The sequence below is a fragment of the Salmo trutta genome, chromosome 14 (assembly GCF_901001165.1).
Source record: "Salmo trutta chromosome 14, fSalTru1.1, whole genome shotgun sequence".
NCBI lineage: Eukaryota > Metazoa > Chordata > Actinopteri > Salmoniformes > Salmonidae > Salmo > Salmo trutta.
The window spans coordinates 6041702-6098703 of record NC_042970.1 but is presented as its reverse complement, the minus strand read 5'-3'; the positions used below and the strand labels follow the sequence as shown (position 1 = coordinate 6098703).

The 57002-nt window shown below is 42.3% G+C and overlaps 1 protein-coding gene across 2 annotated transcripts; it reads left to right on the top strand.

Moving 5' to 3' along the window:
- Positions 1-5930: 5930 nt before the first annotated feature.
- ssuh2.1 (ssu-2 homolog, tandem duplicate 1) lies at positions 5931-45684 on the top strand. Of its 2 annotated transcripts, XM_029774261.1 has the most exons (12): positions 5932-6072; positions 24813-24908; positions 29519-29603; positions 33730-33859; positions 34826-34886; positions 35150-35274; positions 38380-38442; positions 38745-38854; positions 39461-39553; positions 43752-43857; positions 44035-44151; positions 44863-45684. In XM_029774261.1, the coding sequence occupies exons 1-12, from the start codon at positions 6045-6047 to the stop codon at positions 44995-44997; spliced, it is 1149 nt and encodes a 382-aa protein (XP_029630121.1). In that variant the 5' UTR covers positions 5932-6044; the 3' UTR covers positions 44998-45684. The 2 variants fall into 2 exon arrangements, with proteins under 2 accessions (XP_029630122.1, XP_029630121.1); XM_029774262.1 differs by lacking the exons at positions 34826-34886; positions 35150-35274 and having other exon boundaries at positions 5931-6072.
- The last annotated feature ends 11318 nt before the right edge of the window (positions 45685-57002 follow it).

Sequence of the window (57002 nt, the reverse complement as noted above, 5' to 3'; positions counted from 1 at the left end):
CTCCACCAGTTTGGATGTCGCAAATGGATTCGCTCAAGAATGGTAATCCGATCAACTGCTCCTCATTAATTAACAAACCGTACTCCTACGAGATACAAAGGGACATTCTCAGCACTGTACACTACTTCGCTGTGTTTTCAAATTCTTTTGGACAATATTCAAATTCTTCTTGATTCTACCGCCATTAGATTCCCAATCCACATCAGCGTCCACTCCCGCCATCTTTCCTCTCACCAATCACCTCAGTCCCTACCCCATTGTAGTTGACATGGTGGAGTTTAACGGCGGTTGGCTTTCAATATGTTGCATTACTGCCCCCAACTGAACTATAGTATAAATCCATAACACTTTGTGATACAAAATGGGGAATCGGAGAAGAAAAGTGATATAAAACAATATTTTTAATTACCCTTCCCAACTAACCCTACACTCGTTAAAAACCCACTACCCCATTCCACTACTTTGACCCTATATGTTCCTGCACCATGCCAACGGTCTGGGAGGACAGGACACTGCTACTCAACACACCCTAGAACTCTTCTGAAGTCAAATCTCATATACCCAAATAATTCTCTGCAGCTGACACCATATTTTCTGGGATTTACGTTCCATTTCTGCGGTACAGTTGATAACCATTGCTATGAACGCTAAGAAGCCAACCTTACTGAAGCAAACATCACTCGTTGGTCTATCTCTCTGTGCTGGCACAGATCGACTACTCACAGCAATCCTCTCAGGATCCTTGACCCATCCTCCTCTACTTTCTTCTGCACTACTCTGACTCTGGCCACTTCAACCTGCCTCTCTCTTACCGGACACTTCTGATCCCCCAGCAACATGGGCACCCCTACAGTTTACACACACACACACACAACTTTATCCACCAAAACTACACAATCCTCTGTCCCATGCCCTCCTGCACACTCCCCACATCTTGGAATCTCCCTCTTACACACTACTGCAACATGACGATCAACGTTACACCTGAAACAGCGCAGTAAAAAGCCTTTTTTCCTCCCCAGGAGTTTAAAGGTTAACGGTCGGGGCGGCAGGTAGCCTAGTGGTTAGAGCGTTGGACTAGTAACCGAAAGGTTGCAAGAGCGAATCTCCAAGCTGACAAGGTAAAAATCTGTCTTTCTGCCCCTGAACAAGGCAGTTAACCCACTGTTCCCCGGTAGGGACGTCGTTGAAAATAAGAATTTGTTCTTAACTGACTTGCCTAGTTAAATAAATACAAATAAACCACCTGTTCTTTGACTGATTGTTAAAGGTGTGATCTCTGTAAGCATCTCCAAAAATTACCTTTTGAAAGTCTAAGTCTATCATTGTATAACTACTAATACAATAGTACTATTTTTCAAATGACTGTGTCCACTACATTATCTTGAGTCTAAAGTATATCACCTAGTGTTTAATATCACTACCGTGTTCCAGTCCTATAATATCACAATGCAACCACATCCAGACCAGTACTGTTAACACTTCTCTACTTGTTTATGGTGTTTGCCTGAGAATCCAAATTCTATGGTATTAGCTTTTGAGTAAATGTCATGACATGGTGCTTTTAGTGGCTTGATCTATATCCAGAGTGTGTGTGTCTTTTACAGTAACTCTGTATTAGCGGTTTAGAGAAGACATCGTTATGGAAACGGTCTTTGCATGGGTGTAAGGTTTTGCGCCACATGTTAAACTTGCCATACGCAAACTAGGACCACTGATGTCAGATTATAAATGAATCAATGAACGAATGCTGCTTAATGTATGTTTGATTGAATGCTGATTTCAGAAGCTGAACCTAACCTCAAGTCTACTATTATTCCACTATTCTAATGATGAGTATGTAATGATTCTCTTTTTGCCTTCGCCAAACTATTCTGAACAAAAAATATAAAACGCAACATGTAAAGTGTTGGTCCCATGTTTCATCAGCTGAAATAAAAGATCCCAGTAATATTTCACCAGCACAAAAAAGCTTAATTGTCTCATATTTTGTGCACCAATTTGTTTACATCCCTGATAGTGAACATTTCTCCTTTGCCAAGATAATCCATCCACCTGACAGGTGTGGCCATATCAAGAAGCTGATTAAACAGCATGATCATTACACAGGTGCACCTTGTGCTGGGGACAATAAAAGGCCACTCTAAAATGTGCAGTGTTGTCACACAACACAATGCCACAGATGTCTCAAGTTTTGAGGGAGTGTGCACTTGGCATGCTGACTGCAGGAGGGTCCACCAGAGCTGTTGCCAGAGAATTTCATATTAATTTCTCTACCATAAATCGCCTTCAACGTTGTTTTAATTTGGCAGTACATCCAACCAGCCTCACAACCGCAGACCACGTGTAACCACGCCAGCCCAGGACCTCCACATCCAGCTCCTTTACCTGATCAATCGCCTGAGACCAGCCACCCGGACAGCTGATGAAACTGAGGAGGATTTCTGTCTGTAATAAACGCCCTTTTGTGGGGAAAAACTCATTCTGATTGGCTGGGCCTGGCTCCACAGTGGGTGGGCCTATGCCCTCCAAGGCCCACCCATGGCTGCACCCCTGTCCAGTCATGTGAAATCCATAGATTTCGGGCCTAATGAATTTTATTTTAACTGTATCTCAGTAAAATCGTTGAAATTGTTACACGTTACATTTATGCTACAGATTGAACAGAGCCTGACCTTGACCGTACTGTCCAAACAAGCCTCCTTGGTAAAGATGTGTTTATTAGCCAATCTGGTAATTTTAGGATTATACATGCACGCCTCTGATTTGAAGGTAAAGAATGTTATCCTTACAGTAAACTTCTGTTCTCAGATCTTAGCTGATTTTACTGTGTTTCACACCTGAGCGTTCTATCATTTTTCTTTAACTTGGTTAAATTGTTCCTCCTGAAACAGTGAAAACAACTGGCCATTTATATGACCACAACCCCCCTCACACACACACATATATTTTGAGTACAGTGGCATATCCCATCGTTGTATTGAGGTACGTTTTCTGACATATCTCGCTCTGGCTCCTCTGTGTCTTAATGTAACCATAATTGCGTTCTGACCCCCAGTGCAGCTCAGTGTAAACAAGCGTAAAAGGTAGGATCAGTATCTTCTGTTCAGATTGGTTAGAAAGGTTTGACTTTAGTTACAGAACCTATTTATTTTTGTGAAACGTTTATTTTTTTTTTATAAATTGTTTTTCCCCCCACCATCATTATTCACCTCTAGCCTATCACTACAATTGTTTTTGTGAATAAAAAAACACTGTTTCTGCACCGAAGGCTTGGTCCTTTGCCTTCTGACTGCCTGCCTACTAGAACATTCTATATTCTGAATCAGGGAGGTTGGAGAATAAATCAACACTTATTTTCTTTAAAGTTAAAATAATAGTAATAATAATAATGCACACAAAAAAGGGTGTTGATTGTTCTCCATCCTCAACTAACTAAATACATGTTTTATTGACATGACATTCTTGGTTCAATAGCTATTGACGAGAGAACCAAATATCACGATTTAAAACACATTTTACCTTGGTATACCAGACCATATACCTATCGGCTCTCTAAAATGTCGGGTAGGCCTAAACAACATTTCCCTGTGGAGATTTTGTCTAATTTCGAGCAGCTGAAGGACAAACCACACAGACAACTAAGACCATATACCTATCGGCTCTCTAAAACCACACAGACAACTAAGACCATATACCTATCGGCTCTCTAAAACCACACAGACAACTAAGACCATATACCTATCGGCTCTCTAAAACCACACAGACAACTAAGACCATATACCTATCGGCTCTCTAAAACCACACAGACAACTAAGACCATATACCTATCGGCTCTCTAAAACCACACAGACAACTAAGTTTAAATGTAATTTTATTTAACATTCTGGCTTGTAGGGAACATTTACACGACTATTGCTGGCATTAGTTTCAGGCTGTATGTACTAATTAATTGTGTATTACAGCCTGATTAATCAGACTAACTGCAAGACACCTTTTCACATTGTGATTCCTTTTTATTGTAAGGGGTGTTTAACCGGTGGCAGAGAAGTCAGACGCAGGAGAGAAATAACTGTGTTTCCAACGGCGCAGTTTACTACAACAACAAAAAACACCGGAAAACATAATAATAAAAATCAATGGGTAAACATAACCCGACGCACACCAGTACAGACGTACACAAACACTTACAATAAACAATCTCCGATAAGGACAATGAGGGGAAACAGAGGGTTAAATACACAACATGTAATTGATGGGATTGGAACCAGGTGTGAAGGAAGACAAAACCAATGGAAAATGAAAAATGGATCAGTGATGGCTAGCAGGTCGGTGACGTCGACCTTCCGAACAAGGAAAGGGACCGACTTTGGCGGAAGTCATGACATTTATTCTATTCTAGTATAGTGTTTTAGTATTCTACTATTATAGTTAAGCAATAAGGCCTGAGGAGGTGTGGTATATGGCCAATATACCACGGCTAAGGGCTGTTCTTTCGTATGACGCAACGCTGAGTGCCTGGATACAGCCCTTAACCGTGGTATATTGGCCATATATCACAAACCCCCAGAGGTGCCTTACTGCTATTATAAACTGGTTACCAACCTTTTACTTATTTATACTTTACCTTTATTTAACTAGGCAAGTCATTTAAGAACAAATTATTATGTACAATGATGACCTACCAGAAGGCAAAAGACCTGCGGGGATGGGGGCTGGGAGATATATATATATACAGGACAAAACACACATCACGACAAGAGAGACACCACAACACTACATAAAGACAGACCTAAGAAAACAGCCTAGCATGGCAGCACAACATGACAACACAGTGTGGTAGCAACACAACATTTCAGCAGCATAACATGGTAGCTAAACAACATGGTAGTAACACAACATGACAACACAGCATGGTAGCAACACAACATGACAACAACATGGTAGCAACACATCATGACAACACAGCATGGTAGCAACACAACATGACAACAACATGGTAGCAACACATCATGACAACACAGCATGGTAGCAACACAACATGACAACAGCATGGTAGCAACACATCATGACAACACAGCATGGTAGCAACACATCATGACAACACAGCATGGTAGTAACACAACATGGTAGCTACACAACAAGACAACAACATGGTAGCTACACAACATGACAACAACATGGTAGCTACACAACATGACAATAACATGGTAGCTACACAACATGACAGCAGCACAAAGGGCAAGAAGGTAGAGACAACAATACATCACGCAGAGCAGCAACAACTGTCATTAAGTGTCTGTGATGGAAACTTTGAATGAAGAGATGAAGATAAAAGTGTCCAGTTTGAGTGTTTGTTGCAGCTCGTTCCAGTCGCCGGCTGCAGTGAACTGAAAAGAGGAGCGACCCAGGGTTGTACAACAACACAAATACATGTTTTGTTATACCCTGATATACCACGGCTTTTTTACCAATCATTATTCAGGGCTCAAACCACCCAGTTTATAATGTAGTGTAAAACTATGGTTTACCTGTTGACTTTGTATGAAAGTGAATCGCTGTTCGTCTCCGTGTGTCGTGTCGACCTCCTGTGGATGTGGATGATACCGCGTCTCCTCGGTTTTATCCAGAGTCCACTACTGGAACCACACTGCGAAGAACACACAAACCTAAATACAACTCTTAAACTCACAACATGTACTCTATGGAAGATAGCAATTATTATTATTATTTTTTTTTTTTTTATGAACCCCGTCGTATGTTTGAGATAAAGTAATTATATGGCAGTTTAGTAAAAAACAACAAGTATTTTTTCCCCGGGCGTGGTTTACACTCAGCATTCCTTCTCCATGTCATGTGACGGAGGAACCATTTAAACAGGACACTAGAGGACTGGGTCTGGGTCTGGGTCTGGGACTGGGTCTGGGTCTGGGACTGGGTCTGGGACTGGGACAGGGACTGGGACAGGGACTGGGTCAGGGTTAGAGAGAGTCCGCCGTGCTGCATAAGCTGGTTTACATAGTTTGAAATTAACAAACCAGGGTATGGACGAGAAAGATGACGAACAGCTTGGTGAGTTTCGTTTTCTTTGTAATTTACTACAGGAAAGTTAAAGTGGACATTGGCCATCTCCTAGTGCAGTGGTTCCTGACCAGGGGTACTTGGCCTATGAACGGGGGTGTGTTAAAATGTTAAAATGTACATGAGGGGGTACTTCTGGGGTACGCGGGGCAGAGCAAAATTCAGCTGGTGGTACAGTAACCGGAAAATGTTGGGAACCACGGTCTTTTTAATGTTTTTATTTCACCTTTATTTAACCAGGTAGGCAAGTTTAGAACACGTTCTTTATTTAACCAGGTAGGCAAGTTGAGAACAAGTTCTCATTCACAACTGCGACCTGGCCAAGATAAAGCAAAGCAGTTCGACAACATACAACAACACAGAGTTACACATGGAATAAACAACATACAGTCAATAATACAGTAGAAAAATAAGTCTATATACAATGTGAGCAAATGATGTGAGATAAGGGAGGTAAAGGCAAAAAAAGGCCATGGTGGCAAAGTAAATACAATATAGCAAGTAAAACACTGGAATGGTAGATTTGTAGTAGAAGAAAGTGCAAAGTAGAAATAGAGATAATGGGGTCTTAGTGCATGGGTCCCCAATAGGCAACGCTTTATTTGGCCCCCATGTTTTCTGACCCCCCCCAATTAAAAGTGTGTACAATCACCAGGAAATCAGATCAAATGTATTTTAATTCAGTATTTCCACGCATAAATAAATATTTATACTGTGTCTAGACCTATGTATTTCTTTTCAACGGACAAATAAAATTGACAAATCAATCAACAGATGTGATCGTATCCCAATGTAATCAAGGTTTGAAAATATTCTGTTTTCTTTATCTGTTTGGGATTCTTGCGGTCAATTTGCAGTGTAGCCTACAAATCATTCATAACACCACGTTTCCATCCAGAGTTTTCATGCGAGTAAATTCATACCCTATAAAGAAAAATCATGACAGCCCTGATGTTTACAGGACGTTACGGTACAAATAAACAGATCATTTGTTCGTTCGACATGGTGGGATCTTTTTGTGTTTGTAAAATGTATTATGCGCTAGTCCACGTGATGAGATGATTATTATGGATAAGAGTGAGAATATTAGAATTTGTCAAACGGCAGCGTTGATAATCATGTCACCAGAATAAGTCCCTCAATATTTATCGGAAAGCAGCATCAAGCTCATCACCCTACACTTTCACGACCATGTGAAATTCATCATCATTTATTTAATCTGTATCCTAATAAACTTCATGGTTTGCCGAGTTGTAGTGGGAGGACCTCATACCATATCACCGCGTGACTCCAAATTTACTTTGATAAAATTGTTATTATAGAATTAGAATTTGCTTCCTATTTCACAACAAAGCATCCTTCACTCATGCTGCCAAACATTTCCTCGTAAAACAGACCATCCTACCGATCCTCGACTTCGGCGATGTCATTTACAAAATAGCCTCCAATACCCTACTCAATAAACTGGATGCAGTCTATCACAGTGCCATCCGTTTTGTCACCAAAGCCCAATACACTACCCACCACTGCGACCTGTACGCTCTCGTTGATTGGCCCTCGCTTCATACTCGTCGCCAAACCCACTGGCTCCAGGTCATCTACAAGACCCTGCTAGGTAAAGTCCCCCCTTATCTCCGCTCACTGATCACCATAGCAGCACCCACCTGTAGCACGCGCTCCAGCAGGTATATCTCTCTGGTCACCCCCAAAGCCAATTCCTCCTTTGGCCGCCTCTCCTTCCAGTTCTCTGCTGCCAATGACTGGAACGAACTACAAAAATCTCTGAAACTGGAAACACTTATCTCCCTCACTAGCTTTAAGCACCAGCTGTCAGAGCAGCTCACAGATCACTGCACCTGTACATAGCCCATCTATAATTTAGCCCAAACAACTACCTCTTCCCCTACTGTATTTATTTATTTATTTTTGCTCCTTTGCACCCCATTATTTCTATTTCTACTTTGCACTTTCTTCCACTACAAATCTACCATTCCAGTGTTTTACTTGCTATATTGTATTTACTTCGCCACCATGGCTTTTTTTTGCCTTTACCTCCCTTATCTCACCTCATTTGCTCACATTGTATATAGATGTATTTTTCTACTGTATTACTGACTGTATGTTTGTTTATTCCATGTGTAACTCTGTGTTGTTGTATGTTGTCGAACTGCTTTGCTTTATCTTGGCCAGGTCACAGTTGTAAATGACAACTTGTTCTCAACTTGCCTACCTGGTTAAATAAAGGTGAAATAAAAAAATAAAAACGATATCAATATTTGCACGTCAAGGCATTTCCACCGCCATTTCGCGCATAATTAATTTTACCGACACAAAAAGCTCCCACTATGTCGAACTAACTAAAGGTATACAATTGTACTGAAACTATTTGTTTCCATTACAGCTGTCGTGCTTTGTTTTTATATTCGGCATGACTTTACTCGCATAAAAAACAGAGAATGGAAAGGTGATTTCCACCCGCGTTTCAATACAACCTTTTTTTTTATGATAGCAAAGTGGGATGAAACATTTCACAACATGCCTGATTGAAACGGATCATGTGTCGCTGAACGTTCCAATGTCGACAAAACAGAATAAACTCGACAAAAGTGGGATCTAATGCAAATTCCCCCCCCCCCCCCTTTAAATTAAATTTAAAAAAGTTAAGGGTGCCTATGAGGTCACTTAACTTCATTATGGATATCAACCAATATAACAGCCTTTTTGTGGAGTTAAATGCTTTCCTCTGGCTACACAACAAAACCCTTCCATCCCAGTTTCATATGTGTGTGTAAGGTATTTCTTTGCCTGTGTGCGTAGTGAGTGTTAGGCCCCGTGCTTCTACACCTGCATTGCTTGCTGTTTGGGGTTTTAGGCTGGGTTTCTGTACAGCACTTTGAGACATCAGCTGATGTAAGAAGGGCTATATAAATACATTTGATTTGATTTGATTTAGGCTATTATGTCTCCAAATTGAATTTCTATGACGTCTCCAAGGGCTTCTCCTCGTGTAGCCTTGCTTATCAACAGGTGCGTGGTGTTTTGTGTTGGCTTTTTCCAAGCAGAACATTTTTGTTTTATCATAACAGTTATTCTTATTAACTTTTATCTACAGACAGTACCTCGTTTAGATTAGTTGCCAGCCTCGTCAATTAACTAATTTTACGATTCTGTATTTTTTTTTCTGTCCATTTGTTTGAGTGAAAGGATATGCCACACCTCACCATGTTCTATTATAAACTTGGTATTTGTTCACCTACTATGGGACTGTTCCTCCACTGTAGGTACAGTAATCAAACTTTCTTTTCTTTCCAGGACTAGCGTAGAGTCTATTTGCGTACTGTGCCATTGTTATTGAGAAGCATTGAGCAGTGCTGTGCCATGAGATCTGGGCACATGAATGTAATCACTAGTAGGTCTAATGAGTAGTTTTAGTAGATTGCTACTTGTTAGAATTTGTTCTTAACTGACTTGCTTAGTTAAATGAAGGTTAAAAAAAATTACAAAAATACACAATTGTGGGTTGTAGCTAGTTGTGGGTTGTAGCTGTTCTGGGTTGTAGTTGTTCTGGGTTGTAGTTGTTCTGGGTTGTAGTTGTTCTGGGTTGTAGTTGTTCTGGGTTGTAGTTGTTCTGGGTTGTAGTTGTTCTGGGTTGTAGTTGTTCTGGGTTGTAGCTAGTTCTGGGTTGTAGTTGTTCTGGGTTGTAGTTGTTCTGGGTTGTAGTTGTTCTGGGTTGTAGTTGTTCTGGGTTGTAGTTGTTCTGGGTTGTAGCTAGTTCTGGGTTGTAGTTGTTCTGGGTTGTAGTTGTTCTGGGTTGTAGTTGTTCTGGGTTGTAGCTAGTTCTGGGTTGTAGTTGTTCTGGGTTGTAGCTAGTTCTGGGTTGTAGCTAGTTCTGGGTTGTAGTTGTTCTGGGTTGTAGTTGTTCTGGGTTGTAGTTGTTCTGGGTTGTAGTTGTTCTGGGTTGTAGTTGTTCTGGGTTGTAGCTAGTTCTGGGTTGTAGTTGTTCTGGGTTGTAGTTGTTCTGGGTTGTAGTTGTTCTGGGTTGTAGTTGTTCTGGGTTGTAGTTGTTCTGGGTTGTAGCTAGTTCTGGGTTGTAGTTGTTCTGGGTTGTAGTTGTTCTGGGTTGTAGCTAGTTCTGGGTTGTAGCTAGTTCTGGGTTGTAGCTAGTTGTTCTGGGTTGTAGCTAGTTGTTCTGGGTTGTAGCTAGTTCTGGGTTGTAGCTAGTTATGGGTTGTAGTTGTTCTGGGTTGTAGTTGTTCTGGGTTGTAGTTGTTCTGGGTTGTAGCTAGTTCTGGGATGTAGTTGTTCTGGGTTGTAGTTGTTCTGGGTTGAAGTTGTTCTGGGTTGAAGTTGTTCTGGGTTGTAGCTAGTTGTGGGTTGTAGCTAGTTGTGGGTTGTAGTTGTTCTGGGTTGTAGCTAGTTCTGGGTTGTAGCTAGTTCTGGGTTGTAGCTAGTTCTGGGTTGTGGTTGTTCTGGGTTGTAGCTAGTTCTGGGTTGTAGCTAGTTCTGGGTTGTAGTTGTTCTGGGTTGTAGTTGTTCTGGGTTGTAGCTAGTTCTGGGTTGTAGCTAGTTCTGGGTTGTAGTTGTTCTGGGTTGTAGCTAGTTCTGGGTTGTAGTTGTTCTGGGTTGTTGTTGTTCTGGGTTGTAGTTGTTCTGGGTTGTAGCTAGTTCTGGGTTGTAGCTAGTTCTGGGTTGTAGTTGTTCTGGGTTGTTGTTGTTCTGGGTTGTAGTTGTTCTGGGTTGTAGCTAGGTCTGGGTTGTAGCTAGTTCTGGGTTGTAGTTGTTCTGGGTTGTAGCTAGTTGTGGGTTGTAGCTAGTTTTGGGTTGTAGCTAGTTCTGGGTTGTAGTTGTTCTGGGTTGTAGCTAGTTCTGGGTTGTAGTTGTTCTGGGTTGTTGTTATTCTGGCTTGTAGTTGTTCTGGGTTGTTGTTGTTCTGGCTTGTAGTTGTTCTGGGTTGTTGTTGTTCTGGGTTGTAGTTGTTCTGGGTTGTTGTTGTTCTGGCTTGTAGTTGTTCTGGGTTGTTGTTGTTCTGGGTTGTAGTTGTTCTGGGTTGTAGCTAGGTCTGGGTTGTAGCTAGTTCTGGGTTGTAGCTAGTTCTGGGTTGTAGTTGTTCTGGGTTGTAGCTAGTTCTGTATGCGTCTGCTTTTTCCTTGTATACAGTAGGTCTACATCCTCTTGGTTGTATGCTGCAGTATGAGTTCAGCTTTTCAGAAGACCCATTCATGTCCAATCTATTGGATTGTCATAACTTGATGCAAGCCACCCCCCCCCCACCCTACATTACCGCTCTCTGTCTCTGTAACGTATTCTAGGTACATTGTCTGAATGCTAATCACGCTTTACATTCCGTGCTTGTCCTGCCGCCATCCATTATCAGTGTGTTCATCTAGGCCTAAAGCATGACGTTAGCAACGCCAAGGTCATGGGTTCAATTCCCTCAGGGATCACACGTACACGTACTAAATACCTATGACCATTTCGCCCTTACTGTACATTTTACATTGACATTTGAGTCATTTAGCAGACTCTGATCCAGATCCACTACAGTAGGGAGTCATTTAGCAGACTCTCTGATCCAGAGACACTTACAGTAGTGAGTCATTTAGCAGACTCTCTGATCCAGAGACACTACAGTAGGGAGTCATTTAGCAGACTCTCTGATCCAGAGCCACTACAGTAGTGAGTCATTTAGCAGACTCTCTGATCCAGAGACACTATGCTGCCCTACCAAGCAAAAAGGCAGTAACTGCTCATAGCGTGGAACTGAGAAGAATGGCTTTTATTTACCTTGGTTACACAGTAACTTTAGGCAGTTACTGCTAACATGACCCCCATTTTCTCCAAAACACAATACAATAGAGGCAGGATACTTATCGACATGATTAAGCATGTATTTAATGTAGCAAAAATTATATTAACACATTTTCGACCAAATGAGCAGTTACTGCTTTTTTGCTTGGTAGGGCAGTACAGTAGTGAGTCATTTAGCAGACTCTCTTATCCAGAGACGCTTACAGTAGTGAGTCATTTAGCAGACTCTCTTATCCAGAGCCACTTACAGTAGTGAGTCATTTATCAGACTCTCTGATCCAGAGCCACTTACAGTAGTGAGTCATTTATCAGACTCTCTGATCCAGAGACACTTACAGTAGTGAGTCATTTAGCAGACTCTCTGATCCAGAGACACTTACAGTAGTGAGTCATTTAGCAGACTCTCTGATCCAGAGACACTTACAGTAGTGAGTCATTTAGCAGACTCTCTGATCCAGAGACACTTACAGTAGTGACTGAATACATTTTTATACTTGTTTCATACTGTACTGTAAGTTGTTTTGGATAAAGGCCTCTGCTAAGTGACATATATATCACCTATAATCTTAAACTCCGATCTCATAACAGTGCAGGGGAAACTGCTTCTCATTGGTATTTATATAGACTGGTGACTGTATTGTGTTCAGTGACACCGATGCCCAGCCTGTAGTATATTTAGCCTTGTACGCTGGTACATTCAAACTAACAATTGAAAGTAATGGGAAAGCCCACATAGGAATACTTCGGTAATACACATGGACTGTATCCCAAATGACACCCTATTCTATACACAACTTTTAAACAGGGCCCATAGAGCTCCGTTCAAAAGTAGTGCCACTACATAGGGAAAAGGTGTTGCTGTGTAGTGCACATGGTCAATGGAATGAAAAGGGCATTCTGGTGCACGAAGACAAAGCCACCACTTGATCACAGGTTCCTGAGTGGCACCATGTTGATGGTGTCTGGGCCCTACAGGTTCCTGAGTGGCACCATGTTGATGGTGTCTGGGCCCTACAGGTTCCTGAGTGGCACCATGTTGATGGTGTCTGGGCCCTACAGGTTCCTGAGTGGCACCATGTTGATGGTGTCTGGGCCCTACAGGTTCCTGAGTGGCACCATGTTGATGGTGTCTGGGCCCTACAGGTTCCTGAGTGGCACCATGTTGATGGTGTCTGGGCCAATACAGGTTCCTGATTAGCACCATGTTGATGGTGTCTGGGCCAATACAGGTTCCTGAGTGGCACCATGTTGATGGTGTCTGGGCCAATACAGGTTCCTGAGTGGCACCATGTTGATGGTGTCTGGGCCAATACAGGTTCCTGAGTGGCACCATGTTGATGGTGTCTGGGCCCTACAGGTTCCTGAGTGGCACCATGTTGATGGTGTCTGGGCCCTACAGGTTCCTGAGTGGCACCATGTTGATGGTGTCTGGGCCCTACAGGTTCCTGAGTGGCACCATGTTGATGGTGTCTGGGCCCTACAGGTTCCTGAGTGGCACCATGTTGATGGTGTCTGGGCCCTACAGGTTCCTGAGTGGCACCATGTTGATGGTGTCTGGGCCCTACAGGTTCCTGAGTGGCACCATGTTGATGGTGTCTGGGCCCTACAGGTTCCTGAGTGGCACCATGTTGATGGTGTCTGGGCCAATACAGGTTCCTGATTAGCACCATGTTGATGGTGTCTGGGCCAATACAGGTTCCTGAGTGGCACCATGTTGATGGTGTCTGGGCCAATACAGGTTCCTGAGTGGCACCATGTTGATGGTGTCTGGACCAATACAGGTTCCTGAGTGGCACCATGTTGATGGTGTCTGGGCCCTACAGGTTCCTGAGTGGCACCATGTTGATGGTGTCTGGGCCCTACAGGTTCCTGAGTGGCACCATGTTGATGGTGTCTGGACCCTACAGGTTCCTGAGTGGCACCATGTTGATGGTGTCTGGGCCCTACAGGTTCCTGAGTGGCACCATGTTGATGGTGTCTGGGCCATACAGGTTCCTGAGTGGCACCATGTTGATGGTGTCTGGGCCAATACAGGTTCCTGAGTGGCACCATGTTGATGGTGTCTGGGCCCTACAGGTTCCTGAGTGGCACCATGTTGATGGTGTCTGGGCCCTACAGGTTCCTGAGTGGCACCATGTTGATGGTGTCTGGGCCTTACAGGTTCCTGAGTAGCACCATGTTGATGGTGTCTGGGCCCTACAGGTTCCTGAGTGGCACCATGTTGATGGTGTCTGGGCCCTACAGGTTCCTGAGTGGCACCATGTTGATGGTGTCTGGGCCCTACAGGTTCCTGAGTGGCACCATGTTGATGGTGTCTGGGCCTTACAGGTTCCTGAGTGGCACCATGTTGATGGTGTCTGGGCCCTACAGGTTCCTGAGTAGCACCATGTTGATGGTGTCTGAACCCTACAGGTTCCTGAGTGGCACCATGTTGATGGTGTCTGGACCCTACACGTTCCTGAGTGGCACCATGTTGATGGTGTCTGGGCCCTACAGGTTCCTGAGTGGCACCATGTTGATGGTGTCTGGGCCCTACAGGTTCCTGAGTGGCACCATGTTGATGGTGTCTGGGCCCTACAGGTTCCTGAGTGGCACCATGTTGATGGTGTCTGGGCCCTACAGGTTCCTGAGTGGCACCATGTTGATGGTGTCTGGGCCATACAGGTTCCTGAGTAGCACCATGTTGATGGTGTCTGGGCCCTACAGGTTCCTGAGTGGCACCATGTTGATGGTGTCTGGGCCCTACAGGTTCCTGAGTGGCACCATGTTGATGGTGTCTGGGCCAATACAGGTTCCTGAGTGGCACCATGTTGATGGTGTCTGGGCCAATACAGGTTCCTGATTAGCACCATGTTGATGGTGTCTGGGCCCTACAGGTTCCTGAGTGGCACCATGTTGATGGTGTCTGGGCCCTACAGGTTCCTGAGTGGCACCATGTTGATGGTGTCTGGGCCCTACAGGTTCCTGAGTGGCACCATGTTGATGGTGTCTGGGCCAATACAGGTTCCTGAGTGGCACCATGTTGATGGTGTCTGGGCCAATACAGGTTCCTGATTAGCACCATGTTGATGGTGTCTGGGCCCTACAGGTTCCTGAGTGGCACCATGTTGATGGTGTCTGGGCCAATACAGGTTCCTGAGTGGCACCATGTTGATGGTGTCTGGGCCCTACAGGTTCCTGAGTGGCACCATGTTGATGGTGTCTGGGCCCTACAGGTTCCTGAGTAGCACCATGTTGATGGTGTCTGGGCCAATACAGGTTCCTGAGTGGCACCATGTTGATGGTGTCTGGGCCCTACACATTCCTGAGTGGCACCATGTTGATGGTGTCTGGGCCCTACAGGTTCCTGAGTGGCACCATGTTGATGGTGTCTGGGCCCTACAAGTTCCTGACTGGCACCATGTTGTAATACCTTTGTAATACCATAGTTATTACCATGTAAGTACAGTGTAATATGTAAACTATAGTATATTGTTATTGTACTGAAGTTATTACACAGTAATAAGGACAACAGTGTTTTCTTGCAACTTTTTACCTTTTGGTTCTCACACAGTAGTGTGGGCTCCCGAGTGGCGCAGCGGTCTAAGGCTCTGCATCTCAGTGCTAGGAGGCATCACTACAGACACCCTGGTTCGAATCCAGGCTGTATCACGTCGTCCGGGGTCGGCCGGTGTAGGCCGGTGTAGGCCGTCATTGTAAATAAGAATTTGTTCTTAACTGACGTGCCTAGTTAAATAATAACGAAAAAAAATTATCGAATCACTGTGCATGATAATGCATAGACGGATTACAAAGGTGGATCAGTAGGTAAGTAGTCAGTGTGTGTGTGTGTGTGTGTGTGTGTGTGTGTGTGTGTGTGTGTGTGTGTGTGTGTGTGTGTGTGTGTGTGTGTGTGTGTGTGTGTGTGTGGATTGGCAACAGAGTTTGTAACTCATAATGTTCATCTATCTAGATCCAGGAGCTGCTCCTTACTCCCCCAGGCTGTATTACACCTGGGTCATGTGAGGACAAATATGTTTCCACTAGCAGTGTTTACACAGCAAGTTATTGGTAATACAATGCATGTAAATTATACTACGTAGACATCACACGGTAGGCCTACCTACATGGACATTAGCTGCTAATAATATGACTATAGTATAAGGTTTATTGGTTAATATAATGCAACTTATGTTGCTCAGCTCGACTCTCCCGGTCTTCTAGTTCTTATAAATAAATATTGTTTGATTCAAAAGTTTGCCTGACTACTCCCTAGCCTAGACCTTTCAAATCCAACGTGATCTTTAGAAACCAGACAGAGTAGGATTGTTGGTGGATGACAATATAACATCCTGTACTCTCCCTCCCAACGAATGTCTGTTTTTCCTGTGTGAGAGAGAGAGAGAAAGCACTGTCCAGTCCATCCATATGCCAATTATTATTATTATTATTATTCCTGTATTATACTTATGATAAAATGTATTATTCTCTTCTACTGAGCCATTTACTTTACGTTGGTATTGTTATATATTATTATTATTTATTATTGTTGTTGCATTGTCCAGAAGGAACCTGCAAGTAAGCATTTCGTTGGACGGTGTACACCCTGCGTATCCCACACATACGACGGTGTACACCCTGCGTATCCCACACATACGACTAGTAAAATGTAAAACTTGCTTATTGGTATTTTATTATGGATCCCCATTAGTTGTTGCGAAAGCAGCAGCTACTCTTCCTGGGGTTTATTATGGATCCCCATTAGTTGTTGCGAAAGCAGCAGCTACTCTTCCTGGGGTTTATTATGGATCCCCATTAGTTGTTGCGAAAGCAGCAGCTACTCTTCCTGGGGTTTATTATGGATCCCCATTAGTTGTTGCGAAAGCAGCAGCTACTCTTCCTGGGGTTTATTATGGATCCCCATTAGTTGTTGCGAAAGCAGCAGCTACTCTTCCTGGGGTTTATTATGGATCCCCATTAGTTGTTGCGAAAGCAGCAGCTACTCTTCCTGGGGTTTATTAGGATCCCCATTAGTTGTTGCGAAAGCAGCAGCTACTCTTCCTGGGGTTTATTAGGATCCCCATTAGTTGTTGCGAAAGCAGCAGCTACTCTTCCTGGGGTTTATTATGGATCCCCATTAGTTGTTGCGAAAGCAGCAGCTACTCTTCCTGGGGTTTATTAGGATCCCCATTAGTTGTTGCGAAAGCAGCAGCTACTCTTCCTGGGGTTTATTATGGATCCCCATTAGTTGTTGCGAAAGCAGCAGCTACTCTTCCTGCGGTTTATTATGGATCCCCATTAGTTGTTGCGAAAGCAGCAGCTACTCTTCCTGCGGTTTATTATGGATCTCCATTAATTGTTGCGAAAGCAGCAGCTACTCTTCCTGGGGTTTATTATGGATCCCCATTAGTTGTTGCGAAAGCAGCAGCTACTCTTCCTGGGGTTTATTATGGATCCCCATTAGTTGTTGCGAAAGCAGCAGCTACTCTTCCTGGGGGTTATTATGGATCCCCATTAGTTGTTGCGAAAGCAGCAGCTACTCTTCCTGGGGTTTATTATGGATCCCCATTAGTTGTTGCGAAAGCAGCAGCTACTCTTCCTGGGGTTTATTATGGATCCCCATTAGTTGTTGCGAAAGCAGCAGCTACTCTTCCTGGGGTTTATTATGGATCCCCATTAGTTGTTGCGAAAGCAGCAGCTACTCTTCCTGGGGTTTATTATGGATCCCCATTAGTTGTTGCGAAAGCAGCAGCTACTCTTCCTGGGGTTTATTATGGATCCCCATTAGTTGTTGCGAAAGCAGCAGCTACTCTTCCTGGGGTTTATTATGGATCCCCATTAGTTGTTGCGAAAGCAGCAGCTACTCTTCCTGGGGTTTATTATGGATCCCCATTAGTTGTTGCGAAAGCAGCAGCTACTCTTCCTGGGGTTTATTAGGATCCCCATTAGTTGTTGCGAAAGCAGCAGCTACTCTTCCTGGGGTTTATTAGGATCCCCATTAGTTGTTGCGAAAGCAGCAGCTACTCTTCCTGGGGTTTATTATGGATCCCCATTAGTTGTTGCGAAAGCAGCAGCTACTCTTCCTGGGGTTTATTAGGATCCCCATTAGTTGTTGCGAAAGCAGCAGCTACTCTTCCTGGGGTTTATTATGGATCCCCATTAGTTGTTGCGAAAGCAGCAGCTACTCTTCCTGCGGTTTATTATGGATCCCCATTAGTTGTTGCGAAAGCAGCAGCTACTCTTCCTGCGGTTTATTATGGATCTCCATTAATTGTTGCGAAAGCAGCAGCTACTCTTCCTGGGGTTTATTATGGATCCCCATTAGTTGTTGCGAAAGCAGCAGCTACTCTTCCTGGGGTTTATTATGGATCCCCATTAGTTGTTGCGAAAGCAGCAGCTACTCTTCCTGGGGTTTATTATGGATCCCCATTAGTTGTTGCGAAAGCAGCAGCTACTCTTCCTGGGGTTTATTATGGATCCCCATTAGTTGTTGCGAAAGCAGCAGCTACTCTTCCTGGGGTTTATTATGGATCCCCATTAGTTGTTGCGAAAGCAGCAGCTACTCTTCCTGGGGTTTATTATGGATCCCCATTAGTTGTTGCGAAAGCAGCAGCTACTCTTCCTGGGGTTTATTATGGATCCCCATTAGTTGTTGCGAAAGCAGCAGCTACTCTTCCTGGGGTTTATTATGGATCCCCATTAGTTGTTGCGAAATCAGCAGCTACTCTTCCTGGGGTTTATTATGGATCCCCATTAGTTGTTGCGAAAGCAGCAGCTACTCTTCCTGGAGTTTATTATGGATCCCCATTAGTTGTTGCGAAAGCAGCAGCTACTCTTCCTGGGGTTTATTATGGATCCCCATTAGTTGTTGCGAAAGCAGCAGCTACTCTTCCTGGGGTTTATTATGGATCCCCATTAGTTGTTGCGAAAGCAGCAGCTACTCTTCCTGGGGTTTATTATGGATCCCCATTAGTTGTTGCGAAAGCAGCAGCTACTCTTCCTGGGGTTTATTATGGATCCCCATTAGTTGTTGCGAAAGCAGCAGCTACTCTTCCTGGGGTTTATTAGGATCCCCATTAGTTGTTGCGAAAGCAGCAGCTACTCTTCCTGAGGTCCACACAAAACATGAAACATGACATCATACAGAACATTAATAGACAAGAGCAGCTCAAGGACAGAACTACATAGCCTACATATTAAAACATACACACAAAATATCTAGGTGAAATAGGGGTGAGGTGTTGCTTTATCTGTTTTTTGAAACCAGGTTTGCTGTTCATTTGAGCAATATGAGATGGAAGGGAGTTCCATGCAATAATGGCTCTATATATTACTGTACATTTTATTGAATTTGTTCTGGATTTGGGGACTATGAAAAGACCCCTGTTGGCATGTCTGGTGGGATAAGTGTGTGTGTCAGAGCTGTGTGTAAGTTGACTATGCAAACATTTTGGAATTGTCAACACATTAATGTTATGAATAGAAGAAGTGATGCAGTCATTTTCTCCTCAACTTTTAGACAAGAGAGACTGGCATGCATAGTATTTATATCAGCCCTCTGATTACAATGAATAGCAAGACGTACCGCTCTGTTCTGGGCCAGCTGCAGCTTAACTAGGTATTTCTTTGCAGCACTTGACCACATGACTGGACAATTATCAAGATAAGATAAAACTAGAGCCTGCAGGACTTGCTTTTGGAGTGTGGTGTCTCTTTATTATAGACACATTTCTCCCCATCTTTACAACCATTGAATCTATACAGTGGCTTGCGAAAGTATTCACCCCCTTGGCATTTTTCCTATTTTGCTGCCTTATAACCTGGAATTAAAATAGATTTTGGGGGGAGATTTGTATCATTTGATTTATAAAACATGCCTACCACTTTGATGCAAAATATGTTTTTGTGACACAAACAAGAAATAAGACAAAAAAACATCTTGAGTGTGCATAACTATTCACCCCCCCAAAGTTAATACTTTGTAGAGCCACCTTTTGCAGCAATTACAGCAGCAAGTCTCTTGGGGTATGTCACTATAAGCCTGGCACATCTAGCCACTGGGATTTTTGCCCATTCTTCAAGGCAAAACTGCTCCAGCTCCTTCAAGTTGGATGGGCTCCACTGGTGTACAGCAATCTTTAAGTCATACCACAGATACTAAATTGGATTGAGGTCTGGGCTTTGACTAGGCCATTCCAAGACATTTAAATGTTTCCCCTTAAACCACTTGAGTGTTGCTTTAGCAGTATGCTTAGGGTCATTGTTCTGCTGGAAGGTGAACCTCCGTCCCAGTCTCAAATCTCTAGGTTTCCCTCAAGAATTTCCCAGTATTTAGCGCCATCTATCATTCCTTCAATTCTGACCAGTTTCCCAGTCCCTGCCAATGAAAAACATCCCCACAGCATGATGCTGCCACCACCATGCTTCACTGTGAGGATGATGTTCTCGGGGTAATGAGAGTGGTTGGGTTTGTGCCAGACAGCGGTTTGACCAAAAAGCTACATTTTACTCTCATCTAACCAGAGTACCTTCTTCCATATGTTTGGGGAGTCTCCCACATGCCTTTTGGCAAACACCAAACATGTTTGCAATTTTCTTTTTTTTAAGAAATTGCTTTTTTTTCTGGCCACTCTTCCGTAAAGCCCAGCTCTGTGGAGTGTACAGCTTAAAGTGGACAGATACTCCAATCTCCGCTGTGGAGCTTTGCAGCTCCTTCAGGGTTATCTTTGGTCTCTTTGTTGCATCTGATTAATGCCCTCCTTGCCTGGTCTGTGAGTTTTGGTGGGCGGCCCTCTCTTGGCAGGTTTGTTGTGGTGCCATATTCTTTCTATTTTATAATAATGGATTTCATGGTGCTCTGTGGGATGTTCAAGGTTTCAGATATTTTTTTATAACCCAACCCTGATCTGTACTTCTCCACAACTTTGTCCCTGACCTGTTTGGAGAGCTCCTTGGTCTTCATGGTGCCGCTTGCTTGGTGATGCCCCTTGCTTTGTGGTGTTGCAGACTCTGGGGCCTTTCAGAACAGGTGTATGTATGTGTGTGTATATATAGATGTATGTATGTATGTGAGATCATGTGACAGATCATGTGTCACTTAGATTGCACACAGGTGGACATTATTTAACTAATTATGTAACTTCTGAAGGTAATTGGTTGCAATTGGTGGATCTTATTTCGGGGCTTCATAGTAACGGGGTGGATACATATGCACGCACCACTTTTCTGTTTTAAATCTTTTTTGAATTGTTTTGAAACTTAATTTTTTTCACTTCACCAATTTGGACAATTTTATTCAATTTAAATTAAATGTTGTAATGCAACAAAATAGGAAAAATGCCTACGGGTAAACACTTCTGTATGTTTTAACCATGACAGTTTACAATCTAAGGTAACACCCAAGTAATTTATTCTCCTCAACTTCTTCAACAGCCACACCATTCATTACCAGATTCAGCTGAGGTCTAGAATTTAGGGAATGATTTGTACCAAATACAATGCTCTTTACAGATGTTCAGGACCAGTTTATTACTGGCCACCCATTCCAAAACAGACTGCAACTCCCTGTTAAGGGTTTTAGTGACTTCATTAGCCGTGGTTGGTGACATGTACTGTATATGGTTGAATCATCAGCATACATGGACACACAGGCTTTGTTTAATGCCAGCGGAAGGTCATTGGTAAAAATATAAACTAGTAGAGGGCCTAGAGAGCTGCCTTGTGGTACACCACACTTTACATGTTTGACATTAGAGATGCTTCCATTAAAGAAAACCCTTTGTGTTCTATTAGATAGTAGCTCTGAATCCACGATATGGCAGAGGTTGAAAATCCATAAAATATACAGTACATTTTTTCAACAGCAGGTTATGGTCAATTATATGAAAAGCAGCACTGGAATTAACAGTACATCTCCCTCAATCATCTTATTATCAATTTCTTTTAACCAATCATCAGCCGTTTGTGTCAGTGCAGTACATGTTGAGTACCCTTCTCTATAAACATGCTGAAAGTCTGTTGTCAATTTGTTTACAGAAAAATTGCATTGTATTTGGTCAAGCACAATTTTGTCCAACAGTTTGCTTATAGCTGGCAGCAAGCTGATAGGTCTGCTGTTAGAACCAGTAAAAGGCCGCTTTATGGCTCTTGGGTAGAGGAATGACTTTGGCTTCCCTCCAGGCCTGAAGTAATCATAAAAATAATTGCCAACATCAAATGGTTTGGTGATGAATAATTTGTTTTTCTGCCCATAAATTCATTTAAAGTACTCAAGTTTTTTTCCCCATCATTCTTTATATCATTGATCTTGGCTTCATAATACAGTTTCTTCTTCTTTTTGTTGAGTTTAGCCACATTCATTTCTCAATTTGCAGTAAGTCAGCCAGTCAGATGTACAGCCAGACTTATTAGCCACTCCTTTTGCCCCATCTCTTTCAACCATACAGTTTTTCAATTCCTCGTCAATCCATGGAGCCTTAACAGTTCTAACAGTCAGATTCTTAACAAGATCATGTTTATCAATAATTGGAAGAAGCAATTTCATAAATTCATTAAGTGCAGCGTCTGGATGCTCCTTATTAATCACATCAGACCAACAAATATTTTTAACATCATCCACATATGAGTCACAGCAAAATCTTTTGTATGATCTCTTATACACTATTTTAGGACCAGCTTTTGGAACTTTGGCTTTCCTGGATATAGACACTATATTGTGACCACTGCATTCAATGGGTACGGATACAGCTTTAGAACAAAGTTCTACAGTATTAGTAAAAATGTGATCGATACATGTGGATGATCTTGTTCCTGTAGTGATTGTAAACACCCTGGTAGGTTGATTAATACCCTGAACCAGATTACAGGCAGAAGCTGTAATTGGTTACAGTAAGAAGCTTTCTCTTGAGCGGACAGCTTGACGAAAACCAGTCAACATTTAGGTTGCCAAGAAAGTAGACCTCTCTGTTTACATCACATACACTATGAAGCATTTCACGCACATTATTTAGATACTGACTGTTAGCACTTGGTGGCCTATAGCAACATCCCAAAATAATAGGCTTTAGATGTGCCAAGTGAACCTGCAACCACAACACTTCAATAACACTTGACATAAGGTCTTCTCTAAGCATTACAGGGATATATATGGCTCTGAAAATATACAGCAACACTTCCCTCATAAGCACTTCTGTGTGTTCTATAAATGCTATATCCTTGTATTGCTACTGATGTATCATCAAATGAATTATCTAAGTGAGTCTCAGAAATGGCTAATATATGAATGTTATCTGATGTTAGCAAGTTATATATTTCATGAACCTTATTTCTAAGGCTACATATAATAATATGGGCTATTTTCAGCCCTTTCCTGGGTAGCTTATCAGAGATAGACATAATATGGAAAATAACAACAACAAAAAAGAACATACAGCAGTCCATTAATCAGTTGGTGTGTGTGTGCTGTGGGGTTGAAGCTACGAACCCATAGGCTTGGCTCTCTCATCCCTTCCAGGCTTTTGGGAGGGAGGGTGGACAATGAGCCTGTCATAGCAGATGTAAGCAATGTCCCCCCACGCTCTGGTAGCTACACGCTCTGGTAGCTACACGCTCTGGCAGCCACACGCTCTGGCAGCAACACGCTCTGGTAGCTACACGCTCTGGCAGCCACACGCTCTGGCAGCAACACGCTCTGGTAGCTACACGCTCTGGTAGCTACACGCTCTGGCAGCTACACGCTCTGGTAACTTTCATTGCCGGGATAAGTTATTCTTTCTTCTGGCGCACAGCTTCAGGATCGTCCTCGTTGAGGAAGACATATGTTCCTCTGAAGTTCTTGGCTCTTTCCAGAACAGTTACCTTGCCCTTGACCCTCGGGAACTTGACCACTATCGGCCTGGGCCTGTCACCTGGGCCTGTCACCTGGGCCTGTCACCTGGGCCTGTCACCTGGGCCGGTGGTTGGTTTTTCTATTTCAATGGCATTTCCATGACTCAAGCCTTTCAGATACTCATGTTATGATGTAGGCTAATGTTGTTTGCCTGACTGAGAGAAGTTTCCAATGATGTGACCATTGGAATGATGACTATTTTCAATAGAGAATTGTTTTTTTTAATTTTTTGTTTTTTTTGGTCTCTATTATTAAATTCTGTATCTAAGGTTTTAATGAGACAAACCACAGTGAGAGAGAATGTTACCAATGATGAGAAAGACCAGACTGATGAGTCTATCTGATCAATTACAAAAGGTCTGTTTCCCGCAGTGTTTGTTGCCAGGTATTATAACTGAATCCCTAATGTTTTAGACACAAACGTCACTATTGGAGGTTAATTATTTATAACATTTGTTTACTGCTCTGTTAAACTTGTAACATATAGTATAATGCCATTTAAGTTTGACTATAACCAGGACCTAGCCTACATCCAACACCTTACTAATGTAAGCTACTGCTTCTCTAGGAGATTGCTCTTCTCTCAGGGTTCAAATTCCACCAGAGCCCCCTGACCTTTGAACCTTGACATCTGAGTCTGTCATAACTGGGTTTCTTCTGACCAGACCTGAACTTTGCAGACTCTGGCCCCGGTTATTACAGTCAGGAAAGACTCCTGGCCCCCGGTTATTTCAGTCAGGAAAGACTCCTGGCCCCGGTTATTACTGTCGGGAAAGACTCCTGGCCCTGGTTATTACAGTCAGGAAAGACTCCTGGCCCTGGTTATTACAGTCAGGAAAGACTCCTGGCCCCGGTTATTACTGTCAGGAAAGACTCCTGGTCCCCGGTTATTACAGTCAGGAAAGACTCCTGGTCCTACTCACATCAGGGTTATGTTCATTAGGCACCAAAAGGAAACAGAGTGAAATGGGGAGGTACTATTGGAATTTGTTGTTTTCTGTTGCTTGGTCTAATGGATAGCTGGGACATGAACCAGATGTTTCTCTGACATCAACAGGGGCGTTTGATCCCAACATTCCAGAGGAGGGTCCGTCGGCGCCCCCTCCTGGCTGGCTGGACTGTGTGACGGGGTACGAAGAGCCCAAAGGAGGAGGTGAGAGACACACACACACACACACACACACACACACACACACACACACACACACACACACACACACACACACACACACACACACACACACACACACACACACACACAGACACACACACACATACATACATATAAACAAACACATACACACTGAACTGTGACGAAGTACGATGAGCCCAAAGGAAGGGGTGAGTCTCAGTCAGTTTGTCTCCTCCTTTTTCAGCTCATTCAGCTGTCTGTGGGACTCACTTTAGAACACTACACTGTCATTTAGAACACTACACTGTCATTTAGAACACTACACTGTCATTTAGAATACAACACTACTTTAGAACACTACACTGTCATTTAGAACACGACGCTGTCCTTTAGAACACGACGCTGTCCTTTAGAACACGACGCTGTCCTTTAGAACACTACACTGTCATTTAGAACACTACACTGTCATTTAGAACACTACACTACTTTAGAACACTACACTGTCATTTAGAACACGACGCTGTCCTTTAGAACACTACACTGTCCTTTAGAACACGACGCTGTCCTTTAGAACACTACGCTGTCCTTTAGAACACGACGCTGTCCTTTAGAACACGACGCTGTCCTTTAGAACACGACGCTGTCCTTTAGAACACGACGCTGTCCTTTAGAACACTACACTGTCATTTAGAACACTACACTGTCATTTAGAACACTACACTACTTTAGAACACTACACTGTCATTTAGAACACGACGCTGTCCTTTAGAACACTACACTGTCCTTTAGAACACGACGCTGTCCTTTAGAACACTACGCTGTCCTTTAGAACACGACGCTGTCCTTTAGAACACGACGCTGTCCTTTAGAACACGACGCTGTCCTTTAGAACACGACGCTGTCATTTAGAACACGATTCTGTCATTTAGAACACGACGCTGTCATTTAGAATACTACACTACATTAGAACACTACACTGTCATTTAGAACACTACACTGTCATTTAGAACACTACACTGTCATTTAGAATACTACACTGTCATTTAGAATACTACACTGTCCTTTAGAACACTACACTGGCCTTTAGAACACTACACTGTAATTTAGAACGCTACAGTACTTTAGAACAATACACTGTCATTTAGAACAATACGCTGTCATTTAGAACAATACGCTGTCATTTAGAACACAACGCTGTCCTTTAGAACACTACGCTGTCCTTTAGAACACTACACTGTCATTTAGAACACTACACTGTCATTTAGAACACTACACTGTCATTTAGAACACTACACTGTCCTTTAGAACACTACACTGTCCTTTAGAACACTACACTGTCTTTTAGAACACTACACTGTCCTTTAGAACACTACACTGTCATTTAGAACACAACGCTGTCATTTAGAACACAACGCTGTCATTTAGAACACAACGCTGTCCTTTAGAACACTACGCTGTCCTTTAGAACACTACACTGTCATTTAGAACACTACACTGTCATTTAGAATACTACACTACTTTAGAACACTACACTGTCCTTTAGAACACTACACTGTCCTTTAGAACACTACACTGTCTTTTAGAACACTACACTGTCATTTAGAACACAACGCTGTCATTTAGAACACAACGCTGTCATTTAGAATACTACGCTGTCATTTAGAATACTACACTGTGTCATGACGTTGCCCTCTGGGTTTTCTATGCACCATCCCCCGACCTCTATACTTCTGACACAAGGCTGTGTGAAGGCGGTCGTAAATTCCAAAGGGAATATCCTGCCTAACAGGCCACAGTTTTGAGACAGAGTGGGTTTTGTATAGAGAACAAAGGATTCTTCCACCTTACAGGATTGGAGAACCGAATGACATTTGTGTTCTGGAGAAGGTATAAAAGATCGGTGAAGAATCCAGCTACGAACTGGTCCGCTTGGTACAATTTTATGACAACTCATGAGAGACAATATTGCCATATTACCATAATAATGTTTATATAATAGCCTCAGCTATGAGACTTACATCTAAATGGTTGTATACAAGTAATGAATAAGGATAAACCAATTTGGAATATGTTGAGATGCTATGTACTGATGTTAATGTGAGAGAATTGTATTTCTGTTCAAAGTTTAACTAAGTCATCGGCACGCCCCCAGGGACACAGACAGGACAAGGCGTCATGTGACAGCCTTTTCTATGTTCAGTATAAAACCCCCACCCAGAATTACTTTCTTGAGACCAGGCCTCCACTCCATTACGAGTTGGCCAATAGGTTTGACCATGCATTCCTCTACTGAACTTTAACCATACCACGTGGTTAAACTTTTAGACTATCGATACCGACAGAATAATAACAAGTCTTTGATATTAATTACTAGTCTGTAGCTAGAAATTCGGTATCATTGAACGCGAAGACCGACGAAACATCCATTCTACAACGACATGAACGAATGTCGCTTTGAAAGATCCATTCTAACTGAGAGAGAGAGAGGGAACTCTCCAACAGGACGAACCTTTCCAACAAAGATTACAACGACACACTGAGCGTAAATATATATATTGATTACAATTGTTTCCGAATGAGTGAGCGTTCATGTGCAAAGGATTAGCATTTCAATTGTTAATATTTATCAGCTCTGTAGTGTCTCCTCAGCTGACCTACACTCCCCTTTTGTTTAACAAGCCGCCATGCCGGTTTAGCCCACTAGGGACCATTCCTCTACCATTGCTTTGTAACGATACCTACTGTTTTGTATGCCTTTCTGTGAATTACTTAGTTTAATAAATAAATGATTTTAAGACAATTGATGTATGGATGACTTAGTGAAGACTGGGTTCGTGCAGATAACAACAATTTACGACGTTTGGAATGAGACTGGACGCGAGGTAAAAATAAGTCATTAAATCAGGAGACTCATAGGTCAGATATTATGATATCTGGAAAGTTATATTAGGAAAATTATAACTTTGGAATCTGAATATTTTCCTTGGTGCCCCGACCTCCTAGTTAATTACAGCTACACGATTAATCAGTTTAATCGCGTAATAATAATTACAGAGAGTTATTTGATAAACATGTCTTCGGTTTAATGATGCGAAAGACACGACAGCTGTCATTTAGAACACTACGCTGTAATTTAGAATACTACGCTGTCATTTAGAATACTACGCTGTCATTTAGAATACTACGCTGTCATTTAGAATACTACGCTGTCATTTAGAACACTACGCTGTCATTTAGAATACTACGCTGTCATTTAGAATACTACGCTGTCATTTAGAATACTACGCTGTCATTTAGAACACTACGCTGTCATTTAGAACACTACGCTGTCATTTAGAACACTACGCTGTCAGTTAGAACAATACGCTGTCATTTAGAATACTACGCTGTCATTTAGAACACTACACTGTCATTTAGAACACTACGCTGTCATTTAGAACACTACGCTGTCATTTAGAACACTACGCTGTCATTTAGAACACTACGCTGTCAGTTAGAACAATATGCTGTCATTTAGAACACTACGCTGTCATTTAGAACACTACGCTGTCATTTAGAACAATACGCTGTCATTTAGAACACTACGCTGTCAGTTAGAACAATATGCTGTCATTTAGAACACTACGCTGTCATTTAGAACACTACGCTGTCATTTAGAACACTACGCTGTCATTTAGAACAATACGCTGTCATTTAGAACACTACGCTGTCATTTAGAACACTACGCTGTCATTTAGAACAATACGCTGTCATTTAGAACACTACGCTGTCATTTAGAACAATACGCTGTCATTTAGAATACTACGCTGTCATTTAGAACAATACGCTGTCATTTAGAATACTACGCTGTCATTTAGAATACTACGCTGTCATTTAGAATACTACGCTGTCATTTAGAACACTACACTGTCATTTAGAACACTACACTACTTTAGAACAATACGCTGTCCTTTAGAACAATTCGCTGTCATTTAGAACACGACGCTGTCATTTAGAACACGACGCTGTCATTTAGAACACGACGCTGTCATTTAGAATACTACGCTGTCATTTAGAATACTACGCTGTCATTTAGAACACTACACTACTTTAGAACAATTCGCTGTCATTTAGAACACGACGCTGTCATTTAGAACACTACACTACTTTAGAACAATACGCTGTCCTTTAGAACAATTCGCTGTCATTTAGAACACGACACTGTCCTTTAGAACACGACGCTGTCCTTTAGAACACGACGCTGTCCTTTAGAACACGACGCTGTCCTTTAGAAAACGACGCTGTCCTTTAGAACAATTCGCTGTCCTTTAGAACACGACACTGTCATTTAGAACACTACACTGAACGTGATCGAGAACTGTGTGTGAAATGGCACCCTATTCCCTACATAGTGTCTGAAATGGCACCCTATTCCCTACATAGTGCACAACAATTTACCAGATGTCTATGTGGCACTGGCCAAAAGTAATGCAATGTGTTGTGAACAGGGTGCCATTTCTGAAGCAGACAAGGTGATTGACTTGGCTGTAGATCCTAGTGTTCATTTCCTCCGTCTGTGTTGAAGTTTAATTACCAAAATAACTTTATGATTGCCTTCATATGAATGACTGAAATGCTTGTATTTCCCTCAGACACAGGAGACCAGCTGTACCCTCCTCCTCCTGCCTACAACCCTCAACCTGAGAATGACAGGAATGCATCCGTCCCTAACGTCAGGTGAGACTAGATACAGTACTGTGCTATTTAATAAAGAAGTATTTTCTATGTTTATTGGATAAAGATAATTCTGAAAGAGCAGTGGGCTGGATTTGAACCCATGCTTTGAGCTGTACATCATACATGTGCTCCAGAGGCAGCAACTGAAGACCGTTAGACCACCCACACTACAGTACTACTACACCCCAAACTACAGTAGTACTACACCCCAGACTACAGTACTACTACACCCCAGACTACAGTAGTACTACACCCCAGACTACAGTACTACTACACCCCAGACTACAGTACTACTACACCCCACACTACAGTAGTACTACACCCCAGACTACAGTACTACTACACCCCAGACTACAGTACTACTAAACCCCAGACTACAGTACTACTACACCCCAGACTACAGTACTACTACACCCCAGACTACAGTAGTACTACACCCTAGACTACAGTACTACTACACCCCAGACTACAGTACTACTACACCCCAGACTACAGTAGTACTACACCCCAGACTACAGTAGTACTACACCCCAGACTACAGTAGTACTACACCCCAGACTACAGTAGTACTACACCCCAGACTACAGTACTACTACACCCCAGGCTACAGTAGTACTACACCCCAGACTACAGTAGTACTACACCCCAGACTACAGTAGTACTACACCCCAGACTACAGTACTACTACACCCCAGACTACAGTAGTACTACACCCCAGACTACAGTACTACTACACCCCAGACTACAGTAGTACTACACCCCAGACTACCTTGATAAAGATTAGCAAAAAAGACTGTATAAAATAAAAATAAAAATATTGAGTTATTGTATACAATTATTGTATACATACAGAATCTTTCCAGATCCTTGATATCCTTCGTCTGCACAGGTTTTCAATGGGATTGAAGTCCGGAGACTAAGATGGGCATTGCAAAATGTTAATTTCGTTGTCAATTAACCATTTCTTTGTGGATTTTGATGTGTGTTCGTGGTTATTGTCTTGCTGGAAGATCCACTTGCGGCCAAGTTTCAGCTTCCTGGCAGACGCAACCAGGTTTTGGCCTAAAATGTCCTGGTACGTTGGACCTTAACAAGGACCCCAGGACCAGTGGAAGGAAAATAGTCCAGTAACATCAAAGATCCACCACCATATTTTACAGTAGTGACGAGGTTCTTTTCTAAATATGCATCCTTCTTTCGACGCCAAACCCACCACTGGTGTGCTTGGCCACAGAGGTCTATTTTCAATGTCATCTGACCATAGCATCGGTTCCAATCCAAGAGCTAATGTTGTTTAGCAAACTCCAGGCATTTACAGTAGATTGCGAAAGTATAAACCCCCCTTGGCATTTTTCCTATTTTGTTGCATTACAACCTGTAATTTTAAATGGATTTTTATTTGGATTTCATGTCATCGACATACACAAAATAGTCCAAATTGGTGAAGTGAAATGAAAAAAATAACTTGTTTCAAAAAACAAAAACAAAAGAACCCAGAAAAATGGTGGGTACGTCTGACCTCACCCCCTTTATATCCCATATGTATTCACCCCCCTTTATATCCCGTATGTATTCACCCCCTTTATATCCCATATGTATTCACCCCCCTTTATATCCCATATGTATTCACCCCCCTTTATATCCCGTATGTATTCACCCCCTTTCCTATGAAGCCCCTAAATAAGATCTGGTGCAACCAATTACCTTCAGAAGTTAAATAATTATTTAAATAATGTGTACCTGTGTGCAATCTAAGTGACACATGATCTGTCACATGATCTCAGTGTATATATACACCTGTTCTGAAAGGCCCCAGAGTATGCAACACTACTAAGCAAGGGGCACCACCATGAAGACCAAGGAGATCTCCAAACAGGTCCGGGACAAAGTTGTGGAGAAGTACAGATCAGGGTTGGGTTACAAAAAATATCAGTAACTTTGAACATTCCACAGAGCACCATGAAATCCATTATTATAAAATGGAAAGAATATGGCACCACAACAAACCTGCCAAGAGAGGGCCGCCCACCAAAACTCACAGACCAGGCAAGGAGGGCATTAATCAGAGGCAACAAAGAGACCAAAGATAACCCTGAAAGAGCAGCAAAGCTCCACAGCGGAGATTGGAGTATCTGTCCATAGGACCACTTTAAGCCGTACACTCCACAGAGCTGGGCTTTACAGAAGAGTGGCCAGAAAAAAGCCATTGCTAAAGAAAAAAATAACCAAACACGTTTGTTCGCTAAAAGACATGTGGGAGACTCCCCAAACATATGGAAGAAGGTACTCTGGTTAGATGAGATGAAAATGTAGCTTTTTGGCCATCAAGGAAAACGCTATGTCTGGCGCAAACTCAACACCTCTCATCACCCCGAGAACACCATTCCCACAGTGAAGTATGGTGGTGGCAGCATCATGCTGTGGGTATGTTTTTCATCGGCAGGGACTGGGAAACTGGTCAGAATTAAAGGAATGATGGATGGTCCTAAATACAGGGCACATCTTGAGGGAAACCTGTTTCAGTCATCCTGGGATATTCTTGAGGAAAAACTAGAGATTTGAGACTGGGACGGAGGTTCACCTTCCAGCAGGACAATTACCCTAAGCATACTGATAAAGCAACACTCGAGTGGTTTAAGGGGAAACATTTAAATGTCTTGGAATGGCCTAGTCAAAGCCCAGACCTCAATCCAATTAAGAATCTGTGGTATGACTTAAACATTGCTGTACACCAGCAGAACCCATCCAACTTGAAGGAGCTGGAGCAGTTTTGCCTTGAAGAATTAGCAACAATCCCAGTGGCTAGATGTGCCAAGCTTATAGAGACATACCCCAAGAGACTTACAGCTGTAATTGCTGCAAAAGGTGGCTCTACAAAGTATTGACTTTGGCGGGGTGAATAGTTATGCACACAAGTTTTTTTTTTTTTTTTTCTTATTTCTTGTTTGTTTCACAAGGAAAATCATTTGGATCTTCAAAGTGGTGGGCATGTTGTGTAAATCAAATGATACAAACCCCCCAAAAATCTATTTTAATTGCAGGTTGTAAGGCAACAAAATAGAAAAAATGCCAAGGGGGTGAATAGTTTCGCAATCCACTGTATGTTGGGGAGGCTTCCATTAAAGAACACCCTCTGTGTTATGTTAGACAGGTAACTCTTCATCCACAATATAGCAGGGGGTGTAAAGCCATAACACATACGTTTTTCCAGCAGCAGTCTATGATCGATAATGTCAAAAGCCGCACTGAAGTCTAACAAGACAGCCCCCACAATATTTTTAGCGTCTCAATCTGATCTGATTGTTCTGACCAATGACTAGTCATCTTTTATTTGCATATGTATCCTCCTACTTTGAAGAGGGAAGCGGGGTAGGCTCAAGAGCCTAAACAATCCTGTCCGCCAATCAGGGTTGTGTATGTAAATATAGAAACATTTGTATCAACACGCCCACACGATCAAACTGAGCATTTCAACAGCAAGAGGCGGTCCAGGGAAATAAACAGAGTGATTTATTAGACATACAGTGATGATTTAAAAAAAAATACATTTAAAAATACTGCATGGTGGCTTTAAGCTGAGATACATTTTTAAAAAAGGAGAATTCCAGTAAAATGTTCTTTGTTTTGATTCATTATGAGGGGTGCCAATAATTTTAACCCATATCTTTTTTAGAAAAAAAATATTACTTGTTAATAAAAATGTATTTATTTGAGCAATTGTATAATATATACTTTTTAATTTGTTTGAGCATACAATATATCTCTGTATTTGTATTATTTATTTATACAGTATTTTTTTTTCATCTTTGTCAAGGGTGCCAATACTTTTGGACCTGACTGTATGTATTCTACAGGGTGCCAATACTTTTGGACCTGACTGTATGTATTCTACAGGGTGCCATTACAGGGTGCCCTGTGGCTCAGTTGGTAGAGCATGGTGTTTGCAACGCCAGCATGGTGTGTGCAAAGTCAGGGTTGTCAGTACATGGGGGTCAGTACAACAACAACAAAAAATGCATGAAATGTATGCATTCACTACTGTAAGTCGCTCTGGATAAGAGCGTCTGCTAAATGACTAAAATGTAAATGTAAAATACTTTTGGACCTGACTGTATGTATTCTACAGGGTGCCTCAAGTGTCAGAGAGTGTGGCTAGGGAAGCTCTCCTGAATTTTGTGGGCTCCAAGTGGTCCAAAAGCAGCAAGCCTGCCAGAAACCTGACCTTCAAGGAGTTACAACCTATCACAATGTATCGGGTAAGTCTTCTAACTAGCCCTTCATACTAGACCTCCCGTGTAGTATCTTTTATGAAACCTCTAGTTGGCAGTATCTCTAATGAAACCTCTAGTTGGCAGTATCTCTAATGAAACCTCTTGTTGGCAGTATCTCTAATGAAACCTCTAGTTGGCAGTATCTCTAATGAAACCTCTAGTTGGCAGTATCTCTAATGAAACCTCTAGTTGGCAGTATCTCTAATGAAACCTCTAGTTGGCAGTATCTCTAATGAAACCTCTTGTTGGCAGTATCTCTAATGAAACCTCTTGTTGGCAGTATCTCTAATGAAACCTCTAGTTGGCAGTATCTCTAATGAAACCTCTAGTTGGCAGTATCTCTAATGAAACCTCTTGTTGGCAGTATCTCTAATGAAACCTCTTGTTGGCAGTATCTCTAATGAAACCTCTTGTTGGCAGTATCTCTAATGAAACCTCTAGTTGGCAGTATCTCTAATGAAACCTCTAGTTGGCAGTATCTCTACTGAAACCTCTAGTTGGCAGTATCTCTAATGAAACCTCTAGTTGGCAGTATCTCTAATGAAACCTCTAGTTGGCAGTATCTCTAATGAAACCTCTAGTTGGCAGTATCTCTAATGAAACCTCTAGTTGGCAGTATCTCTAATGAAACCTCTTGTTGGTAGTATCTCTAATGAAACCTCTAGTTGGCAGTATCTCTAATGAAACCTCTAGTTGGCAGTATCTCTAATGAAACCTCTAGTTGGCAGTATCTCTAATGAAACCTCTAGTTGGCAGTATCTCTAATGAAACCTCTAGTTGGCAGTATCTCTAATGAAACCTCTTGTTGGTAGTATCTCTAATGAAACCTCTAGTTGGCAGTATCTCTTATGAAACCTCTAGTTGGCAGTATCTCAAATGAAACTCTTGTTGGCAGTATCTCTAATGAAACCTCTAGTTGGCAGTATCTCTAATGAAACCTCTTGTTGGCAGTATCGTTTGGAGACATATACCGAGTCCAGATCCAGTGCCTGGGAGATGGAGCCATTTACTGGTAATTTCATACTGTCTCAGGACAGCTTTTTGTCTGTTTCAAATAACTAGACAAGGTGTTTTGTCAGAAACTGACATATTTGCTGTCAGTTACAAAATACACACATATATCTGAGTGAGTTCCGGTTTGTACCCATACACTACGTGTATGGCATCTATTGTATGGCACAACAACGCATGACAACAGAGTTGGCTTAACTGGAGCGCACACAGATGTGCAACTAGGCGAGGTATCCCATGGCGTTTCTTCCTCCTATCTCTCAGGCCAGGTGGTAGATGGACCTCAGTACGGGATGAGCCCCCCTCCGTGGGACGTCCCGGTGCAACAGCCACAGAGATACATCGATGTGATCCTGAAAGTGCGTGTCCCTCACTCCTCTTTTGTAAAGGTATTTCTACGTTATTACCTCCTGAAAGGAAAGAGTCTTACATCCTACACATCAACTCTTCTTTTCAGTAATGACATCAACTCTACTTTTCAGTAATGACATCAACTCTGCTTTTCAGTAATGACATCAAATCAAATCAAATTTATTTATATAGCCCTTCGTACATCAGCTGATATCTCAAAGTGCTGTACAGAAACCCAGCCTAAAACCCCAAACAGCAAGCAATGCATGTGAAAGAAGCACGGTGGCTAGGAAAAACTCCCTAGGAAAAACTCCCTAGAAAGGCAAAAACCTAGGAAGAAACCTAGAGAGGAACCAGGCTATGAGGGGTGGCCAGTCCTCTTCTGGCTGTGCCGGGTGGATATTATAACAGAACATGGTCAAGATGTTAAAATGTTCATAAATGACCAGCATGGTCAAATAATAATAATCATAGTAGTTGTTGAGGGTGCAACAAGCACGTCCGGTGAACAGGTCAGGGTTCCATAGCCGAGGGCAGAACAGTTGAAACTGGAGCAGCAGCACGGCCAGGTGGACTGGGGACAGCAAGGAGTCATCATGCCAGGTAGTCCTGAGGCATGGTCCTAGGGCTCAGGTCCTCGGAGAGAAAGAGAGAAAGAGAGAATCAGAGAGAGCATATTTAAATTCACACAGGACACCGGATAAGACAAGAGAAATACTCCAGATGTAACAAACTGACCCTAGCCCCCCGACACATAAACTACTGCAGCATAAATACTGGAGGCTGAGACAGGAGAGATCAAAAGACACTGTGGCCCCATCCGATGATACCCCCGGACAGGGCCAAACAGGCAGGATATAACCCCACCCACTTTGCCAAAGCACAGCCCCCACACCACTAGAGGGATGTCTACAACCACCAACTTACCGTCCTAGGACAAGGCTGAGTATAGCCCACAAAGATCTCCTCCATGGCACAACCCAAGGGGGGGGCGCCAACCCAGACAGGAAGACCACGTCAGTGACTCAACCCACTCAAGTGACGCACCCCTTCCATGGACGGCATGGAAGAACACCAGTAAGCCAGTGACTCAGCCCCTGTAATAGGGTTAGAGGCAGAGAATCCCAGTGGAAAGAGGGGAACCGGCAAGGCAGAGACAGCAAGGGCGGTTCGTTGCTCCAGCCTTTCCGTTCACCTTCACACTCCTGGGCCAGACTATACTTAATCATAGGACCTACTGAAGAGAAGTCTTCAGTAAAGACTTAAAGGTTGAGACTGAGTCTGCGTCTCTCACATGGGTAGGCAGACCATTCCATAAAAATGGAGCTCTATAGGAGAAAGCCCTACCTCCAGCCGTTTGCTTAGAAATTCTAGGGACAATTAGGAGGCCTGCGTCTTGTGACCGTAGCGTACGTGTACGGCAGGACCAAATCAGAAAGATAGGTAGGAGCAAGCCCATGTAATGCTTTGTAGGTTAGCAGTAAAACCTTGAAATAAGCCCTTGCCTTAACAGGAAGCCAGTGTAGGGAGGCTAGCACTGGAGTAATATGATAAATTTTTTGAGTTCTAGTCAGGATTCTAGCAGCCGTATTTAGCACTAACTGAAGTTTGTTTAGTGCTTTATCCAGGTAGCCGGAAAGTAGAGCATTGCAGTAGTCCAGCCTAGAAGTAACAAAAGCATGGATACATTTTTCTGCGTCACTTTTGGACAGAAAGTTTCTGATTTTTGCAATGTTACGTAGATGGAAAAAAGCTGTCCTTGAAACAGTTTTGATATGTTCTTCAAAGGAGAGATCAGGGTCCAGAGTAACGCCGAGGTCCTTCACAGTTTTATTTGAGACGACTGTACAACCATCCAGATTAATTGTCAGATTCAACAGAAGATCTCTTTGTTTCTTGGGACCTAGAACAAGCATCTCTGTTTTGTCCGAGTTTAAAAGTAGAAAGTTTGCAGCCATCCACTTCTTTATGTCTGAAACACAGGCTTCTAGCGAGGGCAATTTTGGGGCTTCACCATGTTTCATTGAAATGTACAGCTGTGTGTCGTCCGCATAGCAGTGAAATTTAACATTATGTTTTCGAATGACATCCCCAAGAGGTAAAATATATAGTGAAAACAATAGTGGTCCTAAAACGGAACCTTGAGGAACACCGAAATTTACAATTGATTTGTCAGAGGACAAACCATTCACAGAGACAAACTGATATCTTTCCGACAGATAAGATCTAAACCAGGCCAGAACTTGTCCATGTAGACCAATTTGGGTTTCCAATCTCTCCAAAAGAATGTGGTGATCGATGGTATCAAAAGCGGCACTAAGATCTAGGAGCACGAGGACAGATGCAGAGCCTCGGTCTGACGTCATTAAAAGGTCATTTACCACCTTCACAAGTGCAGTCTCAGTGCTATGATGGGGTCTAAAACCAGACTGAAGCGTTTCGTATACATTGTTTGTCTTCAGGAAGGCAGTGAGTTGCTGTGCAACAGCTTTTTCTAAAATTTTTGAGAGGAATGGAAGATTCGATATAGGCCGATAGTTTTTTATAATTTCTGGGTCAAGATTCGGCTTTTTCAAGAGAGGCTTTATTACTGCCACTTTTAGTGAGCTTGGTACACATCCGGTGGATAGAGAGCCGTTTATTATGTTCAACATAGGAGGGCCAAGCACAGGAAGCAGCTCTTTCAGTAGTTTAGTTGGAATAGGGTCCAGTATGCAGCTTGAGGGTTTGGACTCCATGATTATTTTCATCATTGTGTCAAGAGATATAGTACTAAAACACTTTAGTATCTCCCTTGATCCTAGGTCCTGGCAGAGTTGTGCAGACTCAGGACAATGGAGCTTTGGAGGAATACCCAGATTTAAAGAGGAGTCCGTAATTTGCTTTCTAATGATCATGATCTTTTCCTCAACTCTACTTTTCAGTAATGACATCAACTCTGCTTTTCAGTAATGACATCAACTCTACTTTTCAGTAATGACATCAACTCTACTTTTCAGTAATGACATCAACTCTACTTTTCAGTAATGACATCAACTCTGCTTTTCAGTAATTTATACATTTTTCCCAAGTCCAAAATTCTGTTGTGTGTGTGTGTGTGTGTGTGTGTGTTCCGCTCCTCACTACTGCTGTGGTTGTTTCAGACGTGTCACCGATGCCATGGCTGTGGTAGAACGCGCTGCACACACTGTGCAGGGAGGGGGAATGTAAGTAGCAACTTCTCCCTCCTTATTTACATTCCCTCTCTCTCTCTCTCTCGCTTCTCTTTAGACATTTTAGTCAAGGAGACCCAGGAGTTTTTTCCTGAGCAACGCGACCTGACCAGCAAGTTATAGGGGTGGTTTTCTGTACATAAATTAAAGCCTTCTCAATGCAGATTCTCTATGTCCGAGAATCACCCCGTAGGTTATAACTACCAGGGCGCAGAGTTATTTCTAGTCTGGACGTGTTGTCAGGGAAACCTCTTGGCCCTGTTTCAGAGGTATTAATAGACTGTCCCCTGTTTCAGAGGCGATGTCCGTTCTGCCACGGACATGGGCGCAGGACAACAGGACATGGACGTAACAACAGGGTCGGCAACAACAGATGTTCCAGCTGCCAGGGGAGGGGAAGGAAGAGGTGCAGGACACCTACATTTACAGTATATTTTACATTGAACAGAAGCTCTTATCCAGAGCGACTTACAGTTAGCGCATTCATCTGAAGATAGCTAGGTGAAACGGCCACATATCACATTCATAGTAAGTACATTTCTCTTCAATAGAGTAGCTCTATGTAGTCCGTGCTAGTTCCACCAATGCCGTGCCAAGACAGAGAAGAGCTTCCTCATCACTATGCTATACTCATAATCTCTCTTTTCACAATATCAAAAAAACTAGTTTAACATAATGTCTACTGCAACGAGGTATTAGCTGGAAATGTAATGTCATTTTATTTAATGTTAATTAAAAGGACAGCACCAGTATATGAGGTACAACTTGTATTGTATCAATAATGATTACGTGATTTATTTAGTGATTGATTGATTATATCTACTTGAGTTTTGATGATTAAAACTCTCCTTTGTTCCAGTTTTCTCCTCCAGATGTACTTTCTGTTGATTGGTTGGCTAATTGATTTATTAATGTCTCTCCTCCAGGTGTATATTCTGCCATGGACATAATTTATTAATTTGTTGACTGATTGATTGGTAGGCTAATTGATTGATTGATATCTCTCCTCTAGATGCACGTTTTGCCATGGACACGGACACAAGACCTGCCCCACCTGCCAGGGCAACAGAAACCTGATGCACTTCATTCAGCTCACCATCACATGGTACTGAACTCAGCCCGGTTTCCCCGATGGAAGCTAAGCCTACAAGTGTTTTAACAATGCGTCGGTCCTTTAATAATGGCCCGAAGATGTCACAATGCGTCGGTTCTTTAATAACGTCAAGAAAGATGTCACAATGCGTCGGTTCTTTAATAACGGCCCGAAGATGTCACAATGCATCGGTTCTTTACTAACGTCCCGAAGATGTCACAATGCGTCGGTTCTTTAATAACGTCCCGAAGATGTCACAATGCGTCGGTTCTTTAATAAGGTCCCGAAGATGTCACAATGCGTCGGTTCTTTAATAACGTCCCGAAGATGTCACAATGCGTCGGTTCTTTAATAACGTCCCAAAGATGTCACAATGCGTCGGTTCTTTAATAACGTCCCAAAGATGTCACAATGCGTCGGTTCTTTAATAACGTCCCAAAGATGTCACAATGCGTCGGTTCTTTAATAACGGCCCGAAGATGTCACAATGCATCGGTTCTTTAATAACGTCCCAAAGATGTCACAATGCGTCGGTTCTTTAATAACATCCCGAAGATGTCACAATGCGTCGGTTCTTTAATAACGTCCCAAAGATGTCACAATGCGTCGGTTCTTTAATAACGTCCCGAAGATGTCACAATGCGTCGGTTCTTTAATAACGGCCCAAAGATGTCACAATGCGTTGGTTCTTTAATAACGTCCCGAAGATGTCACAATGCGTGTCCCAAAACGGCACACGGAGAGAACGCTCACCACGTTGTTGGTGAGCGTCACTGATAGAATCTAAAGAAAAAGCAGCGCTGTTCTCAGATCAGCGTTCTCCATTAAAATCTTAACATTAGAATTGAATGGAGAAAGCTGATGAGAAAGCACATGGTGGCAAATAAATGACAGGCAGTAGGACTAGCCTAGTTGTAACATACAGTATAACTCCATATGATTGAAATAGGCTTGTTGCCCCATGTAGCCGATGTACTGTTTATTGTAATGCAGTCATCTCAGTTGTAGGGGGACAAAATAAATGTATGCACGATGGCTGCGTTCGTGCGCCATTCTGCGCCATTGTGCATAAATGTGTTTTGTCCCCCCCACACCAAACGCGATCGTGACACGCAGGTTAACTTCTCTGGGCAAGGTGGGACGTGACCGTCCCACACTTTTCAACAGCCAGTGAAATAGCATGGCGAGAAATACAAAACAGCAAAAATATCATAATTTCAATTTCTCAAACATACGACTATTTTACACCATTTTAAAGATACGCTTCTCCTTAATGTAACCAAGGCTTTACAGCAAAAGCAAAACATTAGATTATGTTAGGAGAGTACATAGACAAAAATAACCACACAGCCATTTTCCAAGCAAGGAGATGTGTCAATAAAACCCAAAACACAGCTAAATGAAGCACTAACCTTTGACGATCTTAATCAGATGACACTCCTAGGACATCATGTTACACAATACATGTATGTTTTGTTTGATAAAGTTCATATTTATATCCAAAAACAGCATTTTACATTGGCGCGTGATGTTCAGAAAATGTATTCCCACCAAAAACTTCTGGTGAATGAACACATCAATTTACAAAAATACTCATCATAAACGTTGACAAAATACATAAGAATTATTAAAAAAATTATAAATACACTACTCCTTGATGCTGTGTCAGATTTTAAAATAGCTTTTCGGCGAAAGCACATTTTTCAATATTCTGAGTACATAGCTCAGCCATCACAGAGAGCTATACAGACACCCGCCAAGTTCTGGGGTCAACTGAACTCAGAATTAGTATTATAAATATTCTCTTACCTTTGCTGATCTTCGTCAGAATGCACTCCCAGGACTGCTACTTCCACAAGAAATATTGTTTTTGTTCGAAATACTCCATATTTATGTCCAAATACCTCTGTTTTGTTCGTGCGTTCAGGTCACTATCCAAAGGCATAATGCGCGAGCGTAATTCGAGACACGAAAAGTCAAAATGTTCCATTACCGTTAGTAGAAGCATGTCAAACGTTGTTTACAATCAATCTTTATGGTATTTTTAACATAAAAATGTGATAATATTGCAACCGGACAATAGCGTATTTATTCTAGGAGAAAATGGAGGGGCGCGCTATCGGGCTCACGCATCACCAAGTCGTTTGTCCATAGGCAGTCCACTCATTGACTGAGCTACTATTCTCTGCCCGGTTACAGGAGAATGATGAAAAAACTTTCTGAAGGCTTTTGACAGCCAATGGAAGCCTTAGGAAGTGCAACGTGACCCCACAGACACTGTAGTTTCGATAGGGATTCAAAAGAAGAACTACAATTCTCAGATCTAGGTTTTTCTCAGGTTTTTGCCTGCCATATGAGTTCTGTTTTACTCACAGACATCATTCAAACAGTTTTAGAAACTTCAGAGTGTTTTCTATCCAAATCTACTAATAATATGCATATTCTAGTTTCAGGGCCAGAGTAGTAACCAGTTTAATTTGGGTACGTTTTTCATCCGGCCGTGAAAATACTGCCCTCTACACCTTAAGAAGTTAAAATATCAAAACAAACTCTGAACCAATTACATTAATTTGGGGACAGGTCGAAAAGCATTAAACATTTATGCCAATTTAGGTAGCTGGCTTGCACTTGCTAGCTAATTTGTCCTATTTAGCTAGCTTGCTGTTGCTAGCTAATTTGTCCTGGGATATAAACATTGAGTTGTTATTTAACCTGAAATGCACAAGGTCCTCTACTCTGACAATTAATCCACACATAAAACGGTCAATCGAATAATTTCTAGTCATCCCTCCTCCTTACAGGCTTTTTCTTCTCTGGACTTTATATTGCGATTGGCAACCTCGTTTGTCTTTCAGTCACCCACGTGGGTATAACAAATGAGGAGATGGCACGTGGGTAACTGCTTCTATAAACCAATGAGGAGATGGGAGAGGCAGGACTTGCGGCGCGATCTGCGTCAGAAATAGAACTGACTTCTATTTTAGCCCTTTGCAACGCAGATGCTCGTTGGCGCGCGTGAGCAGTGTGGGTGCAATAATTGAATAATATAGATTTCTACATTTATTTTGCAACACTTGCCCACGCGACACAAGTGGTGTAGTCAGGGTATTACGATGATCTTAACGCCACAAAGGTTCTGAGAAACGATGCCCAGATCTATCTGGAGATGCACTACATTCAGCTCACTGTCACATGGTACTGGACTGAGCTGGTACTGGACTGAGCTGGTACTGGACTGAGCTGAACTTGACTGGACTGAGCTGTTTAAAAGCAGGGATGGGAAACTCCAGTTCTCAGGGGCTTGATTGGTGACACACTATTACCCCAGCTGATACACACTTGACTCCAGTAATCAACTAATCATGGTCTCCAGTTTAGAATACAATTACTTTAGTTATGACAGAGTTGTCAATAAGTCGCTTTAGGCAAGTCCAAGACTAGACTCACTTTCTGTGTACAGAACACGAGTCATAATACAAGCTGAACAAACAGTTCATTTTATTGTCCAGCTGAACTGAACAGAAGAGTCATATTACAAGCTGAACAAACAGTTCATGTTATTGTCCTGCTGAATTGAACAGAAGAGTCGTATAACAAGCTGAACAAACAGTTCATGTTATTGTCCTGCTGAATTGAACAGAAGAGTCATATAACAAGCTGAACAAACAGTTCATGTTATTGTCCTGCTGAACTGAACAGAAGAGTCATATTACAAGCTGAACAAACAGTTCATGTTATTGTCCTGCTGAATTGAACAGAAGAGTCATAATACAAGCTGAACAAACAGTTCATGTTATTGTCCTGCTGAACTGAACAGAAGAGTCATATAACAAGCTGAACAAACAGTTCATGTTATTGTCCTGCTGAACTGAACAGAAGAGTCATATAACAAGCTGAACAAACAGTTCATGTTATTGTCCTGCTGAACAGTATTTGTGTAACCTGTAATATTGTGTAACCTCTTAAGTCAACAGAAGCAGTGATTCCCCTAGGATTTATTTCAGCAGTGGTGGCAATGGATTCGCTCAATTACATGCTAGCTATTTCCCATAGACTTCCAGTCATTGAGCCAACGACTATCCATTTAAGAGCGTCTCAGCAAAAAAAAATATAGAAACAAATGATTCCATCATATTCCATCATGACAGCTGGTAAATGAATAAAGGGGAAACACTGGACAGAAGCATCCTGTTGCTGCTTTATCCTGCAGGAAGAACCACGTGTTTGAGTTCGTACCGGACCGGCTACCTGAGTTCCCTCTTAAGAAGTTTGAGAAGGTGTCCGGCGACGCGTTCTTCGTTGATGAAAGTATTCTGGTAAAGATCTATTTTATTTTTTCCCCGAGTAGGGTGCTGTAAAGATGTGTTAAACAGATCCCAGATCTGTACGTAACCATGATAGAGAGAGGTTGGCTAGAACTCCCATCAGGCTACATGTTTGTCACTGTGGTGTTATGTTATCATATTCTAACCTCACCGGGCCCATTCCCCCAGGTTTACCCCATCGTGGGTTTCCCTGACCAGGAGATCTGTGATGCCTCCAGGAAGGCGTCTCAGGAACACCACAGCAAGTTCTCACCACAGCAAGTTCCCTGTCGCATCCTACAACAGGTGAGTTATCTCTGGGCCTATAGCTGGTGTCCTGGTCCCATACTCATGAATCGCACCCTCCCTCCCTCCCTCCCTCTCTCTCCCCTGTCAGTCGTATCCTACAACAGGTGTTCTTCTAGTCTTTCAGCCCTGTTAGGGACCTTTCCTAATACTCCTGCTTCCTTCCTTCCTTCCTTGCTTGCTTGCTTGCTTGCTTCCTTTCCTACTCTGTCAGTAGAATCCTGCAATATGAGTCACACCTGTAAGGGTTCTGTCCCAATACTATTCAACTGCATTCTTTCTTACTTCCTTCGTCCTCTCCTCTGTCAGTCGCATCCTGCAGCCAGTGAGTCTTCTCTAGGGCTTTTCACAATACTGAACCTAACCAAGCCGAGTCAGACCAAGCCGTACTGAGCTAGCCTGATTACTTTTCCAGCATAGTTTCTGGAGTCAACCCAGTTTAATTTGGGTCAGGCTGATAGTGTGAAAAGGGTATCTCAGCCTGAGTCCATGTTGTAATACTCCTGAACGGACTTCTCCCCTCCTGCCGTGCCCCACCTGAGGTCTGTAGCGGCCCGTTTCTTTACCGTTCAACTGCGTCCTCTCTGCCTTTTTTAAAATGCGATTGTCTTTAACGGCCACTAGAGGCCAGCACTGACATAAATATAACAGAGCCTCCCTCTTTTGATCATGTGTAGTAATATCTACTCAAATGTTTCTATTTCTTCACAGCGTCAAACCATTGAGTTGGTTCCCATCACTCACGCCTTCTATTCCTACAGTGGAAAAGACTACGACTACTTTGTTTACGGTCTCGAGAATAAGGTTTTCACTCCTAAATATCCTTCCGCCTGTGTTATATTATAAGAGGAAACATCTCATGATAATGTAATGGTAGTCCTGTGCTTTTTGTTTAATGAATATTTTATAGTCATTACAATATACTTTACTTATTGTTGTCGTATAATCAACGAGATAAGGAATGTCTACAGTATTCTAGAAATGTGTATCTACCATCTTTTTGATTGTGTATAAACAAAAGTCTATCCTGACATTTTTACATTTGTAATTATTATAATTTTTTTGACTCAAAAGGGTGCTAGACATTTTTGAACTCCATGTAAAACCAGTGCCTGTTCATTTCAGCCATTCTAACCACTGATTTTCCATCACACAATTGAATTGAAAGTATATGCTATACTATAACAATGATATCCAAAGTATATGAAGTTGGATAATGGAATATTTTATTCTGAATTTTGTTATGTTTGTCTGTACCTCTGTGGCCTCTCCAGTTTTGATCATAGAGATGGAACTGTAGACATAGAATGAGACGCAGAATCATTTTAATTCTATGGAGAATCTAGTCGATCTGTTTCTATGGTTTAAGCTCAGAGTAAGAGAGGTGTTGCCTGTGTGTTTCTAATTGTAATGAATTAAATGTTTTTATATAAATCTGAATTTTAATACATGCACCTTACAACCTATATGCAAAATAAAACAACTTTTCTATAACCTGTATTTTTATAATAAAAAAACCCGATGATTTTTGAATATTTGTATTTTTTTTCATCATTTGGAACTGGAAGGGTGGAATAACTTGCTGAATAAAACAAATTACTTGTCTATTCCCGTTGTTATATTAACAAACCAATACTGTATCATGGTGGAATAGATACACCTGCACGAACACTTTGTTCCCACCCGGTGTGCGTCATGAGTGAAAAGAGCAGATATTTTATTGTCGAGAGAGCGGGAGGGGCTGGGAAGCGCAGGAGGATGGACTGTAATAGACTATTGGAGGAGTGGCCTTCCCAGACCAGCATGCGGAGTTTGTTTATAACGTGTGGAACCGGGGGACAATGTGGAGACGTCTCACTTCACTTCGCTTTTTCAACGCTTCCAGCAGTCCGTTTCTGTCGCTCTGTATCAGTAGGCTGTCTGCGGTAAATTTGGAGTGGAATAACTCATCTTCAGGAATCACTAGCAACAAAAGAGTGTCTGGTGAGTTTACTGAAAAGTTTACTGTGTGATAACTTTGCTGTGTTTACTGTCTGATAACTTTGGATATGTTTGCTGCGTGCTTTGAACATATTGTGAAGGTAAATTATATAAAGTCTTAGAGAATTTTTTAGTTTATCAGTTCCACCATTTAAAAAAAACAAGAATACATAAAACTTGAATTTAAAAAACTATTTCTAGATCAATCAATATTATACCAAATCATTTTGGACGAACGTTTGTAGCTCTGTATATAACCATTTGGGGAAACAGGTAGCCTAGTGGTTAGAGCGTCGGATAGAATCCCCAAAGAGACAAGGTACAAATATGCACTGATTTGCACTGAGTTGAAGCGTTTAACCTTTTAAACACAATATCAAAATATGGGCAAAGATATTTTAACCTACTTGGGGAGAGAGGTTGGGGAATTAGGTAGGGAGAGAAATAGATGCTTGGAGAGTTTGAGTAGGCTGTCGTTGACACGTTAACAGAGCTGCCCGCTCTACACTGTAAAGATCCTGCAAGCTGCGTACTTCCCTCTCTGTGGTACTTCAGTGCAGTGTTCACACTTCACAGTGCTTATCGCTTTAATACCCTGCTCAGCTGGTAATTGAGGTCAGTGGCGACCCGTCATTCTGGGCAGGTGGGGCAGAGACACGCTTGTTTTGAGCCCCACTTTTTTTCCGGCTTGCCTGTTTTGCATGTTATTTGGGGATTTATGTGTCATATCAGTTTGCAAACAATGTAAAAAAATATGTATTTTTTTAAAATTGAGTTAATTAAGCCACATACTCTACATACAGGATCTCTTTATTGTTTTCTTGAGTAAGGCAGCTCCAAACGTAGCTCTCGGTAATGTTCTCTGGTTGCGCCGAGATTGGCTCAGTGTTCTATCACTCATGGGGACACTACTTCAACACCAAGTCTAAGGGTAGAGCTCGAAAATTCAAGCCCCTTGGGTGCTGCCATAGAGTTACATTAGGAGTGCCCATCCAAGAAGGCTCAAGGTCATTGGCCACAGGTAAAATGACGTCAAATCACGTTATATCTACAGTAGCTTTGATTGGACTGATCATGTCAACAACATACTTTCAAAATCTTAGCTAGCAAACTAGCAGTCATCATCATAAATCAAGTCGATAAGCTATTGGTAAATCCTTTTTAATCCTTGTCATATGACGATAAATAATGAACAGAAATTATAGATACAATGTTTCGGTGCTCATCGGCCATTGGACATAAAGATTACACAACAAGTTGAAAATCACAAATTCAACAATGAGTGGTTTGGAAGGAATCTGTGGCTATCACAAGCATTTCGCTACACCCGCATTAACATCTGCTAAACATGTGTAGGTGACCAATAAAATTGGATTTGATTTGAGCAATCACTAGCCTGCTATTAAGTAAATAAAGAAAATATAAAAATTATTAAAGAGCAACAATAAAATAACAGTAATGAGGCTATATACAGGGGGTACCGGTACAAAGTCAATGTGCACCGGTTAGTCGAGGTAATTAAGGTAATAAACTCAGCAAAAAAAGAAACGTCCTCTCACTGTCAACGGCGTTTATTTTCAGCAAACTTAACATGTGTAAATATTTGTATGAATATAACAAGATTCAACAACTGAGACATAAACTGAACAAGTTCCACAGACATGTGACTAACAGAAGTTGAATAATGTGTCCCTGAACAAAGGGGGGGTCAAAATCAAAAGTAACAGTCAGTATCTGGTGTGGCCACCAGCTGCATTAAGTACTGCAGTGCATCTCCTCCTCATGGACTGCACCAGATTTGCCAGTTCTTGCTGTGAGATGTTAGCCCACTCTTCCACCAAGGCATCTGCAAGTTCCCGTACATTTCTGGGGGGAATGGCCCTAGCCCTCACCCTCCAATCCAACAGGTCCCAGATGTGCTCAATGGGATTGAGATCCGGGCTCTTCGCTGGCCATGGCAGAACACTGACATTCCTGTCCTGCAGGAAATCACGCACAGAACGAGCAGTATGGCTGGTGGCATTGTCATGCTGGAGGGTCATGTCGGGGTGAGCCTGCAGGAAGCAGGATACCCTGCCCGAATCCGACCAACACCCCTGGTGAGACAACACCACGACTCGTTGGTGAAGAGCACTTTTTGCCAGTCCTGTCTGGTCCAGCGACAGTGGGTTTGTGCCCATAGGCAACGTTGTTGCCGGTTATGTCTGGTGAGGACCTGTCTTACAACAGCCCTACAAGCCCTCAGTCCAGCCGCTTTCAGCCTATTGCGGACAGTCTGAGCACTGATGGAGGGATTGTGCGTTCCTGGTGTAACTCGGGCAGTTGTTGTTGCCATCCTGTACCTGTCCCGCAGGTGTGATGTTCAGATGTACCGATCCTGTGTAGGTGTTATTACACGTGGTCTGCCACTGCGAGGATGATCAGCTATCCGTCCTGTCTCCCTGTAGTGCTGTCTTAGGCGTTTCACAGTACGGACATTGCAATTTATTGCCCTGGCCACATCTGCAGTCCTCATGCCTCCTTACAGCATGCCTAAGGCACGTTCACGCAGATGAGCAGGGACCCTGGGCATCTTTATTTTGGTGTTTTTCAGAGTCAGTAGAAAGGCCTCTTTAGTGTCCTAAGTGTTCATAACTGTGACCTTAATTGCCTACAGTCTGTAAGCTGTTAGTGTCTTAACGACCGTTCCACAGGTGCATGTTCATTGTTTATGGTTCATTGAACAAGCATGGGAAACAGTGTGTAAACCTTTTACAATGAAGATCTGTGACGTTATTTTGATTTTTATGAATTATCTTTGAAAGACAGGGTCCTGAAAAGGGATGCTTCCTTTTTTGCTGAGTTTATGTACATGTAGGTAAAGTGACTATGCATAGATAATTAACAGAGTAGCATCACCATAAAAATGGGGGTGAGGGTGAGGGGGGTCAATGCAAATAGTCCAACAGTATATGACTATATTACGCCCTGACATATATCCATCAATATATAACTATATAACTCACTGCCATATATCCATCAATATATATAACGCCCTGCCATATATCATCTATATATAACTACATAACGCACTCATATATCATCAATATATATAACTATATAACGCCCTGCCATATATCATCAATATATATAACTATATAACGCCCTGCCATATATCCATCAATATATATAACTATATAACGCCCTGCCATATATCATCAATGTATATAACTATATAATGCCCTGCCATATATCCATCAATATATATAACTATATTACGCCCTGCCATATATCCATCAATATACAGTCTATAACTACAACGCCCTGCCATATATCCATCAATATATATAACTATATTACGCCCTGCCATATATCCATCAATATACAGTCTATAACTATAACGCCCTGCCATATATCCATCAATATATATAACTATATAACGCCCTGCCATATATCCATCAATATATACAACTATATAACGCCCTGCCATATATCCATCAATATACAGTCTATAACTAGAACGCCCTGCCATATATCCATCAATATATATAACTATATAATGCCCTGCCATATATCCATCAATATATATAACTATATAACGCCCTGCCATATAACCATCAATATACAGTCTATAACTAGAACGCCCTGCCGTATATCCATCCATATATATAACTATATAATGCCCTGCCATATATCCATCAATATATATAACTATATAATGCCCTGCCATATATCCATCAATATATATAACTATATAACTCACTGCCATATATCCATCAATATATATAACTATATAACTCACTGCCATATATCCATCAATATATATAACTACATAACGCCCTGCCATATATCCATCAATATATACAACTATATAACGCCCTGCCATATATCCATCAATATATATATATATATAACTATATAACTCACTGTCATATATCCATCAATATACAGTCTATAACTATAACGCCCTGCCATATATCCATCAATATACAGTCTATAACTACATAACGCCCTGCCATATATCCATCAATATATATATATATATATATATATATATATATATATATATATATATATATATATATATATATGGCAGGGCGTTATATAGTTGTATATATTGATGGATATATGGCAGGGCGTAATATAGTTATATATATTGATGGATATATGGCAGGGCGTTATGTAGTTATATATATTGATGGATATATATATATGTTCTCTGATCTGATGAAACCAAGATTGAACTCTTTGGCCTGAATGCCAAGCATCACATCTGAAGGAAACTTCATGAAATGGGTTTCCATGGCCTAGCAGCTGAGATATACATCCTGCCATATATCCATCAAGTCCTGCAATTCACATGAGTTATACACCCTTCTTTCTGTTTGAACACACACAGTATGCTTTGTATTTACCATTACACGCACAGTACTTGGGAGCATCCCAATCTCACGCTGGTACCTCCATGGTTCAAATCCCACGGTCTGTTTGTCATTCTGTAGGCTAACGTTATGCATCTGAGATCCGTTAGATGTTTTAGGATCTTTCTCTCTGTGTTCATCATTGTGTTTATTTTAAATCGTGTTTAAGGTATTACGTTATGCGAACATCATGTACTGAATGTATCATGTATTAACCCAGGAGTTATTCCTGACTGTGTGACGTCTGGGCTGTGGGGGGGGGGGGCTGGGTTCTGGTGCTGGGCCTTTAGTTTCAGATGGTTTATTATCAGAGTTAACCTGTGTTATGGTCAGCCAGGCACAGTGGGCAGCAGGCAGGGTTTGGACCTCTCATGGAACAGGGTCTCTGATCATGAGAGAGAGAGAGAGAACTTTATTTACATACGTATTCAGACCCTTTGCTATGAGACTCAAAATTGAGCTCTGGTGCATCCTGTTTCCATTGATCATCCTTGAGATGTTTCTACAACTTGATTTGAGTCCACCTGTGGAAAATTCAATTGATCGGACATGATTTGGAAAGGCACACACCTGTCTATATAAGGTCCCACAGTTGACAGTGCACGTCAGAGCAAAAACCAAACCATGAGGTCGAAGGAATTGTCCGTAGAGCTCAGAGACAGGATTGTGTTAATGCACAGATCTGGGGAAGGGTACCAAAACATTTATGCAGCATTGAAGGTCCCCAAGAACACAGTGGCCTCCATCATTCTTAAATGGAAGAAGTTTGGAACCACCAAGACTCTTCCTAGAGCTGGTCGCCCGGCCAAACTGAGCAAATGGGGGAGAAGGTCCTTGGTCAGGGAGGTGAATAAGAACCCAATGGTCACTCTGACAGAGCTCTAGAGTTCCACTGTGGAGATGGGAGAACCTTCCAGAAGGAAAACCATCTCTGCAGCACTCCACCAATCAGGCCTTTATGGTAGAGTGACCAGACAGAAGTCACTCCTCAGTAAAATTCACATGACAGCCCGCTTGGAGTTTGCCAAAAGACACCTAAAGACTCTCAGACCATGAGAAGCAAGATTCTCTGGTCTGATGAAACCAAGATTGAACTCTTTGGCCTGAATGCCAAGCGTCACGTCTGGAGGAAACCTGGCACCATCACTACGGTAAAGCATGGTGGTGGTAGCATCATGCTGTGGGAATGTTTTTCAGCAGCAGGGACTGGGAGAAAGACAACCCTAAGCACACAGCCAAGACAATGCAGGAGTGGCTTTGGGACAAGTCTCTGAATGTCATTGAGTGGCCTAGCTAGAGCCCGGACTTGAACCCGGTCGAACATTTGACAGATCTTGAGAGGATCTGCAGAGACGAATGGGAGAAACTCACCAAATACAGGTGTGCTGAAGCTTGTAGCGTCATACCCAAGAAGACTCGAGGCTGTAAGCGCTGCCAAAGGTGCTTCAACAAAGTACTGAGTAAAGGGTCTGAATAAATGTCATATTTCAGTTTTTATATTTAATAATTTTGCAAACATTTAAAAAAAAACTGTTTTTGCTTTGCCATTATGGGGTATTGTGTGCAGATTGATGAGGGGAAAAAACAATTTAATACATTTTAGAATAAGGTTGTAACGTAATTTTTTTGGGGGGAAAAAGTCAAGGGGTCTGAATACTTTCCAAATTCTAAGTTGTAACTGCCAAAATAAAGGAAACACCAACATAAAGTGCTTTAATAGAGCGCTGGGCGCCGCTCCAGAATCCTCCATAACTGTCCAATTGGGTTGAGATCTGGTGACTGAGACGGCCTTGGCATATGGTTTACATCTCATCAAACCATTCTGTGACCACTCGTGCCCCCTGTGGATGGGGGCACTCGTGCCCTGTGGATAGGGGCATTGTCATCCTATGGGGGCATAGCCATGGTAACCAAAATAATGGCCTGCTCAGCATTTTTATACATGACCCTAAGCATGATGATATGTGTTAATTGCTTAATTAACTCATGAACCACACCTGTGTGGAAGCACCTGTATTCAATACACTTAGTATTCCTCGTTTACTCAAGTGTTTCCATTATTTTTGGCAGTTAGCTGCTGTATGTTGTGCTCACTGACCCTGTATAGCTCGTGTCCTACAATCAGAGTGGCACATTGTCTATAGAACGTATCGTATGACCTCTGTGGAAACATCAAGATAATAAGGACATGATGATGAGGCCCACACACTCTTAGAACACATTGTGACATCGGCTGATGTAAAAAGGGCTTTATAAATACATTTGATTGATTGATCTTAGAAAAAAAAGGGTTCTTTGGCTGTCCCCATAGGAGAACCCTTTTTGGTTCCAGGTAGAACCCTTTTTGGTTCCGGGTAGAACCCTTTTGTGTTCCATGTAGAACCGTCTGATGGGTTCTCCTATGGGGACAGCCGAAGAACACTTTAAGGTACTATTTAGCACCTGTTTTTCTAAGAGTGTAGAAGTGAAATAGTGCTCACTGTTAAAACACTGCAGGACCATGTCTCTGTGGACCGAGAGAGAAGACGGACACTGTGAGACACTGCAGGACCATGGCTCTGTGGACCGAGAGAGAAGACGGACACTGTGAGACACTGCAGGACCATGGCTCTGTAGACCGAGAGAGAAGACGGACACTGTTAAAACACTGCAGGACCATGGCTCTGTAGACCGAGAGAGAAGACGGACACTGTTAAAACACTGCAGGACCATGGCTCTGTGGACCGAGAGAGAAGACGGACACTGTGAGACACTGCAGGACCATGGCTCTGTGGACCGAGAGAGAAGACGGACACTGTTAAAACACTGCAGGACCATGGCTCTGTGGACCGAGAGAGAAGACGGATACTGTTAAAACACTGCAGGACCATGGCTCTGTGGACCGAGAGAGAAGACGGACACTGTTAAAACACTGCAGGACCATGGCTCTGTGGACCGAGAGAGAAGACGGATACTGTTAAAACACTGCAGGACCATGGCTCTGTGGACCGAGAGAGAAGACGGACACTGTTAAAACACTGCAGGACCATGGCTCTGTAGACTGAGAGAGAAGACAGATACTTTAAAACACTGGGAATATGCTGCTGAGTGGTTTATAGTCCAGGCCAAGTCCTGGGTCCTTCTCATTGTTTCAAGATGAGTCAGGCGTGTAGGTATAAACCATCCCTTATTATTGCAACCTGAGGGCACAGAGAGAGAGAGGGGGGAGTGAGGGAGATGGGCGAGAGAGTCACAGACCGAGTAAAGAGAGAGAAAGACATTGTGAAAGAGAGAGGGAGGGTAGGGAGGGGGGAGAGAGAGAACCAGAGAGACGGAGAGTTTCAAGTAGTCTCAAGTACCACTGGGTTCTGTCCTACGAGTATAGTAAAGAAGTGTGTATCTTTCCTAAATATCTCAGCCATATATCTTGATTTAGAACAAGCCATTGTAACATCATTAAACCATTTTCTCCTGTGATGTACTTTGGTTTTCCCTAATGATTATTTACTAGGAACTCCCCCCTGGACTATAAACCAACCGTGACAAGATGGCGCCGTACTGGATGGCTGACGTTTTGCCAGCTCCACCCCTTCTTTGCCATTTTTTAAATTAATTTGTCATTTATTTAAATGTATTTTCTCAATGTATCCTCTATAATTTCTTACAACCGACAATCAGATTGTTAGATACTTACCTCAATTCCGACTTTAACTTCGACTCATCTGACCTGGGCTTTTTCTGTAATTCCGACTCAATTTTCTGGCTACCCAAGAGGAAAAGCCGAAGTTACAGAGACAAGAGAGGGGGGGATCCTGGCAAGATTCAGGCAAAGGGAGAACCGTCCAGCTCTTCTCTCCATTCTACTGGCCAATATATAGTTGAAGTCATACACCTTAGCCAAATACATTTAAACTCAGTTTTTCACAATTCCTGACGTTTAATCCTAGTAAAAATTCCCTGTCTTAGGTGAGTTGGGATCACCACTTTATTTTAAGAATATGAAATGTCAGAATAATAGTAGAGAGAAGGATTTATTTCATCTTTTATTTTTTTCATCACATTCCCAGTGGGCATTGCCTTTAAATTGTTTCACTTGGGTCAAACGTTTCGGGTAGCCTTCCACAAGCTTCCCACAATAAGTTGGATTGAGGTCAGGGCTTTGTGATGACCACTCCAATACCTTGACTTTGTTGTCCTTAACTTCCTGATTGATGTCTTGAGATGTTGCTTCAATATCTCCACATAATTTTCCTCCCTCATGATGCCATCTATTTTGTGACGTGCACCAGTCCCTCCTGCAGCAAGGCACCCCCCGCAACATGATGCTGCCACCCACGTTCTTCACGGTTGGGATGGTGTTCTTCGGCTTGCAAGCCTCCCCCTTTTTCCTCCAAACGTAACGATGGTCATTATGGCCAAACAGTTCTATTTTTGTTTCATCAGACCAGAGGACATTTCTTTAAAAAGTACGATCTTTGTCCCCATGTGCAGCTAGTTGCAAACCGTAGTCTGGCTTTGTTATGGTGGTTTTGGAGCAGTGGCTTCCTTGCTGAGCGGCCTTTCAGGTTATGTCAATATAGGACTCGTTTTACTGTGGATATAGATACTTTTGTACCTGTTTCCTCCAGCATCTTCACAAGGTCCTTTGCTGTTGTTCTGGGATTGATTTGCACTTTTCGCACCAAAGTACGGTCATCTCTAGGAGACAGAACGCGTCTCCTTCCTGAGCGGTATGACGGCTGCATGGTCCCATGGTGCTTATACTTGCGTACTATTGTTTGTACAGATGAACGTGGTACCTTCAGGCGTTTGGAAATTGCTCCCAAGGATGAACCAGACTTGTGGAGGTCTACAATTTTCTTCTGAGGTCTTGGCTGATTTCTTTTGATTTTCCCATGATGTCAAGCAAAGGGGCACTGAGTTTGAAGATAGACCTTGAAATACATCCACAGGTACACCTCCAATTGACTCAAATTATGTCAATTAGCCTATCAGAAGCTTCTAAAGCCATGACATCATTTTCTGGAATTTTCCAAGCTGTTTAAAGTCACAGTCAACTTAGTGTATGTAAACTTCTGACCCACTGGAATTGTGCTACAGTGAATTATAAGTGAAATAATTTGTCTGTAAACAATTGTTGGAAAAATGACTTGTGTCGTGCACAAAGTAGATGTCCTAACCGACTTGCCAAAACTATAGTTTGTAAACAAGAAATTTGTGGAGTGGTTGAAAAACGAGTTTTAATGACTCCAACCTAAGTTGGACTCCAACCTAACTTCCGACTTCAACTGTATATTCACTTGATAGTAAAATGGATGACCTCCGAGAACTCTGGAAACTACAATATTATCTGCTCTTCTCCAGTGTGGGGGAAGTGTCGACCCGTTGTTCACCCATCTTGGAATACCTGATGGTCAAATGCCGACCTTTTTTTACCTCCCGAGGGATTTTTCAGCTGTTATAGTGACTTAGTTAAGTATAATAGTGGAAGGTACAATTTATAGTCCAATATTTACACGTGTATTGGTGAAGGGGGGGGATTGTGCAGTGTATAAACTAACAGTCTGGTAGCAGCAGTTGCAGTATGATGTGTGTGTTGCATGATTGTGTGTGTGTGTGTGTGTGTGTGTGTGTGTTTGTCTGTGCGCAAACACACACACACACTGGTAGCCGTCAGTCTGACTCCACTGAACTAAATAAGGCAGCAGGAGCAGTCAAACTGGGCGAACAATGGCTAACGAAAATAAATGCATTCCTGTCAACCACATTGTCCTGCTATAATTCCAACAAATGTCTCCGGATGGGGAATCATAACGGAGTATTTTTGTAGCTCTCCAACCCAAATATGGCAGGATCAGACAGTCCTCAGCAACATGTAGCAATATGGAGGCAAATGGGACAGTGGTCTTGCTGTCTGTGTTGTCATGTTGTGGTGTAGAGGTGTAGTGTTGTAGTGTAGTGATGGTGTGTTGTAGCGTTGTAATGTTGTGGTTTAGTGTAGTGGTGTAATGTAGTGGTGTAATGTTGTGGTTTAGTGTTGTAGTGTAGTGTAGTGGTGTAATGTTGTGGTTTAGTGTTGTAGTGTAGTGTAGTGGTGTAATGTTGTGGTTTAGTGTTGTAGTGTAGTGTTGTGGTGTAATATTGTGGTTTAGTGTTGTAGTGTAGTGTAGTGGTGTAATGTTGTGGTTTAGTGTTGTAGTGTAGTGTAGTGGTGTAATGTTGTGGTTTAGTGTTGTAGTGTTGTGGTGTAATGTTGTGGTTTAGTGTTGTAGTGTAGTGTAGTGGTGTAATGTTGTGGTTTAGTGTTGTAGTGTAGTGTTGTGGTGTAATATTGTGGTTTAGTGTTGTAGTGTAGTGTAGTGGTGTAATGTTGTGGTTTAGTGTTGTAGTGTAGTGTAGTGGTGTAATGTTGTGGTTTAGTGTTGTAGTGTAGTGTAGTGGTGTAATGTTGTGGTTTAGTGTTGTAGTGTAGTGTTGTGGGGTAATGTTGTG

What these genes read in the sequence shown, in the direction of transcription:
- ssuh2.1 (XM_029774261.1), top strand. Translation starts at nt 6,045, where the DNA reads ATGGACGAGAAAGATGACGAACAGCTTG. An exon ending in CTCACTCCTCTTTTGTAAAG is followed by an intron (nt 35,275 to 38,379) that starts GTATTTCTACGT and finishes TGGTTGTTTCAG; the next exon opens with ACGTGTCACCGATGCCATGG. An exon ending in TCGTTGATGAAAGTATTCTG is followed by an intron (nt 43,858 to 44,034) that starts GTAAAGATCTAT and finishes CCATTCCCCCAG; the next exon opens with GTTTACCCCATCGTGGGTTT.